Raw genomic sequence first — 72089 nt, 5'->3', positions numbered from 1 at the left:
ACATGCCTTAGAACTACATTCCACCATAAGAAATAACCATTCAGACTCTAGAGGACATGTTGAGAGCATGTGTTATTGACTTTAAAGGTAGTTGGAATGAAAACTTACCTTTGATTGAGTTTGCCTACAATAACAACTGTCACTCTAGTATTTAGATAGCTCCATTTGAGGCTCTCTATGAGAGAATATGTAGGTCTCCCATTAGTTGGTTTGAAGCAGGTGAGGCTGCTTTTATAGGGCCAGATTTAGTGTTTGATGTGATAGATAAATTTTAGTTGATTCGGGAGAGGATGAAGACATCCCAGAGCCGTCGGAAATCCTATGTAGATGTGAAGAGAAGAGACATTGAGTTTGATGTTGGAAATTTAGTTTATTTGAGAATCTCTCCTATGAAGGGAGTGAAGAGATTTGACAAGAAAGGGAACTCAGTCCCCAGTATGTTGTCGTATTTAGGATTTTGAGTCATTTTAGGAAAGTAGCTTATGAGCTAGAGTTGCTTGCAGATTTGATGTCAGTGCATCCAGCGTTTCGTGTTTCCTTGTTAAAGAAATGTATTGGTAATTCAGCTGTTGTAGTTCCTTTAGAAAGCATACACATTTAGGATGTTATTTCCTATGATGAAGTCCCAGTTGATATCCTTGATTGTTAGATTTGTAGACTAAGGAACAAGGAAGTTCCCTTTGTCAAGGTTCATTGGCAGAATCAATCCATTGATGGAGTCAATTGGGAAGCAGAAATAGATGCGAACCAATTACCATTATCTTTTCTTCGTGAACTCAGATTCAGCTTAAGGTAATGATTTTTCTAAGATTAACTCTCTTCTGTTCTCAGTTTCAGCTATGTAATCTACTTCATATCATTGCATACATTTAGTTCAGTCCATGTATCATGTTTCAGACTCAATATGTAATCATGTTTCCAGTCATGCATATTGAGTATGTGATCTCAATTACCTTAGTTTAGTACTCTCAGTCTAACTAGTCTCATTCGAGGATGATTATTCTAAGGGGTGGTATTGTAATACCCTGTACTATTCTTAGATCAGTTCAGTTTCTAGTTGCATTCATAAGGGGCTTAAGGCCTAAAAATTTCACTAAGTGTTGGGGACTTAGGTACCTTTTTAAGATTTCTAAACTTGGAGGATTTTTAACTTGGTCTTCCCGATCCCAGGATGGTGTTTTTTGAGGTAGTTCATGTTCACGGATGTAAGGAGCATGTCTTAGAGAAATTTTAGATTTTTTGGATGGATTTTAGGTCATGTTTGGATCACAAAACTAGAGGGTCACCATCATATGGTCGTGGCATGACAATAGTCCCGAACTCATGTTCACCGCGTCGCGGTGAGGGAATAAAACGATCGTGATTAAACAACATCACGATGACATTGTTGCATCTATTTCTGAATTTAAATGATTGAGAGGAAATTGAGTCTTTTCCCCCTCAATCCAATCATTCATAACACGACTTGGGCATCAATTAGGGCATAATTTTGCCCTTCTTCTCCAATTATCCTCCCAAGAAAACCATTTCCTTTCCCAAAGAACACAAATTCAATTCCTTTATCCACAAGTAATCAAGAATTCAAGTTCCCCAAGTTCAAGAAACTTCAAGAAAGCATCAATAATTGTATTTCTCTTTTAAGTTAAAAGTTTAAGGTATGTGGGGTTGATGAATAAGGGTATCCCTTCACCCTTGTGCCCAAAGTGCATAGTTTAAGACTTAAGTTACTAGTTTTGAATTAAGGTTCATACCCAAATTTCTATATTCTTGAACTATGTTATTACCATGATATTGAAATCTTTAAGTACATCAAGGATTTCTTATATTCATGTTTTACTTGTAAGAACCATATTATGGTTTTGATTTCATCATCTTTACTCAATATTGTTGAAAGATTTTAATGTGATCACTGAGCATGATGTTTTGTTATAAATATCCATAAATTTAAAGCATATATTTTAATCCCTAAGTTGAAGTATTGAGTTTAAAAGAAGATTATGCTCCTAAGCTCCATTGATAAGTTTTATATCATGATTTAAAGCAAAGATTGATCTTTTAATCTTAAGATAAGATATGGAATACACATTTGTTCATCCTGATTATGATTAATGAAAAAGATGCATAATTGGTTTTCATTCTATAACTCTTTTTCTATTTTAAGGTGGATTACCTAAAGTATGAACATATAAGTAACATAGGAGTAGTATTTAGCACTGAGTTGGGAATGAGTCTGAGGTTACATGTCCTAGAACTATGTGCCACCTTAGGTTTAATTCCCAATATGGATTAAGTATAGTGATTACTTAAGTTAAGGTTCTATTCCGATGGTAATGGTAGGACAGCTCTCCCCGACTTGGGTAAGACATTGGACTCCACGGTAACTCACATGGTTTATGTCAGTTAGAGGAACCTCCCTAAAAAGGAATAAAAAGTAAATCATTTAGAACTAAATGTTATGGATCACAAAATTTATCCCTATGCTTTATTACTCATGTTTTATGATCTTGCAACCTTTGTTTTATTCAAGCCCAAGGTGAGTCATTTACACTTAGCATGCATTATTTAAAAGTCTATGTGTATATTGAGTTATTGTTTTATTTATGCATCCACCCCCACCTACTCAGTATATTCCAGAGGTACTGATCCACATATATGTCTATGTGCTACATTGCCTCATAAAGTAGGTTATGGTGCTCAGTTCCAACAATGTGATTGACTACGGGCATCTCCACCTACATCCTAACTTTTGGTGAGTCCTCATAGTTTGAGGGCCCATTTTATCAGACTTTGATATTGATGAAGTGTTTTAGTTATTTGATTTTTGTTATGTTCAGGTCAGCAGGGGCTTGTCCTAGTGGCTCTCTAGTTAGAAGTAGAGGCTTGTCTGCCTATCTTCTATTTTAGATTCAGAAGTGTTTGTTTTCAAGATTTCCAAGTTTAAGACTTTCAGTAAAGATATTAATACAGTTATCTTCAGATTTCATATGTTAGTTTACTTATATCATGAGTTCCAAGTTTAGAAGTTTTAAAGGGTTAGCTTGGGATTACTCGTAGTCTTGAGTATCATGTGACATCTAGGGGTACTTTTGGGTTGTTACAGTTTTATAGAACTCTGGAATTCCCCCTTTTGTAAATTAAAAGTCATTATCACTACAGACTATTTTGATTGTTTTAGCAAATTGTGTTTGAACCATAGCATAGAACACACAACTATTTGCCAACCTCTTTTTTATCCAACATTAAGTAAACCCAGGAAGCTCTACTAAAGTCCTCGACAATAGTTAAGAAATAATATGCACCAGTAAAAGAACAATGGCGATAAGAACCCCAACAATCAACATGAATTAAATAAAAAACAGTGAGGGCTTTATTATTACTCAATGGAAAATACGTTCTAGTTTGTTTTCTTGATAGTAGCATAACAAATACTACCATCTATCCTTTTAGAGGTTATATTAATTAATATTGACAACTTTGATAAATTTTGACTAAAAGAATTTCCTGTATGTTTCCACAGAATTCGTGACTTGGTTTGTCTCCTGTGTCAGTCGTTGAAAATAGTACACCCTGTCTCGCTGCTCACCCAAACCAATTTAAATCCTTGAAGTGGGGTCTTGTATCATAGACAACTTGTTAGCAAATTTCACATGGCACTTGTGATCTGTAATTAATTGCCCAATAGAAATAAGGTTACAAGATAAATTAGACACAACTAAAACATCTTGTAGTATAAGGTTGGTTGTCAATTTGGCACATACTGATTTGGTGGTTGGTATTTCTGTACCATCAGGAAGGCATACTGGCAGTGAATACATATCAACAGTATTAAATAGTAAATTTAGATTTCATGCGACATGATGAGATGTACCACTATCGAGCAACCAATGATCTAGAATATTGTCATGTTTTTCTAGTGTATTGATGCATCCTATAACACACTTATATATTCCTTACTAGATAATTTGTCATTGACATATGGGAAAATTTTGATCAAAGAATAAAATCATTGAACTTGGTCAGCTGTCAATCTTGCAAAAAAATCATTGATCGACTCCCTAGGACTATCTGCAGTGTGCACTGCCATGGCAGCTGGTGGTTGATTTTGCATTCCTTGATGTTGTTGTAGTTGTGTGCCTAGTTTTTGTTGTTGTTGTGGTTGCTGACATCCACCACCATGAGCCAAGTTATTATTTTGTTGTCCTGTTCCACTACCCCTTCCACGGCCTGATCCGAGCCATCTAAGTCATTGATGACAATGTTCATAATCATGATTGTTTCTTCCACAATAAGAGCAAGGATATTGATCCATGATTCCCATAAACTGGGTTGGTTGTTGTGCATTAGAGAGAACTGGTCGTCCTTTTCCTCCTCCTCCAAGTGGTTGCATTGCAAACCTAATCACCTCCCGCTCTTCGTGTCCTCAAACAATATTTTTACACCTTTCTTCTTGGCTTACCAATGTGTAAGCTTTGTTAAGAGTAGTAATGAGATCCATGATCAAGATCAGGGATAGCAAAGCTCCAAAATGTGAGTCATCTAGACCCATTAGAAATTGATGGGTTAGTTCAGTGTCAGCGCAACTTATTAATTTGGGTGTAGCAGCACAAGAACATCCACATGTAACATCTTCATAACCTGTCAACTCTTCCCACAAAGATTTAAATTTTTTATAGTACAAAATAATGTTTGTTCACTATTGTTTAAGTGAAGCAAGTTTAAATTTTAATTGGTTAATCCGAGGGCCAAAGGAGATGGAGTAACGTTCCTTAAGGTCATTCCACATCTGTCTAGCAACCTTGTATCCAGCAACACTTGTTTTAAGAGTATCATCGATAGAATTAAACAACCAAGAACATATAGTTGAGTTATTCACTCTCTGCGTTTGAAATTCAGCTCGGATTTCAGTTTGTGGTTTAGAATAATCTCTTTTAAAAAATCCAAGTTTTCCTTTTGCTTCAAGACCATTGGTAACTGCTTTTACCCAAACATCATAATTTTCACTCGTCAAAGTATATATGGCGATTGACGTACCCAAACCATATGTGGAACTCAAATAGTAGATTGATGAAGGGTTGTGATTGACATACCTGGACCTATGTTCATCATGATGATGAAAAGAACAGTTATTTTGTGAAGGAATAAGTCGACTGAAAAGAAAGAAAGAGAAGTTAAAAAGGAAGAAAGAACATAGTTGTATATTAAGGGTCGTTTCACTATGATATCATGATAAAGAACAGTCGGAATAAAAAGACTTGTTTGTATTCACAGAGTAGCCTCCTTATTATACCGAATTTGTTCTAACCCCTAAGTATATTCTACGATATAAAATATATTCTATTCTAGGATAAAAAATACTATTGAACTATTACCTACAAAATATAGAAAATAAAGTTTCCCGCTTTTCTTATATGTATCGTGTCCAATAATAAATCATATGTCTACTACATCTTTGATACTCATCATTTTGAAAATACTACTTGTATAGGTCAAGTACATGACTAATTAAAGAGCTGTGCTATTTAATCTTATAATAAGGTGATTTATACTATACATGAAATAGATTTTACAACAGGAAGTGAAAGTATGCAACTTAAAATTTTTCTTGATAGGTACTCAAGAATGAACTAATAAAGATAAAGAGGAAGTCTTGGTTCTATGATAAAAAGATATTGGCATTTTTAGGTGTGTTATGATCGGACAGAATAAAGCAAACCACAGGCACAAAGAAAAACAAGAACACATAGATTTACGTGGAAACCCTTGAGGGAAAAACCATGGGAAGAGGTAGGGGAATTCCTTATAATGGAGAGAGAGAGTAAAATGTGGAGACGGATTGTGTAATACCCCACATTTTGGACTAGAATGAAAATCCGTCATTCCTATGCGTAGACATTTCAAAAGCCTCGAATCCTATGTAAATTTAGTGTGTTAATCAATTATGTAGTGTGTGAATCTATTTGAGCATGAATTTAGATCATAGAGGTTCCCTAACTAAAGTACAAGTTGAAAGCTTTCCGATTGTTTAAGTTTTAGTGAGCGTCAAAACTTGGATCAACTTCAATTGGTCATAACTCCTTGTATATATTGAATTAGAGGGCCTACTATATATAAAATGAAATCTCTCTAAATTAGCTTTCCAACGATACTAATTTCTCTCAAATCTAACACCCGAGAAAGAATTTATGACCTTGCAAAGTGGAGTACATCGCCTAACATAAGGTGTACGACCCACAACCTAAAGTATGTCATAAGATGTGCGACGCACAACCTAATGTGTGCGATAAGGTGTGTGGCGCACACCCTAATATGTGTGACGCACACCCTAATGTGTGTGACGCACACCCTAATGTGTGTGACGCACACCCTAATGTGTGTGATAAAGTGTGCGCCGCACATGTTGTAGTCCAGGTGACCTAAACAGTCTATTTTTGGGGCAAAATGGTCGTTTTCCCACCCCTATATAATGCCTAAACACGAAATTAAGCCCTTATTTCACCAAAACATATTCTTTCTCTCAAAATCCTCTCAAGAATACAAGCTAGGTTTTTTATAGAAGATTCAAGTTCAAGCAATTCTCTCCATCAATCTTCATGTAATTAAGAAATAAGGTATGTGTAGTATTCATCCACGGATCCCTTTCATCCGTGGGGCTCAAGAACCATGTTTTAAATATTAAATTATGATATTTATGTTGTTGTGTGATTATTTTCATGTTGATGGTTGTTAATTGTCTTTCAATATGGTATCTAAATGTGTTTCCAAGAAGTGTATGGGCATGTTAGTTGAAAACCCATGAATTTGGGTGGTTCCAGATTTCTAAATTTGTTAAGTATACCTATGCTCAATATTGTGCATGTAAGGTGTTTGATAAAATGCCTAGAATGATAAAAATCATGTATTATAACTTAGGGGTGAACTATATGATAAATTCATGGTAGTGTATTATGTTAAAAGAGCTCACTTGTCATTGTTGTGCAATATATGTGTTAATGGAATGTACATGATGATTGAGGAATGGATTCATAGTGTGTCTATATGCCTTCCATTCTATGAACAAGATCACGATTTTGAAGTATCACGTGAGTTATCCCTAAATTATTACAATATGAACTAAATGATACATCTTTGCCATTCCCTTATGCTTAAATGATTTCCATGCCATTGTTATGAATAGTATATGTTGTCGGAATGCCCATGATATTAGAATATGAGATTTATGACTTGATTATAAGTATTCCTATTCATGTTAGATATTATTATGACCATGTACTTCATGAAATCCCTCACTTATGTATTATGGATTGTTATTGATGGTCATGTACTCAAGAAAGTCAAGTTGTGTCAGTTTTCTTCCATCGAGTCCTGGTAGTACTTGTACCCAAAAAATATAGTTGTGTTCCTAGAGCCATGTTATGTTATCACGATACTCTCAGTCAAGCCATGATCTATAGAATTCAGTCAGTCATGTGATTTAGGAAAACTCAGTAATATCAGTAGTCCAGTAATCTCCATAATCTCAGTGCTCAATAACCTCAGCAACCTCAGTATTCACAGTTAATCTTAGTAACTTCAGTACTCTCAACCAGTCCTCAGAACTCAGTATATTCCATCAGTCATCGGAATCTAGTAAACTTAGTTTAGCTCCACTAAACAATACCACTAGTATCAGTCCAGTTAATCAGTATCAGTTTAGCTAATTAGTTCAGTTCAATTATTCAGTTTAGCTTAGTTATTCAGTTCAGTTTCCTTTAGATGGGAAGGATGGGAACTCACCTGCCAGTTCAGGGTGTGATTCTTAGTAGTTATCCTTGTATTCCACAACTACATAGCCCACGTAGGTTGAGACATCTTAACCTATCATATTAGGGTTGATGAGGTGGCTTGACCTGTCAGTTTAGAGTTCCCACCATTCTCAGTTGAGTACCTGCCAGATAAGGGTTACTCACAGCTGTCCTTACCAATGGCGCGGTATTAAAACCCCTCTATTTGGGGTAGATACTGTACCCTAACTTAGCTATATGATTTATTGGGGCATGTCGGTTAGACAACTACTTCCCACAGTCTCAGTTTCAACCCTGGTTTTAGTAAAAGAACTCAGATAGTTCTTAAGATTTTAGGACTGTTAGATATAGTCAACTCAAAAATAGAACAGAACTCAGGTAGATCCTTTATATTTATAGACTGTCAGATACGGTCACTTATGCTATCAGTTATATCAGTTCTTATAACTCATATTATTAGTCACATCAGTTATCAGAATTCATGATATCAGTATTCATCTTCAGGACTTTTAGACATAGTCAACCAAACCAGTTCTTCATTATTCAAACTGTTAGAAATAACCGTTCATCTATTCAGTATCTCAGTAACAGTATACTCATGTTGTTAGTATTCAGACTCAGTAGTCAGTATCTCTACAAGTTTAGTTACTATTACATATGCATGTATGCATTCTCACATTCATATCAGTCAGTATTTTTCATGCATATAACCTTTTGTATTTAGCCTACCTCACTCGTATACTCAGTACATCCAGACGTACTGACGTATTTGTGCTATGTTTCTTTCTCTTATGTTACACCATAGGTTTAGAGGAACGAGTTCCAGATCAGCAGTAGTATTCCAGTGTTCAGAGTTTGCAGTGAGTCCTACTCATTCGAGGACGATATGATTATTATTTCATTTACTATTTTAGTTTAGTTGCTAAATGGAGTTAGTTGGAGACATGTCTTATCAAATCCTTATTCAGACAGTTTAGAGGCTTTCCAGACTATAGCATGCCAGACAGTTATTTCAAAAAATTTTTGGTATTGTTATATCATTTTCAGACATTGTCTTATTAGATGTTTACTCATATTTGAACCTTATGGCCATTCAGTACATGTTTCCCTATTTTCATGATATATTATGCATTGTACAGATAGAGATATCAGTTATGGGTAAGCTTATGGTCCTTTGGGGTCATGAGCACCATGTAGCATTCCGATTTAGAAAATTAGGGTGTCACAAATGGTCTCAATGACCAATTTTTCCAAATACCCAAAACAATGCACTAAATGCACTTATATAATATGTGCATACAAATAAGTCCTAGACCCAAAACATACAGGTACATACCCCCGTACCCCATCGGGATTAGTGGTGGGCTCCAAGATTGGGTCTATCGGCCTGATCCCTACGCTACCACCATAGACCCTATTAAAAATCACCAACATGCATCGCACCGCAAAACTTTATGGGCTAGATATAATGCCCCATATTTTCAAGCTAGAAATTGAATCATCATTCCTATGTGCGTAAGCTCTAATTCCATGGTTTATGTTTAGATTCATGTGTCATGATATTTCGCCTAGTATATGAAGTGATTATGAGGTAAAAAAATATTCATAGAAATGGCCTAAACCAAAGTTGAGCTAAGAACCTTCCATTCATCCAAAATTGGATATTCAATTCTACAAGGTTCTGCGTTAAATATGTATAAATTTTTACACACATATAATTTTTTAGATAAAGATCCACCAAATTGTAGATAATTGAATTAGCTTTCCAACAATGCACATTTCGCCAAAATCTGATGACCAAGCAAAAAATTATGCTATTTTCTGTGTGATCCAATAATCAGATGTGATATCAACATGACGCATCGGCCAACGCATTACGGAACTGTTTCACTCATTAAATCAGTTTCTAATGGGTCTAGGGGCATTTTGGTCACTTATCTCACTCAAAATTCATTCATAACATAAGATTTGCACCCCAAAACCATATTACACTCTGTAATTCAATTTTTCTCGCAAATCAAAACCCTAACTTCTTCCCCAAAGATCAAGAAACTTATCCCTAAGATCAAGAATTCCAAGAAATGAGTCAAAATTCAAGTTCTACACTTCAAACCTTGTAATCTAAGGTACGTAGGGTTTTCCTAAAACTACATGGGCATAGTAAACACTTCTTAATCATGTTAAAGGTTTAGAAATCATGAACTTACAAAAGAGTTTTGGATTTACAACTAGAATTATGTTTTTGAAGCCCTTGATAATATTATTTTGGTCTTTAGGGCTTCCCTTGAAACTTATTTGACTAGTATATATGTATGTATGTGTTGAAGTCTTGAAATATGAATTGAGATCATGAATTATTGAATCTTTTGCCCCTCTCTTTATGTTACTACTTGATTTGCAAGTTATGGATTCCTGAATTGCATGATTTAAAGAATGAATCAAGAGTTTTATTATTTTATATGAATTTTATTATGATTGAGAATTGGAGGGGGGATACAATCATGATTTAAATGCTAAATGTAATAATTGAAGGAATTTTAGGAATATTTTGAGAAATTGACCACCACTTGTTGGAATTGTTGAAAAGATGAGAATCTTTGCATAGTTTTAACTTATGTTTAGAAATATGAATTTTCTCATAATTGTCTTAATGTTTTGGTGGTCTGAGCATTGTCTTAAATGAAAGAATTATGCATGATATTTTTATGGCTCATAATTATGACTTGCGAGTCTTGGTATGACGATACTAAAATAGATAATGTCATAACAGACACAGAATAGAATAGAAATCAGATTTCTATGCAAACTTACAGAATTTGAATTTAGAAAGATGCACATTTAGAAAAGGCTAAAATTGGGCATAAAGAGACGTTAGGTGGTTCCCCAAAGAAGGATTGGGTTCATATAACTCATTGCCTGAAATTGCGTTTTGGCGATATGGGTTATTATGTGCCCTAGAGGGATTTTACACTGGCTTAGTGCCCTGTGTCATATCAGACTCAGACACTCCAATCCTTGTGGAAAATTTAGGTTGGGGGCTTTCCCACTAAGTCAATGAAGGATTCCATACAGCCCATGGAATATCAAACTTGTAGGGGAGTGCCACCTAACTCAGAAATAATATAAAGAATAGAACTGCATTGACAAAAATGTTTTATGTTATCAAAGAATTGCCCATGTACTTTAAACTATATCATGCATGATGTTTCATGACCTGCTCTCATCTAATTTATATATATAAATTCATTATTTTGGATTGCTCTATGTGCCAGTACTTTTTTATTGACCCCCTAGATTTCAGGGTCTGAAACTTAATCCAGGGGTCCCACTAAATCGTAGAAGTGTCAGACAGCAGTGTGCAGTTAGTGAGCCTTGTTTCTTTTGGAAGGCCAGTTATAGCATTGTTATTACATTTTGTTTTTGGGTCTGACTGGGGCCTTGTCCCAGTTTTGTTTCAGACTTATGATGGATCTTATAATGTTAGAGATTTTGCAGACGGGTGTCATATATCTAGAATATTCAGAACTCCTTTCAAATTTTTCAAGTTTATGCATTTGACTATGGTAACGATTTGGATTATTTTTCACAAATTTTCTTATGTTATATGAATATTGTGCATGATTACCACATTTAGAAGAGCATTCGAGCCTTCATGGTTTGGGATGCTCGTTATGGCCAAGGCCCTAACTCAGGTTGTGACAAGCTTGGTATCAGAGCATAGTTCATGGCCCGAGGGTGTCTGCAAAATCATGTCTAGTAGATTCTTGCTTATGGGTGTGTTGTGCACCACACTTATAATCAGGAGGCTACTAGGCATTTAGGAGTTGTTTCTTATTCTTTCATACTCTAGTTCATGCTATAGATTTGTCCATAAGAAAGTTATCCAAGTTTATTCCTCATTTTAATTTCATAAGCCATGCCTCACTATCTAGGAGATACAAGTCTAAGAGTCTAGCTCCCCCAACGATGTGGTTCTCTCTGATTGAATTGTCCATAAAGTTATGAATTTGTACAAGGACTTAAGAAGAGTCCTTAAGTGCTTTAAAGTGTGTTTTTTAAGTATATACCCCTTTCTGAATCAGTCGTGAGGTTGATCCTGAGGTATGGAGTGTATTCAGTCTCCTTTAATAAATTCTTGTTGTGGATGTCATGTTTAAGGATAAGAATGTGTAGATGAATATTGGAACTGTATTTCCACCTAAGTAGTAGTGTATGTTAAAGTGTCCTAACCTAATTGTAGTGAGATGGTCCAGAAGTGGGTGACATGAAGTCACAAGGTTAGTAGTGAGGGTGACATCTACGTTTTTATAGTAAGTATCTAATGTTGTAGTAATATTTGTTGATTGTATGGTAGTCTGTGAAGGAGGTGGATAGCTACGATTATTAGTTATAGAAAATAAGGAAAGAGCCTAGAATGTATGGTGATGATTGTTATATGAATCCCTTATAGGCTGTGAATGGAAAGGGTTTAAAATAGCAAATAAGTTATAAGTATAGACACATTGTTGTATATAGAATTTTGAAAGTAGTTGGGATGTATGCATGGGTAAGTAACTATATGTGATAAAGTGGAATATGTTGATAAGATTGTAATAGTTTATATTATAAGACTTAGACCGTCTATTCTTAGTTGGTGACTTTACCCCCCCCCCCCCTCTCCCTATTGATTTTTCTTTCTCTAGTAGTTGTAAGCTAGTACTTTATGTGAGAATGTATGTTGTGGATGTTGAGTTGTAATGGTGATGTCATGAGGGGTTTGTGATAGTCGGTAGTAGTTAAGTGAAGTGAAATATTTGGGTTGATTTCTCAATTTGATGGACTAACATAATATATTGCATGCTTCATCGGTTGTACGTAATTGAGGATAGACAATAGTTTTGAACTTTAGATGTGGAATGTAGTTGTGAGAATAGTAGCTCGAGATTGATGATGTATGTTTTGTGGTAATTAATTAGTAGGCTTGATGTGATGTGGGAAATGGCCAAGGTTGTCAATTTGTGAAAAAGGGAATGTATAAATGGTGATATGTATAGTTGAGGTCTAGTGTTAAAAATAATGAATTGTGGTTGATTCATTAAGATGATAAAAGTGATAGTCAAATAAGAACATGTTGAACCTAAGATAGCATGTTGTTAGATAAGGTTGTATGGTATAAGTGTCATGTGTACCCAGCTTGTGTTTTTTAATTTTGTAGTACGAAGAAGTCTGGGGAGTTGTTGTATAGTGTTCATTAAAGTAGAACTTGAGGAAATATAGGTAGGCAATGTGAGCCTTGGGTATGGTTTTACAAATTTTTCTTAAGTTGCAAGTTATGTGATTTTAGGTGTAGTGCAATTATTCTAAGGAATTGAATATAGAGTATTAAGTGTTAAAAAGTGTGGATGTCTATACCTATGATAATGGCAGTCGTAAATTTATAACCTTGGGGGTTAGAGGAAATTCTGATTAGTGTCATTAAAGGGGAATATCCTAGAAAATAATTTAGTATTTTTGTATTAGATATTAATGAAAGGAGTTTGTGTTCATGTATATACTGATACCCCTTTTTGTGATAAGGAGTGTGGATGCGTGCGCCCATGAGAGTGGGAGATGTAGAGTGGTGGCTATAGAGGCTAGCGGATGTTAAGAGTAGCATTTACATAAAAGCAAGGCCTTCAGAGTATAGTTCTTCATAGAGAGTTTAGAGTTTAAGTATATGGTGATATCTCTTTTGTGTTGAGATTTGTGGCTATAGATTTTGGCGTAAGGTTATGTTTGTAAGTCAAGGATTGTGACTTTTATCTAAGGGGGAGATGGGGAATTAAGTTAGTTCCTAAAATTGCCTCAATGCAGCAAGTTGCGGGGAGGAGTCATGATAAATTTATTCCTACCCAAGCATACTCCTTCTACTTCCATTTCAAAGATTATTATGCTAATTTCCTATGTCAAGTGTTCAAGTCATGCCTATGCCTATGGTTTGAGTTCTCTATGAACTTATGTTTAAGATCTGACCTCCAAACTAGAAGCAGTTATGTCTCTCAGTAATCCTGTCATTCATGAATTCAAGCCATATGTTACGTTGCTCATGACTTAAATCTATGTCTCTCAGCATGCTTGGTCCTAAGGAAATATATTTCTATGTGTCACTGATTCATCTTATGTCGGGCTTAGTCAAAGTGATAAAGTTTGTGCAAAATCTTGGCAAATCTCAGTTCCTCAAATGAGGAGTAATCGCTTCAAGCGGCAATCTTTGTCCTAGTTGTAATGTAACACCCCGTAGCATTCTTGACTCAATACCACTCTTAGATGCATATATGGAGAGCTAACAGCCAGAGAATCTTTCTAATTGTTAAAAAACTTAGTCATATTTATGACCTCTTAACTTCCATAATTTTTAAATTGATCTTCCCAACCTCGAAACGTAGATTTTTGAGTTGATTCATGATCAGGGGTGTTAGGGGGGTGTCTAAGAAAAGTCTCAGATTTTTCAGAAGAGGTTTGAGACATGTTTGAATGATCAAAATAGTGGGCCAACGCGATGTTGACACGCCGCGCCAGGAATTACATCGCTAGGGACCGACGCGGTACGTGGCTTAACGCGTCGGGTGCCCAGTTCGTCCTATTGATTTCTGGGTCCAAGAGGGTAATTTGGTCTCTTTCCCTTGTTTTATCTTGATATATGCACCAATGTCTTCTCACTGTGCTCTATCCTAAGAATTCATGTTGTACTATGTTTCTTCCGAATACTCTCTACCTATGAACCAAACACTTGATATATGTAGCATTTCGTGTTTATTTTATCATGTCTTTATCTTGTGTCCCTCGTTGAGTAGTGCAATAAGTATGAGTTATGGTCTAATAGTGTTACTTCCATTCATGATGTTTATGCTCGGGTCCCTTAATAACCCTCCGTATGATAGTATGATGGTGACTATGGAAGTGTGGTGATGTGATAGGTAGAGGAGTAGATGTCTTAAAGGTGAAAATTTGATGTGATTCTCAAGAAAAGGTTGGAGCTGAAAGGGAAAGGAAGGAGATGCACTTTTGTTGTGTGAAATAGCTAAGAAAGAGGAATATGGCAAAAATATTTATGGGAGTGATTGAAATCGTTGGTCTTAGTGGGGAGATCCATGTAATGGGTATAGTAATGATTAGGCTTAAATGTTGTGGTTGCTAGAAACACAAACCTATGTGATATGTTGTTAGTACTCTCTAAATTAAATTTCGAGTGTGTTTGATGATAGTGATAAGGTGAAGAAATATTCTTAAAGGGATGTAAAGTACAGGGTCCCGTAGCTTAAGTTAGCACCTTTTAACTTTGAGTTAGTCTTCAACATAGCAGAACTAAGTAATGGGACTCAAACTCTTATAGTTAGATGTGTGATGGGAGAATTGTAAGATGGAAAGAACGAAGTATGTTATTTAATGTTAGGGCATAGCTGAGTAGTGCCTTTAAGCTAAGTCTATTTGTTGTATCATAAGAAGTCGAGAATGCTTCTAATCCTATCTTCTGAGAAATCTTATTTCAGGATTAGTACCGATGTAAGTCAGTCCTGTTATCCCCAAATTAATGCATGCCTTATGTTGTGGTGATTATGGTTCATAGAGCTCATGTGCAAGATCATCCCTATGTAAAGTCTCATTGCCTCATGTTACGTGCTTACACATTTTGCTCGGGGTTACCATGCAATTCATTTAATGCCTTTGTATGTTTCATTGAGGAAAAATATTCAATGCGAGATTACGTTCTTCATTCTACACTTCTAGATCCTCAAAAGTCCCTACCTATCATTCGGGGAAGAATGATCCCAAGGGGGAAATAATGTAACGCCCCGCATTTTTTAGCTAGAAATTGAATCGTCGTTCCTATGTGAGTATGCTTTAATTCCATGGGTTATGTTTAGATTCATGTTTCATGAACTTTTTCCTAGTATATGAAGTGATTATGAGGTGAAAAATGTTCATAGAAATGGCCTAAAGCAAAGTTGAGCTAAGAACCTTTCATTCATTCAAAATTGGACATTCGATTCTACAATGGACTAGTTTGAACGTGTATAACCTTTTATACACATATAATTTTTCAGCTAAAGATCCACTAAATTGTATATAATTGAATTATCTTTCCAGCAATTAAAATTTTGCCAAAATACGATAACCGAGCAAAAAGTTATACCATTTTCCGTGTGAGGCAGTAAGCTGATGCAATGTCGACGTAACGCGTCGGCCAGCGCGTTACGGAACTGTTTCACTCGTTAAATCACTTTCTAGTGGTTCTAGGGGCATTGTGGTCACTTCCCCTCACCCAAAATCCATCCATAACATAAGATTTGTGCCCCAAAAACCATATTATACTCTATAATTCAATTTTCCTCTCAAATCAAAACCCTAACTTCTTCCCCAAAGATCAAGAAACTCATCCCTAAGATCAAGAATTCAAAGAAACGAGTCATGATTTGAGTTCTACACTTCAAACCTTGTAATTTAACGTACATAGGGTTTTCCTAAAACTACATGGGCATAGTGAACTCTTCTTAATCATGTTAAAGGTTTAGAAATCATGAACTTACAAAAGGGTTTTGGATTTACAACTAGAATCATGTTTTTGAAGCCCTTGATAATATTGTTTTGGTCTTTAGGCCTTCCCTTGAAAGTGATTTGACTAGTATATATGTATGTATGTGTAGAAGTCTTGAAATAAGAATTGAGAGCATGAATTATTGAATATTTTCCCCCTCCCATTGTGTTACTACATGATTTGCAAGTTATGGATTCCTGAATTGCATGATTTAAAGAATGCATCAAGAGTCTTATTATTTTACATGAATTTTATGATGATTGAGAATTTGAGAGGGGAATATAATCATGATTTAAATGCTAAATGTGATAATTGAAGGAATTTCAGGAATGTTTTGAGAAATTGACCACCACTTGTTGGAATTGTTGAAAAGATGAGAATCTTTGCATAGTTTTTACTTTTATGTTTAGAAATATGAATTCTCTCATAATTGTCTTAATATTTTGGTGGTAAAAACATTATTTTGAATGAAAGAATTATGCATGATATTTTTTTGGCTCAGAATTATGACTTGCATGTCTTGGTGTGACGATACTAAAATAGATAATGCCATAACAGACACAGAATAGAATAGAAATCAAATTTATACTCAACGTTACAGAATTTGAATTCAGAAAGATGCACGTTCAGAAAAGGCTAAAATTGGACATCAAGAGACGTTAGGTGGTTCCCCGAAGAAGGCTTGGGTTCATATAACTCATTGCCCGAAACTGTGTTTTGGCAATACGGGTTATTATGTCCCCTAGAGGAATTTTATGATGGCCTAGTTCCCTATGGTGTATCAGACTCAAACACTCCAACCCTTGCGGAAAACTTGGGTTGGGGGATTCCTCGCCGAGTCAATGGTGGATTTCATATAGCCCGTGGAATATCAGACTTGTAGAGGAGTTCCACCTAACAAATAAGTAATACAAAAAATAGAACTGCATTGACAAGAATGTTTTATGTTACCATAGAATTGCCCATGTACTTTAAACTATATCATGCATGATATTTCATGACCTACTCTCATCTATTTTATATATATAAATGCATTATTTTATATTGCTCTATGTACCAGTACTTCTATATTGATCCCCTATATTTCAGGGTCTGAAACTCAGTCCAGAGGTCCCACTAAACTGTAGAAGTGTCAGATAGCAGTGTGTAGTTGGTGAGCCTTCTTTCTTTTGGAAGGCCTATCTAGAGCATTGTTATTACATTTTGTTTTTGGGTCTGACTGGGAGCCTTGTCCCAGTTTTGTTTTAGACTTTTGATGGATCTTGTAATGTTAGAGATTTCGCAGGCAGGTGTCATATGTCTAGAATATTTAGAACTCCTTTCAAATTTTTCAAGTTTATGCATTTGACCATGGTACCCTTTTGTATTGTTTTCGGTAAATTTTCATATGCTATATGAATATTGTGCATGATTACCAGATTTAGAAAAGCGCTTGGGCATTCATGGTTTCGGATGCTCGTTACGGCCAGGGCCCTGACTCGGGTTGTGACACTAGATTAACAAAATTTTGGTCATAACTCTAACAATCTCAACCTTGACACGAATTCTAATTCAGAATTCAAATCCATTTCATGACTAACTCTCCACCTCTTCCACAAAAGCCCCTAAGGGCACATCTCAACAGTTAACACCAACCAAGTCCAAGCAATGCTCAAAATTGATACTTGGTAGTGTCTTGGTCATCATATCAGCAAAGTTATCATGGGTACTTATATTGCTCACCATAATATCACCACGAGCAATAATTTCACACACAAAATGATACCGAACATCAACGTGCTTTGTCCTCTAGTGAAACATCTGATCTTCCATAAGGAAGATAGCACTCTGACTATCACAAAAGACCATAGTAGTCTATTAGTCTTTGCTAAGTTCACCAAACAGACCCTTCAACCAAATAGCTTCCTTGAAAGCCTCTGTAATATCCATATACTCTACCTTAGTAGTTGACAAAGCTGTCGTAGTCTGTGAGGTAGCTTTCCAACTAATAAAACATCCACCAATCAAAATTAGAATCAATATACCCTATTACTCCATCTCTATTTCTCCCAAACTGCAAACAAACATCAGAAGATCCATCCAAGTATTTGAAAATCCACTGAACTGCTTTCTAATGTTCTTTGCCAATATTTGCCATGTATCTTCTAACTGCACTAATGACATAAGATAAATCTGGTTGAGAACACACCATCGCATACATAAGAGATCCAACGGCGCTAGAGTATGGAACTCGAGACATAGAGTTATGCTCATTATTTGTCTTTGGAGATGTAGTGGCCGAGAGCTTGAAGTGATCTTCCAGTAGAGCACTTACAGGTTTGGCACTTTACGTATTGAACTTGTGAAGCACTTTCTCAATATACTTTTTCTGACTCAAGTATAACTTATACTTCTCTCTATCCCTCATAATTTCCATGGCAAGAATCTTCTTTACTGCTCTTAGATCTTTCATCTCAAACTCCTTACTAATCTAGACTTTGTCTTTTATTATCTCTCTCATATCCTTTTCTTCAATCAGCATATCATCAACATATAAAAGAAGATACATGAACGAACCATCACTTACCTCCTTGAAGTAGACACATCTATCATAACTACTCCTTTAAAACATATGAGAGGTCATAAGAGAGACGAACCTCTTATACCACTGCCTGGGGGACTGTTTTAAGCCATAATGAGACTTTTTAGCATGCATACTTTAAGCCCTGAGAGTATACCCTAGGCGTCACACGGTGCTTACAGTCTCGAGAGACCACAAGATAACCTATGATCTAGTACTTGTTGTGAGAACGGAATAATCTAATCATAAATACGGAAGAATAACTGATATGCCATAAGGTTTTAAAAAATAAATTATGAATATGAAAAACATAGTTATCTGAGTCTGATAAAAATACTAGAATCTGAATAAAATGAATAACTAACTGTAGTGTCAACTGAAGTTTGAATACTGAATAAATGACTCTAATGTCTGAAAGCCTATAAACTGAATGACTGGGAGTTGATAGGATAGACCCCAACTAACCCAAACTAACTACTAGACTGAAAACATTAAATAGAAATGATCTTTCCTCAAAATATGAGGACTCATCACTGCTACTGCTGAGATGTCTGAATGTCTAAGTGCGGTCCGGGAAATGGGTATCAGAATCTATTATATAATACATCATAGCGGAAGAAATGGTATGCAATCAATACTTTGAATGAACTGGTATGCTAAATGAGGTAGGTTGATATGCATGGTTTTATGAACAGGAATAATAGATTATCTGAATATACATGTAAAGCATAGAGTACTGAATAAAGAGCATGAAATCCGTAGATACTGGAAATATGTGAAATCTATAAAAACTGTGTATTCATGATGGCCTGTAAATATTGAAGATACGTGAAAATTTGTAGATACTCAAGATGCATGACGAAGCACATAACATGAACTGAGTAAAATCTATAAACTGAAAAACTAAAATAACTAATATCTGTATGCTTTTGTCAAACAACAATTGAGACTGAAGTATTAGTCTAATTATTGGACTGAGACTGTGGGAGCTATCATCTAACCGACATGCCCCACTCTCAGCTAATTGGGGTTCAAACTGTAACCCTGGTTTGAAGGGTGTTAATACCGTACCACGAGTCCTAATGTTGGCTATGTGGATCCACTATAGTGATAAACTGTTCGAAGGACTAAGGGCATATGACCCCTGTGAGATAGTCAAGCCTAAACTGATAGGTGACTTCTTATATCCTATGTTGGCTACCTAGTTCAGGAGTATAGGGACTGCTACTAATGACTCTTCCTATCTGACGGGGAAGCCACCATCCCTACACTCGCTCGGTGCTAAATCCTACTCCAAACTGAAAGATACTGAAATACTAGATAGTTCTGAGTTTAACTGACTGATAGCTAACTGTCTTGATAAAGCTCATAATATGTTCTGAAGACTATTCAATAATATATTGAGACTAGATTAAGTAAACAGTTATGGTTTTCGGGTATTCAATACCCCCAGGACTCAAAACAATAATAGTAAAATGACACTAAATCTTAGAGGACAAAGCATGAAGGCTTTTATTAAATCAATCACTCTTGTAGGTATTTTATCAAACACTTGGAGTTCATGGTTTTATCAAATAATAGGAATGTCATGGAACTTGTAGTAAAAGCATGAATTCAACATGAATAATACTAAATCATGATTTAATTTTAGGAATGATAACATTAAAACATGGAGAATCGAATAACAACAATAATTTCATTGAAAAATGGTATAACATGAAGGAATATCTTAAATAGGAAGAGACAGGTGATAGATACAGATAAAAGTTCATTCATTTAAGATAGAAAGTACCATTATAGTACAAAGAAAAATTAACATAAATTTCTTGATCCTAAAAAGCCACAGGAATCAAGAAATAGAAACGGACGAAGGGAGACTAGACAATAAAAAGGGAGGACTTAAGTAGATGGATGTTTTGGGGAGAGAGTTTTGAGAAGTATTTCCATCCTAGCACTCTCTACAGCATGAGAGTCCAACATCTGCTTAGTTAGGTTTTTCACTTCTATATTCAAACTATTAACCTCTTCAGTGAGTGTTGAGACCTTTTGCTTAAATTCCACATTCTTTATGTTGAGTGCTTTACTGGCACCTGGTCCATCAAAAGAGAGATAATGGTTCTTCATCTTTAATTTTAGGATTTCTTCATCCTTAGCAGCCATAGTAAATCTCATTTCCTCCATCTCCTTACTCAAGTTTTCCTAAACAGCCAACAGTTTTGACACCTAGGACATTGTCCCTACCTTTCCTTCAACACATTTATTTTCAATTAGTGTATTTGTTTCACTGTTCCAGCTGTTCCTTTTCCACAAACTACCCCAAAATGGTCAAACACTCTGTTCAAAAAGTATCCATAAGGTATGTCATGCCTTCCCTCCTTCTCATGGATGACTTTGTACATATGTTGAATCATCAGAGCAAGCAGACTAATCAACTCAAAGTTGTTGAGGCACTCAATGACACACAGATCAACAATGGAAGCAATAGTTCTTTTTTCATACCAAGGCAAGACAACCTTGTTGACAAACTCAAAAACTAGTTGGAATTTACTTTTAAGGAATTTCTTCCTCACTCTTGTAACTGAGGTTCCACCTAATTTAGCGACATCTACCATGAATTCAGCAGAGGGTTGTTTCTTTGAAACAGTTCTCCCTCTAATAATAGGAACATCGAGAATTTTGCCCAAAAATTCTTCAACCAACTTTATCTTCTTTCCTTGGACTAGAGTAGTCCAGCTTAGCCCATCATCAAAGAACTTAACAGAGTAATAGAATTTCCTTACTTCACCTTTATAGACAGAGGGAATTGGTTTCTCTAGGAGGTGTAACCAACACTGGTGTCTTATATACTCTACCAGTTCCACAATTTAAGGTTTTTCAAAGATCTTAGAATCAAAGACTCTTCCAGATAGTACCTTCTGAGTTTTGAGGATTTCATTTCTCTTTACTCTAGACACAGTCTTCTCTTTCTCATCCTTCCTTCTTGTTTTAGAAACATTGTTTGGTTCTTATTCTATAACTTTTGTCTTCTTGGGACCAGGTCCCTGATAGACTTTTTTTTCTTTATGGCAATATGTTTTTATTTCATCCCAGTAGGACTTCTAGATTTTGAAGGGGGGACCTGGTCCTTCTATAATCCTGGACTCCTTTTCTTCTTCTTTCTGTTGCAACAGTAATATCAGGACCAATCTTTTCATCACCTTCTCTAACATTAACCACTTCTACATTTTCATCCTCAGCCACATTGAATTTCTTCAACCTTCTTTGCTTAATAGTTGCTAACTTATTTGCTTTCATAAAATTCCCCAACAACTTCTTCTCAGTACCCCTAGTTGTGTATGTTTTTGTAACTTTTACCCCAGTATCAACCACCTTTTCTTTACCCTTACTACCTCTTTATTTCATCACTGATCACCTCAGAAGTAACTCATCCTCATCAATTTCATCTTAGTCATTTGAAGGATGTATAAATTTCCCAATAGTCTCATTAGTCTTAAAAGATGAATCTCCTGCTTTCTCACCAACACTTTATTTCACTTAACTAGAAAAACTCTCACTAGGGTCATTTGAGAGAAAGATGAGGTTCTCAGCAATCCAATTCTCACCAAAAAACTCACTACTAAAAAAAATTCGACCTTTTCACAAGAATTTCTTCATTAAAAAGTTGGGCAAAAATAAGATTTCACTTTGAAAGAGTAGGGGAACTAGGTTTGTTTAGGATTTCAGAGGGGTCAGTCTTTTCTGGATCTTTTGAAGGAAGGATATTTTGAGGTAGATCAATTTTAACAGGTGATCCAAAGGCATGAGTTTGGTCCATTACTAAGGCAGACTTAGATGGGGGTTCTACAATTTTAGGAATTTCTTCCATGATGGACTCACTTATGGAAATGTGAGAGGATGACACGTCAGCCTAGAAGTAGATAGTGTAAAAAACTCAGTTTCTTGAGGAGGGTTCAAAGAACCATCCTTTTTAATCATAGACATTGATGGTGAAGGAGTTTTTGTGGGAGAAATTTTTGGGAGGAGGGAAGGACTTTGAACATTTTCTAAGTCTTTTGTGAGGACTGAGTGCGTGAGGTTGTCAATTATTGCGATGGTATTGAGATGAGAGAGAAAAAATTAAAGGCTAATATTTGGGATACTGCTTTTGAAAGAGAAGAATCGAGAGCAAATTTTGAAAAGTAAAAGAAAAAAGTTTTGACTTTGTATTTTAAGGGAACATATGGTTGCAATGTTTAGAGACTTTAATAGAATAGGATGTGTCTAGTCATAATACGTGCAACTTTTTACTTTTCTAGGTATTTGACAGCTCTCAGATAGAGAAGAAAAAAGACACAGCTTATTCAGACAGAACTTTATGAAATTTTTAATTATACATTCGTGGTACTAACCAGTGGGAAAGGACCAGGTCCCTCCATAGCTTGAGTGAATCTTTTATATAGTTTATGTCTTATTTGTTCTCTTCTAAAGTAATTCACCATGCATGTATACCTGTAAAGGTATGGTATTGAGTTAGACCAATAAGGAAAGACTTCATCAAAGATACCTATCTCCTAATCATAGCCAATGGATAGAGGAAAACTGATCCATCAAGTGGGTTAATTCATTTTGATCAAACTCAACCTCAAACTATTCTTTACAAATTGCTTCTTGTGAAGAGCCTTTGTAAAGATATTAGCTACTTGATCTTCTGTCTTATAGAATTTCATGCAAATGGCCCCCTTCTCAATATTGTCTCTCAAAAATGATGCCCCACATCATTATCTTTTGTACTTTTATGTTGTGCTAGATTTTTAGCCATGTTTAAAGCACTTGTATTGTCACACATCAGAGGGATAGTGTCCGAAACAGTCCCAAAATCCTTCAGTCAATGTTTGATCCATAACAATTAAGCACAACAAGAAGTTGCAGCCACATATTCAACTTTACCAGTGGATGGTACAACTGAGTTTTTTTCTTAGAACCCTAGGAAATTAGAGAGGAACCAATAAAATGGGTCATTCCTTAAGTGTTTTTTCTATACACATAATCTCCAGCATAATAAGCATCAACATAACTTATTAAATCAAAATTGTCTCTAGATGGATAGAATAGGAACACATCCCCTATTTCTTTTAGATACCTGAGAATTCTCTTTGCAACTTTCAAATGAGACTCTTTTGGATAAGCCTAAAAACTGGCACACATAACCACATTGAATACAATATCTGACCTACTTGTAGTGAGGTATAGTAAGGATCCAATAATCCCTCTACACATGGTCTTATTTACTGAGGGACCAAGTTCATCATTATCCATCTTTGAACTGGTTCAGTTAGAGTATTAATTGGCTTGGCATATCTTACATTATATTTCTTTAGCAACTCCTTGATGTATTTTTCTCGACAAATCATAGTCCCTTGAGAGGTTTATTTAATCTGTAATCCTAGGAAGAAGCTCAAATCACCCATCATGCATTTTAAATTCACTCCCCATTAATTTTACAAAATCTTCACATAAAGATTCAGAAGTTGCTCTAAAAATTATCTCATCAACATAAATTCGCACAATTAGAAAGTTGCTACCTCTGGACTTCAAAAAAAGAGTGTTGTAAATTTTTCCTCTCTTAAAACCATTTTACATAAAAAACTTTGAAAGTATTCCATACCAAGATCGAGTTTCTTACTTCAATCCATGGAGATCCTTATCCAGTTTGAGCACATAATGAGGAAAATTTGTATCCTAAAACTCTAGAGGTTGTTTGAAAAAACCCTCTTCCTTTAAATTTCCATTTAAAAGGCACTTTTGAGATCTATTTGAAAGAGGTTAAAACCTATATAAGCAGCAAAAGCAATAAGAATCCTGATAGCTTCCATCCTTGCAACTAGAGCAAGTGTCTCGTTATAGTCAATTCCTTCCTCCTGATTATAACCTTGAACAAAAAATCTTGCTTTATTTCTGTTGACAGTACCATGTCCATCCTACTTGTTTCTATACATCCATTTTGTCTTAATAATTGTTCTATCGATAGGTCTGGGGACCAGGTGCCAGACTTTGCTCCTTTCAAATTGTTGAAGCTCTTCCTACATAAAATTGAACCAATCAGCATCCTTTAGGGTTTTTTTTTACATTCTTGGGCTCAATTTGTTACAAGAAGGCTGAGAAGGACATAAAATTTCTTGCTTGAGCTCGTGTTTGAATTCTAGATTCCAAAGGTGATGTTAGATTTGTAAGGGGTGAGAATATTTATGCTTTCAATTTGACCTTCTAAGTTGAGTTTTGCTGGGACCAAGTCCTTGGGGATTTTGACTCAAACCTTCTAGATATTCTTTTTCTATAACTGGAGTCTGGAACTGAGATACCGACTCACCATCACCTTATTCATCCTCAACTATTTCATTCTATCCTTAATCTTTATTTTCGGCTATGCTATCCCTTTGAATAAGAATGAGCCCTTCCAAGTTAGAATCTTTATCTTCACCAAAATCCCTTTGATTTCCACTCATTAAAGTCTACATGTACACTTTCTTCCACACATAGAGTTCTTTTGTTGAAAATCTGTATGTTTACTTGTTGAAAAGTAGATTACAAATGCAGCTTCATCACTTTTAGAGACAAATTTCCTAAGCTCATTATTTCTATTGTTTAAGACAAAAATTTGCATCCAAAAGGTATGAAAAAGTTAAGCTTAGGATTTCTGCTGAACACAAGTTCATATGAAGTTTTGTTCAAGAGGGATCTGACTAGACATCTATTTGTCACATAACAAGCAGTGTTGACAACTTTAACCTAAAAACTTTTTGGAAGGTCATTATCAATCAGCATAGTTCTTGCAATCCCTATGAGAGTCCTATTCTTTCTTTTAACAATTCTATTTTGCTGAGGAGTCCTAGGAGCAGAAAAATTATGATTGATTCCATTTTCAGCAAAAAAATCCTACAACTTAGGAATTTACAAACTCAGTTACATGATTAGATCTGAATCCAGCAATTTTACAATTTAGTTTTATCTGAATTTACTTGGCAAAGAACACCAGAACATCATAGGTCTCATCCATAGTTCTTAAGAACATTGTCCAGGTGAATCTGAAATAGTCATCCATAATAACAAACACAAGTCTCTTCCCACCTCTACTTTGGACTTTAACAGTTTCACATAAATCCATGTACAACAACTCAAGGGTTCTAGAGGTCCTGACCTTCTTATTCTTCTTAAAGGAGGATCTAGTTTAGTTTTCTTTAACTCAAGTATCACAAACCTTGATGTCTGAAAACTGCAGCTTTGGAACACCACGGACCGAGTCCCTTGAGATCAACTTATTTAGTAAGGAGAAACTTACATATCCTAGTCTTTTGTGCCATAGATCAGAATTTTAACCATGGATACTCAAGCAGGTAAATTCATAATCAGCTACAGAGTCTAGATTAACCACATACATTTTCTTGCAACTTTTAGCATCTTATGACTTTCCTAGACTTCAAGATTGACACGGTGCACATTGGCATTGCCCAAATGATAGTGCAGGCTTATGTCATAATCTTTCAACAACTCTAACCACCGTCTCTGCCTGAGATTCAACTCTTCTACTAGAAAACATACTACAAACTTTTGTGATTAGTGAATATATCAACATCTACCCTATCTAGATAATGACATCATCTCTTAAGCGTGAATACCACTGCTGCTAACTCCAAGTCATGAGTGGGATAATTATTCTTATACACCTTTAATTGTCTAGATGCATAAGCCACCACCTTACCCTGTGGCATAAGAACACACCCCCTTCCTACCCGATACGCATCACAGTACACCACAAAGCCCTTTGTACCTTCAGGAAGGGTCAAAAGTGGTGCAGTAGTCAACTTGTCCTTCAGTTTCTCAAAGCTATTTTCACAAGAGTCATACCACAAATGTTTTTCCTTTTTCTGAGGAAATTTAGTAAGTAGAGCAGGTATAGAGGAAAAACTCTCTGCAAACTTTCTGTAATACCTTTCCAAACCTAAGAAGCTTCAGATATCGGTTGGAGTCGTGGGTCTGATACATTTTCTCACTGCCTCAACCTTTTGGGGGTCAACCTTAATCCCCTCACTAGAAATAATATGCCCCAGGAAAGCAATGACACTAAGCCCAAATTCACATTTGAAAAACTTTGCATATAACTCATGATCTTTAAGGGTCTAGAGGATGGTTCAGAGGTGTTTGGCATGATCCTCCTCACTCTTAGAGTAAAAAAGGATGTCATCGATGAAAACTATAATGAATAGATCTAAAAACTGATGAAACACCCTATTAATTAGATCCATAAAAGTTGTAGGGGCATCAGTCAATTTGAAGGAAATAACTAAGAATTCAAAATGGCCATATCGGGTTTGAAAAGTTGTTTTAGGAATATCATCCTCCCTAACCTTCAACTGATGATACCTCCAACAAAGGTCCATCTTAGAGAAATATTTGGCACCTTGGAGTTGGTAAAAAAGATCATCAATTCTAGGAAGAGGGTATTTATTTTTAACAGTGACCTATTTAGCTGACAGTAGTTTATACACATATGAAGGGATCTGTCTTTCTTACACACGAAGAGTACAGGTGCACCCCAAGAAGAGACACTAGAATGGATAAAGCCCTTATCGAGAAGATCTTGTAACTATTATTTCAAATCTTTCAATTTTGCAGGAGCCATTCTATATGGTAGAATAGAAATAGTACGAGTGTCCGATAATAAATCAATACCAAAATCTATCTCTCTATCAATTGGTATTCTAAGGTGATCATCGGGAAAGACTTTTGGGAATTCATTAACTACAAGGACAGACTGAAAGGGAGGACTTGTAGTACTGGAATCTTTGACCCGAATAAGATGATACAAACACTCCTTTGATATAAGTTTACGAGCCCTGAGATAAGATATGAACCCCTCTAGGTTCTAAAGAATACCCCTCTGACTCTATCACTGGCTCATTTGGAAAAGAAAAAGTGACTTTTCAGGTTTTGCAGTCTAATATAGCATAACACTAATGGATCCAATCCATTCCTAAAATATCATCAAATTCAATCATATCAAGCTCTACAACATCCAACATAATATCACGATGACGGACAGACACAACGCAATTTCTATACACCCTCCTAGCCACAATAGAGTCACCAATAGAAGTGGAAATAGAAAAAGGTTTTGAGATATTTTTAGGCTCAAACCCAAAACTAAAGGCCCCATACAGGGTCACATAAGATAAGGTAGACCCTGGATCAAGTAACACATCACGTTACGGGAGAAAATTTGTAATGGATTCGTCATAATATCTGGTGAAGACTTTGTATCTTGGTTGTTAGATAAAGTATATAACTAATTTTGATCGCCTTGAGTAGCTGAAGTAGTACCCTTGGGTAGTGGTGTTTGTGGGGTTGAGGAATTTGCTTGAGACTTAGCACCCTTAAAACTTCCTCTAGCAGACGGACAGTCTCTTTGGATATGACCTGGTTGACTACAAGTGTAGCACACCAACCTACCAAACTGACACTTTTATGGGTGATACTTCCCATACTAGTCACAGTGAGGGTATGACCTAACAGATTAAGACACTGAGCACCCTGCATCGTCGGCCTGCTATTACGATGGAAATAAGGAAATTGCTGATCACCCGAAGGTCTAGGTGATGGAGAGCTAAACAAAGTCTAAGCATTACTCCCAAACTTCTTTTAGACCATAAACTTCCCCAAGTACCACCCTGATGTTGACTGTTATTCTGGTCTATAAACCTGGACCTCTTGGCCTGCCTGTATTTCTCCCTCACCTCTATCAGCCTTTTTTTTGCTCTTCAACTTGCTGTATATGAATGGACAACCTTGAGAAATCCATATCTCTATTCAGTATTGCTCCTTTGCACTCCAACACTAGATCATCTGAGAGACAAAATGCAAACTTCCTCATGCAAGCTATCATGTTACCCGCTAATTCTGTAGATTAATGGAATAATAGGGTGAACTTTAATGAACACTCCTTGACACTCACTTTTCCTTGTTTCAAGTTCATAAATTTTTCATCCTTTGACTTCCTCAATTCCTAGGGAAAGAAGCGATCCAGAAAATCTTCCACAAACTCACCCCATATAGAAGGCTCAGTATCGCTACCTTTCGAATCCTCCCACTCATTATACCACTGATTGGCAACCTCCTTTAAATGATAGGCTGCCAATTCAACCCCTTCAACCGCATAAGCATGCAGAACTCTAAAAATTTTCTCTAGTTAATCTATGAACCCTTGGAGGTCCTCCTAAACCTTTGCGCCAGTAAACATAGATCGATTCAGCCTCATGAATTAGCCAACCTATGTAATCTCAGATGAACCAAACATTAACCCTACATCTTCAAACCGACAGGCCTGAGAAGCCATAAGTTGAGCAATTATATGCATGGACTATAGGAACTCAGTATTTGAAACTTCCCTCTAGGGAGGTTGGGAATGGTTAACACCGGTCTACGAAGCCGTAGATGGACTAGTCGGGGATGGAGAAGATCTGAGAATGGCAACAAACTTTGGGGTTCAAGCTCTATTATGGGTCCACATCCCATGAGTAGAGCGGACATCCTTATCTTGGGTATTCTATTCGTTGGATATACGAGGAGGCATGATCAATTTCTAAAATATAGGAAATCATTTATTAGAGGACATTCAGGCTCTATAGCATGAAGTAAATCATGAAAACAAGAAAGACACTCCTAAACACCTAGTAGCTTCTTAATTATAAGTGTGGCGCGCTACACACCCATAACCAGGACTCTACCCGCCGTTATTTCATAGACATCCTGGGACCATGGACCATGCTTTATTACCAAGTTTGTCACGACCTAAACTAAGGCCCTGGCTGCGATGAGCATCCCAAGACTTGAAGGCCGGAGAGCCCTTCTACTAACTGACAGTCAATAACACAATTCATATACTATAAGAAAATTGTGGAAATCATAGAAAAACAAAAACATGCTCATTCTCTTACTTCAACTGAATAATACGAATATAAGTTCATCTGCAAAATCTCTATCAATATAAAAACAACATCGGTCTTAAATTGGGACATAGCCCCTGATCGGACCATGAACAAAAAATAAATAATAATATAGCATGAAGCAAGGTCATCCTAAACAAGGAAGGATCACCAACTTCAAACGCCTGAAAGAACGATCTATTGTTTAGTAGGACCCCAGGACTGAGCGTCAGATACTAAAATATAGGGGGTCAATACAAATATACTGGCACGTAGAGCTATCCAAAATAACAAAATATTGATATATATGACATAAGTTAGAGTATTTTCATAAAAGACTTTTCATCATAAAATATTTGAAAATTCATGAGCATAATTAATAGACTTTAAAACATTTCAGTAAATCTCAACTCAACTACTTTGTCTTACTCCTAAGCTAGGCGGCATACCCTACATATTTGAAAGTATCCCACTGCCTATATGGGATTCGCCCTTAATTTGGTGGCCAAGATCCCAACACAAGTTTGCCGCAAGGGTTGGAGTATCTGAATTTGATACACAACAGGTGCAAAGCCAGCATAAAATCCCTATTTGGGACATAATAAACTTGTATTGGCAAAATACGGTTACGGGCAATGAATCGTCTGACTCATGCCTACTTCCAGTAACCATATAACTCTCTTAGAGCCTATTTTTAACCTTTTCTGAACATGCATCTTTATAAATTCAAAATCTGAAAATTTGATTCTGTTATGGCATTCATCTGTTTGGTATCATCATACTAAGACTTGAAAGTCATATATCTAATCCATTCAATATCATGTTACACTCTTTTCATTCAAACGGTATAAGAGAATTCGTATTTCAACATAAATGAAAACTTATGCTAAGATTTTCTCTTTTAATTCTTAAATATGTGGTGGTCAATTACTTTGTAGCAAACCATGCAAGTTTTCAATAATCCTCTTTAACATTCACAAATAAGAAAAATGCCCTCTCTTTAATTCACAACCCATCTCAAATCATTTAACAATGGCCAAAAACATTTATACCATGCTTGTAAATGTAAAATTCATCAATTCGTAACATGTAAAATCAAAAGGTGTCATAACAAGAGAGGGAGTATAAATATCCATGCTCTCAATTCAACTTTAAAACACCAAACGCATGCATAAATATATAAGAACAAAGATCTAATTTAAGGAAAAACCTCAAGATTAAAACATATATTATCAAAAAGGGTTCGCAATGCATACTTGATAATACAAATTCAAAACCCTTCATAAATCCATGATTTCTTAACTTTAAAACTTACTCAAAACAATTTCAATATGCCCATGAAGTTTAGAAAACCCCATGTACCTTAGATTACTTAGTTTGAAGAATAGAACCCGAATCTTGACTCGTTTCTTGAAAATATTGAACTTAAAGGTTGAACTTTTGAACTTTGGGGAGAGGTTTAGGGTTTCGTTTATGAGAAAACTGATTAATTTTGAGCATATGATCCCTATAGACATCTTAATATTTTGTTTTCACGACTTGGGGCTATAGGAAAAAGACGAAACTGCCCATCAAAATTAAAAATTGCAGAAAAATCTTGCTTTTGAGAATCAACGCATCACACTAGGTGCCCCAATGCGATAAGCATCACAAAGTGTCAATATCGTGGTGACATTCAATTTTTGAAATCCAAACATGTCCCAAACGTAATCTAAAAAATCCAAAACTCCCTGAGACATCCCCTTTACACCCTTGAACATGAATCAACTTTGAAATCTACGTCTCGGGGTTGGGAAGGTCAATGATAAATCATTGAAGTTAAGGTCTCAAAATATGACTATGTCTTTTTAACACTTGGAAAAATTTCAGGTTGTAATCTCTTCATGCATGCTTCTAAGAGAGGTATTAAGTCGAAAATACTATGAGGTGTTACACAGTTGAACTTTCTACCATCTGCTTTTGACCTTCTAGTTCATTCTTTACTCTAATTTGATAATATACAAGCCTCTTCTTTCTCTATCAATCCTCTTTATCCTGCCATTGCAGAGATCCTGAAACATATAAAAATTAGGATTGAATGATACAAAACAAGACAACTATCTAGTGACCTTTGAAATTGATAGAAAACTCAATTTAAAGTCAGGTACAAATAGTACATCTTTCACAATTTCATCTTTTAACACAAAAGCTTTTTCCATGTGTGATATGCCAACCTTTCCTCCATTTGGTAGATTTACTTTGTCCATCCAGTTTTGACTAGTTCCCTTCTTATGAATACATTTTTGTCTGTGGTAATATGATGAGTAGCACCCGAGTTAACTATCCATTCTTGTGACTCAATATTAGAGAACAGACATATGGCTATACCTGACATGTTAACCTACTTTAGGTCTTATTGATCCTTGTTCAAAAGATCCATGATATCCTTGTATTCTTCATTAGGTGGACCCTTGTCCTTTGGCAAGTACTGAATTATTAGCTACCTTGTGACCTTCATAGCTAGTTGAAATAGATTAACCTACAAATCCACCAAGAAATTGACTATTAAAACTATTAAGTGAAGTCTGAGAATTGACTTATCCTGCAAATTGATTTCCATGATGTACATTAGCATTAAACCTCCCAGAATCATGATGATTTCTACCACCATTATATCTAGTAGTATGATTTTGATTCATGAATCCTCTTGAACCTCTGTTGTTATCATTTACTTTCCTCTTTTGCTTCCAGTCAGATACCCTATTAGTTTGCAATAATTATCTCTGGTGTGTCCATTGAGAAGACAATAATCACACTTCTTCCCTTTGTAGTTCTGACCTCTGTAATAGGTGTTTGAGTTTTTGTTGAAGTTTCTATTGACCTGCATTGCCATAGGATCTAATTTTTCACTTATGATAGATGCATAACCAAGTTGCTGAAGTTCATCCTCCGCTACCATAGCATAAACTTAGTTAAGAGTTGGAGTAACTCCCTTTAATAGAATCTATCTCCTAGCTTGATCATAGGAATCATTTAAACCACCTAAAAATTGCATCAGTCTCAATTGAGATAAATGATCTGGATAGTCTTTCGACTTTGGACAATCATAGGATGGAGCAGGGATCATTGCATCATACTCATTCCACAAAAAATTCAAGTTGGTAAAGTATGTAGCCACAAAATCAATCCCTTGAGACAATGTGTTAATTTCCTTGTATAGTTGATACAACCTCATACGGTTTACCTTATCAAATCTCTCCTTTAAGTCTTTCCATACCTCATGAGAATTTGTTGCATAGATAATTCCATTAAACAGTTCTACACTAACTAAGCTCATTAGCCAAGACAGTACTATTGCATTACAAGTTTCCCATTGCTCATGAAATTCCTCTCTATACATCTCTTTATTACATGCTCCAGTTACAAATACAAACTTCCTTTTCCCAAATAGGGCTATTCTCATCGATCTACTCCACATACTGTATTTCTTTGAGCCTACTAGTTTGATTGGAATTAAGACAGTTCCTGAAATATCTGATGTTCCTATGAACAAAGGATTACTAGGATCTATATTAGGTGCCATTTCTAAGCTCTTATCAATCAATCAGTTAGATATATCGATCTAAATCTAATAACAATCAATTGCACTCACTTACAATAGAAATAAAACAGAGCTCAGAATTATAAACTCAGAATCCGGCTAAGAAAATCAATTCAAAACTAAGTTGAGAACAAAGATTGAGAATTTCACCATAGCAGAGATCTAAAACTCCACGGATTTCTCCTTCTATCTTATGTGATCAAACTCGCTCTGATACCATGTGAAGATTTCACTGATTATCGAATAAAAAGACAAACAAAATAAGCTGCATTGAGCAAAAAAGAATAAAGAAGGAAGAGGAGCTATTTCAGTAATTGTCATGTCTGTGTATTATTTCCCTTGAGCATCTATATTTAGATGAGGGTACATTTTCTAGAATCTAGAAGCTTCTCAGTTCATCGGTACAATTACAGCTATACAGCTTAGCTGACTGCCAGCTCACCATCCGACTAACCAACTAACTAACCCTCTCAAAGATATACAGAAAATTCAATATAACAGTAACTATGCTAGCTAACTGAATGTATATTACTGTAACTAACTATTTGGTTAGATACTAATTAACTAATCTGATGAAAATAGATTCCAACACCCAACTTCAACTTCAACTCCAACTCCAGAAAATTATGATTTTCATGACCAAACGAGGCCTTAATATCATTTCTATGCAAGTCTTTTCACCTTTTACCTAACGACCTTTGATTAATTTGTGTGTTATAATTATTGAAATCATGTACTAAAATCACTTATCTCATTTGTATATTGATAAAATCATTTTAGTTAAACCTTATATCCTACAAGGGTTACTCCACCGAAAAATTTTAGAATCCGTTTGATTATGAAAGTTTTTTTATTTTTCACTTTTCTTTTTAAACTTGTGTATGCCGCCGCACTTCGCGCACTCATGAGAATAATTAAATGTTAATGTCATAATAATTCTTATTTATGAAATGAACTTAAACTGATGAAATACTTTTCCAAGATTTCTCTCACTCTTATCAGATTTCTCTAACATTTTCTTCGAAAATATTATGGGATAAAGATTTTAAGAAACATACCGGAACAATATAAAATAAACTCATTAAAATTAGCATCGATAAACTTGTAAGAGAAAAAAATTAACACAATAATAAAAAGGATAAAGGAGTGATGTCAAATGTCAAATTCTTTTCACATTTAAATATGTAAAAGTATGCAATGTCAAATACTAAATGAATCAAAAGAGTAATACCTCAAATAATAACTCACCTCATTTATTAACCAAAGCTTCGTGTACTCTATCAAAAGAATAATCTTTGCAGAAAAAAAAGAACTACGAAATAAATTGACAAATAAATAAAAGCTCAAATTTCTTGTGAACTTTGCTTTTATTTTCTTACAAAAATTACTACCTAATATATGTCATATTAAAACTTGGAATAAATTCTGCATAATATGGCGTATAAGAGAAAAACATGTGACAAAATATTTATGTAGCTTACCGTTCAGATAAAAACTTTCTATTAGATCCTAGAGAGAAAGATAAAGATAAAGAATTGTAATTATAATTAAAAAATAAATAAAAATATGTTACAAAGAAACTGAAAATCAAATTCAAAATTGAGAAAGCTAAAAGAGCAAATATTATAAAAAAGATTCAACAAAAGTTTACCGTCTAAATGCCCAATACTTGTTGTTATGTTTGGTCTATTTATACAAATATTAAGCATTTAAATTTCTAATAAATACCGTATGTAATATACATTAATATCATAGAAAATGGAGTGCAAAAGAGAAACTCAGAGAAGGCAAAATGGTGACTTTTGAAATTTTTATTTTATCTATTTGGAATATTTAAATAAGAGGACAAAATGCAAAATTCTAAGAAAATAGGTAAATGACAATCCAGACCTAAGATATTGCCATGTCACCGAATAGATGTTCCTCCTTTACATATATATATATATAATAGATGTTCCTCCTTTATATATATATTCTAAGAAAATTGGTAGATGGCAATCCAGACCTAGGAGAACGCCAAGTCACCAGATTGATGTTTCTCCTTTATATATATATATATATATATATATATATATATATATATATATATATATATATATTAATGGTTGTCACTTTGCCAAAAAGTGAAGATGAAGGATGTTCTTCATCAAAACATAAGTTAGCAAAATCGGGTAATAAGATTTTAAAGAAGACTTTAATATCTAAAAGGAAAAATGAAACAATAGAGACTATAATCAAATAGACTTTAGACAAATTTTTTAACAACCAGACACAAGATAAACATATGAATGGACAGCCAGATGGACAACCCACTACCAATGCAGACAGAACTGTTCCAGAAAAAAATAATACAGACAATAACTCTTCAAAATCTGACGAAGACAATAGTATTGCAAGCCATCTTGCACACTTCCAAGATGCTCAGGATCCATATGAAGACGATGACTCAGGAATGAGCTTCGACTCAATTGCCCTGCACAACTTGGATACATAGTAAAGACAACATACAATTTGTATTATTAGATAGTGTAGTCAGATGGGGATGCCCACTTTATGTCTTATAATAGTAAAATCAGTGTCAGAGTGCTTCCTTTATCACTACTTTCCAAAAGAAAGAAAAACTGTCGAAGCACGCGTCAAAATAAGCCTGGAAGAAAAATTAATAATGCATTTGACGATGGGGCACTCTATCTTGCTTCTACAAAATGTACGCCTTTTATAGGCAAAAACTAAATAAAGCAGTGGTGCTAAAGATTACTACGTGGCCCAGACATATGTGGCCGACACCAAAAGATAAGAGATAAGAAGGAATCTTAAATATTTTTTCTGGGAAAAATATGTAAATAAGAACTTACATGAAGTAACTAGGAGAGAGGTTTCCCTTTCGGGAACCCCCTTAAATATATAAATATATATATATATATGGAATTTGTGGATGATTGAGTCATTTAAAGAGGACAAGATGGGTTTTTAAAATAATTGATGGAAAAATTACACGTGGAAAATTACACGTGACATTTTAAATTTGGGGTTATGCAGCCAATTTTCCACCTTCATGCATGTCATTTGCATGATTGCAAACATAGGCTCAAAATCGGTCAAAATTATCCATTTACAAAGGTCTTTATAAGTTTTGTGGTATAATAAGACGCTGCAAAGTGAAAGTGTCTTTTAACAAATGTTAGCCTCTTAATATTATGTTTTAATAATGAAAACTAATGATTGAAAATTTGCAAGATATTTAAGGATCTCCACCGATGGACACAAGGTAAGGATGTATGTTGACAACTGAAAAGAACTTTGAGGAAACAATCAGAAGATACAGAAAAAGAAGCAAGGAAAAGAGAACCAATCAAATCACCTGCTTCCCAGATTTGTGGCAAACGGATCAAAGGCAGAAGGAAAGATCATCACACCATGATTGAAGTAGCATTCATCATGGACCATCGATGTAACTCCCCAAAATTTGATTCCCGGGATGCCACACAGTGCTCCGAACTACAAGTAGTCCTGAGCTAACCCAACTACTTTTTACTAAATCTGAATCTCAAAATAGGGTGAATATGAATGTAAGATCATAATGAATGCGGAACACTGTCTGAACAATCTGAGTATCATTGATAATACTAATCCCATTAGTCTAATAAAGAAAATACTAAAAATCTAAATACTGAAACAAAATCTGAATACTAAATCTGGTAGTCCGACAAGCCTCTACTAACTGAAACTAGAGAGTCACTGGGACAGGCCCCAGCTGACTTGAACTATCTGAAATAAATGCTAAAGTATCTACTAATAGACTGAAAATCTGAATAACTAAGTCCCCGAACTATGAGGACTCATCAACTACAGGAATGTAGATGAGATTCTCGAAAATCACTCACGCTGCTGAGACTGAGCACCTGAACCTACATTATTAGACAATGTAGCACATAGAAATATATGTGGATCAATACTTTGAGGATGTACTACGTATATGGGGTGAATTCAATAAGTAAATAATATCATCAGAATTGATAAAACAATGCATGCTAAAGGTAAATGACTCGCATAGGCTTGAGTAATCTGAAAACTAAATATCATAAATCATGAACAATAAAGCATATATTATAATCTTGTGAGCCATTACCCTTAGTTCTGAAATCTATATTATGTTCTTATTCTCAAATCATATAGGCTAAGAAAAATTTGTAAGTCTGTATAGAAAATACTTTATCTTTTATATGAATGGAGGTTCTTGTAACTGACATAAACCATGTGAGCATTCATAGAGTCCAACGTCTCATCTTCTTAAGGAAGAATCCTCACGTTGTGGAGAGAAGTCATACTTTTGTCAGGGAGTATAAACTATCCGGGTGATCACATATCTGTCATCCACATAGAAGTAGAAATAATCTAAATCCTACGTTGACACATAGTTCTGGGGTATGAAATCGTAGTAACGGACCCATCTAGGTGCTAAATACTACTCCCAAAATAATATATATATGCTCATTCTGATGAAAATCCACTTTCAAAATAGTCTAATGATTTATAATGAAAACCAACTGTAATTCTATAAAGCTAAATCTATAATCTGAATTTTTAAAGTGGATTTCATATCTATTCTGAGAGTAAAGGGTCAAATCTTTATCAATAATCTAAGAATAATCTTATCATACGGTGCTCATAGCACAAACAATCTTGAAATAGTATCTTTAATTAGGGCTTACTGACTCATGCATCAATATCATGTTAAAACATCTTAAAATTCATGCTTTATAATATAAACATTTATGGTCCGTCATAAAAGCTGGAAATTTCTGCACTATGCATAAAAATATGAATATAATCATGTAATTCAACTTCTAAATCTATGAAAATCTCACAAGCTTGTAAATAACAATGATGGGTATAAACCCTAACTTCGATTTCATGGGAAATCACATAAAATCAAACAACTTTTGTAATTAAAAGCAAGTTTTGGGTACAAGGATGAAAGAAGTATCCTTGTTCATAACCCCATATACCTTAATTGATGACCTTTGAGGAAAATCTTGAATCTCGAATTCCTATTGTGCTTTTAAAGGTTAATTCTTGGAGTTCTTAAGTGGAGAATTCTTAATCTTAAATTTGCCTTTGAGAACTAATGGAGGAATTTGAGTTTCTTGGAAAAGGAGCTTTGATGATCTAGGGTTTTCTTTTGGGAGGAAACAGATGAATATGGGTATAAAGTTCCTTGAGTAAGATAAATTCTTTGTTTAAGACGGATTGTGGCTGGAAAAGTTGCCAAAATACCCCATTTAAATAATTAAATGAACTAAAAAATGCATATTTTTTTCCGAACTGGGTGGCCACCCCGACGCGTCACTATCATGATGGCTTACTGAAAATTGACAAATAGGAATTGGGAAGACGTCGCGATGCACCACCATTGCGGTTCCACTTTGAAAGCCATTTGGTCCCTTGGCGTGATGCGCCAATATTGCGTTGGGCCAATGAAATGGGACAATTGAAAATTTGGACATCTTTGCGATGCACCAATATTGTGGAGGTCCACTGGAAGTTGACAAATGTCATTTAAACCCTCTACGCAACACGCTAGTGACCAAAATGATGGTGTTTTATGACTAAGACTTAAAATAGCCATAACTTCTCACTCAATTATCAGATCTGGGCAAATTTTATACCGTGGTAAAGCTAATTCAATTTTCTAACAATGGGAGGTATAAATCTGAAAATTCTATGCAAAAAAATATATTATCTATCTTGGAAGCTATTCTTTAACCTTCTAGGGATGAATTCAAGCTAGAAAAAGTACGGGGTGTTACAATATCTCCCCCTTGAGAATATTCGTCCTTGAATATTCCTGATTAGGCTAGGAATACTAAGGAATCAGAGGATACATAATAATTATGCACAACTGAAATAAATTGCTAAACTGAATCTAAATCATTCTGAGCTTCTGAGAAATCTGTGAGTGCATGAACTTACATGATGACAACTATATAACTGCATCTAAGATTAGAAAAGAATTGAATTGAGGAAGAGTATTACCTTCGGCTAAATCTGAGTTTGCGGAGAATAGGTGAGGGTACTTGGCTCGCATATATGCTTCGGTTTCCCAAGTAGCGCCCTTAACATCATGATTCCACCAAAGAACTTTGACCAAGTGAACTTCTTTGTTCCTTAGTCTGCAGATCTAATGATCTAAAATCTCAACTGGAATCTATTTGTATGAAAGGCTATTCTGAATATCTGAGCTTTATAAAGTATCTACAACAGTCGAGTCACCGATGCACTTCTTAAGCATAGAGATATGGAATACAAGGTGTACGGATGATAAGTCTACAGGCAAATCAAGCTCATAAGCTACTTTCCTAACATGACTCACAATATTTTAAGGGCCAACATACCAAGGGCTAAGCTTCCCCTTTTTGCCAAATATCTTCACCCTTTTCATGGATGAAATTTTCAAACATACTAAATTACCAACCTCAAACTCAAGGTCCCTTCTTCTCACATCTACATATGATTTTTTACGACTCTGGGATACTTCCAATCTTTCTCTAATCAACTTAACTTTCTCCATAGCTTCAAATATTGCATCGGTCCCAAGTAAAGCGGCCTCACCTACCTCAAACCAACCTATGGATGATCTACATCTCCTTTCATAAAGAGCCTCAAATGGGGCCATCTGAATGCTATCATAATAACTGTTATTATAAGAGAACTCAATCAATGGCAAATGATCATTCCAACTACGTTTGAAATCAAGAGTACATGCTCTCAAAATATCCTCTAGAGTCTGAATGGTCCTTTTCCCTGACCATCTGTCTAAGGGTAGAAAGCTGAACTAAGATGAACTTGGGTACCAAGAGCCTTCTGAAAAGCTCTCCAAAACTGGGAAATGAACTAAGTACCCCTATCTGAGATGAACTTAGCATAATCCTCAGTTGTATAAGACGTATGAATTGGCAAGAAATGTGCTGACTTAGTTAATCTATCTACAATAACCCAAATCAAATCATGCTGATGAGCGAATGGGGTAAACCAGTCACAAAGTCTATATTCACCTCTTCCCACTTCCAAATAGGGATACCAAACTCTTTCAATGTACTACTAGGCCTTTGGTGTTCTACCTTAACCTATTCACAATTTGCACACTTAGCTACAAACTCTGCTATATCTCTCTTTATACTACTCCACCAATAGATTTCCCACAAGTTGCGGTACATCTTGGTAGCACCGGGATGAATAGAACAATGCACACCCTATGCTTCTGCCATAATTATTTGTCTCAACTCATCAACACATGGCACACACAATCTACTCTGGTATCTCAACACGCCATCTTCCCCTTGGGAGAAAAACTCTACCTTTTGGTCTTTAACTGACTCCTTCAGTTTGACCAAGCTAGAATCCATATCTTGTTTCTCCTTCAATTCTAGAATTAGGAAATATTCGAAACTGCTCTGAACCCAAACATTCCCTTCAACTGAATCAACCAACTTAACACCCAATCTATCCAAACGATGAACTTATCAAGCTAACTCTTTCTTGCCATTCTCCACATGAGCAACACTGCTTATATATAATCTACAAAGGGTATCTTCCACTATATTAGACTGGCCCAGATAATACAACATACTCATATCATAATCCTTCAGAACCTCTAACCACCTTCTCTTCCAGAGATTTAAATGCCTCTGGATAAATACATACTGCAAGCTTTTATGGTTTGTGAATATATCAATGTGTACCCCATACAGATAGTGCCTCCAGATTTTTAATACAAACACCACAGCAGCTAATTCAAGATCATAGGTTGGGTAATTCTTTTCATGAAGTTTAAGCTTTATAGAGGCATAGGCTATAACCTTACCTCTCTACATTAACACACAACCCAAACCAACTCTAGAGGTATCACAATACACCACAAAACCATCTGAACCATTAGGTAATGCTAAGACTAGGGTTGTAGTGAGTTTAGTCTTTAACTCCTGAAAACTCTTCTCATAGGAATCTGACCAATGTAACTTAACTTTCTTTTGGGTCAATCTATACATTGGGGATGCAATAGATAAGAAACCTTCAATGAAATGGTAGTAATAGCTAGATAGACCTAAAAAACTCCTAATGTCTGATGGAGAGATGGGTCTAGGCCAATTCCTTACAACTTTGTCTTTTGGGGATCCACTTTAATACCATCAGTGGAGACAATATGACCAATAAAGGCTATTGATCTTAGCCAAAATTCACACTTTCTGAATTTAGAGAACAATCGATGATCTCTAAGAGTTTGCAAGACAATTCTAAGGTGATCTACATAGTCATCCTCACTACGGGAGTAGACAAGGATATCATCAAAAATATCTATATACTGTTTGAACAGTTGATTCATGAGGTCCATGAAAGCTGCTGGAGCATTGGTTAGTCCGAAAGACATGACTAGAAACTCAAAATGACCATAATGGGTTCTAAAGGATACTTTTGAAATATCACTTTCCCTTAATTTAAGATGATGATAACCAGATCTAAGGTCTATCTTTGAGAAATAATTTGTACCATAAAGTTGATCAAATAAGTCATCAATTCTAGAAAGAGGATATTTGTTATTGACTGTGACCTTATTTAACTGATGATAGTCAATGTACATTCACAAGGAACCATCTTTCTTTCGCACGAATAGGATGGTAGCGCCCCATAGAGAAACACTAGGCCTTATGAAACCTTTATCTAAAAGATCTTTGAGTTTTTCCTTTAAATATTTAAGCTCTAAGGGAGCCATATAATATGGAGGGATAGAAATAGGTTAAGTATCTGGGAGAAGGTCAATACCGAATTCTATCTCTCTATCAGGAGGTACCCTTGGGATATATTCTAGAAAAATATCAAGAAACTCATTGACCACTCGGACAGACTGAATTGTTGGAGTCTTCGACTTAGTCTCCTTAACTCAAACTAGATGATAAATACAACCTTTGGATATCAACTTTCTATCTTTGAGATAAGATATGAAATAACTCCTGGGAGATACTGAATTATCTGACCACTCAAAGACTAGCTCATCTGGAAACTGATACTTCACCACTCGGGTGCGACAATCTATGGTTTCATAACAAGAATGGAGCCAATCCTTACCAAGAATAAGAACAAAATCAACCATATCTAACTCTATCAAGTCTGCTAACATGAATTTAGGAAATACAGTGATAGGACATTTTTTATAGATTTGCTTAGCAACAACTGACTCACCTACTGGAGTAGAAACCTAGAAAGGCTCAGGGATCTTTTCAAAACTTATCTCAAAATTCACAGCAACTAACGAGGTCACATAAGAGAAACTCAACCCAGGGTCTAAAAACACATAAACATTAATATGAAAGACACAAAGCATACTAGTAACAACATCTGGAGAATCTTCCTACTCCTAGCGTGATGGTAAGGCATAAAACTGATTCACCCACCTATCCACAACCATAAAAATATTTCTAACCCCACAAATATTCACTTCCATGATTCTTACCACTCTTAGTACATTGGGGATGATTGAGCTTCCCACTCATACTATTCTAAGATATGGACATAAAAGACTTACCCCACTGTTCCTGCCTCTTTTTGGTTATGGGAGCACTGGATAAAGAAGGTGTAGGCATAGATGACCAATTCTAAAACTGTGAATGATTTCCTCCTCTAAACTTATTCTGACCATAATCAAAATGCCCTGCTCTAGCCCTCTTATTTACTCTCTCTCTTTTCTTTATCTTCTTTGCCTCAATTTGCTGAGTATGCATCATCAATCTAGGAAGGTCTATGTCTCCAATGAACATAGCATTTCTATACTCCTTGACTACCAACCCAGACACACAGGTCATAAACTTACCTAGGGTCAGCCATATGATCAAGGGCATACTTAGACAACAGGTTGAACTTGAGAAAGTAATCCTTCACTATCATTCAACCTTACCTCAGGTTCATGAACTCTTCTATCTTAGCTTCCCTCATCTCACATGGAAGAACTTGTCTAAGAACGCATCCTAAAATATCCTCCAAGTGATGGGAGTTGCATTCTCCCCTCTACTTTTCTTCCACATTACTACCCAATCATATGCAACTTCCTTCATCTTACAAGATGTCAACTCTAAACTCTCCTCTTCAGACATATGTATAATTCGGGTGATTTTCTTCACCTCATATAGATAAAGTTGTGGGTCCTCACCTGCCTTCGACCCAAAGAACTCTGGTGGGTTCATTCTCATAAAATCCTAAATTCTATCTACGGTTAAGTCCCCATCTTGCTGAGGTAGGACTGCAGCCTAAAGGTTACCCTGAACATTAGTTGTCACAGCTTAGGCTAGAACCTGAAAGGCAGCCCAAAAATCTTTATGTGACATATTCTCATTCAAAGGATCTGCGGGCTGAGGTGGCTAGTTATCATTTTTGTATGTGTTAGCTCAATGATGAGGCATTTTCTATCATGTAAAAGCATCATTTATAAGTAGATAGATACATGGAATGTATGATAGATAGATCATTAAAGAAGACATGATTTCCTAAAAGGCTCTATAGCCACTTGCTCATAGATGTGTTGCGCTTCACACTGATGATCAAGACTCTATGTAACGCAGCTTGTTTGACTCCATAAGACTTTCTAAGCCTTAGGCTCTGATACCAAGTTTGCAACGCCCCAAATTATGACTCCCAGGATGCCACATGATGCTCCTAACTACAAGTAGTCCAGAGCTAACCCAACTACTTTTTACTAAATCAGAATCTCAAAATAAGGGAAATATGTATGTAAGATCATAATGAATGTGGAACACTGACTGAAATATCCGAGTATGTCTGATAATACTAATCTCATTAGTCTAATAAAGAAAATACTAAAAATCTAAATATTGAAAAAAAATTTGAATACTAAATCTAGTAGTCCAATAAGCCTCTACTAACTGAAACTAGAGAGTCACTGGGACAGGCCCCAGCTGACTCAAACTATCTTAAATGAATGCTAAAGTATCTACTAATAGACTTAAAATCTAAATAAATAAGTCCCCGAACTATAAGAAATCAGAAACTGCAGGAATGTAGATGAGATGCTCGAAAATCACTCACGCTGCTGAGACTGAGCACCTGAACATACATTATGAGATAATGTAGCACATAGACATATATATTGATCATTACTTTGAGGATGTACTAAGTATATGGGGGTGAATGCAATATGTAAACAATACCATCATAATTGATAAAACAATGCATGCTAAAGGTAAATGACTCGCATAGGCTTGAGTGATCTGAAAACTAAATATCATAAATCATGAACAATAAAGCATATATTATAATATTGTGATCCATTACCCTTAGTTCTGAAATCTGATTTCTATTTTTATTCTTAAATTATATAGGCTAAGTAAAATATGTAAGTCTGTATAGGAAATACTTTATCTTTTATCTGAAGGGAGGTTCTTCTAACTAGCATAAACCATGTGAGCATTCATTAAGTCCAACGTGTCATCTTCCTAAGGAAGAATCCTCATGTTGGGGAGATGATTCATACTCTTGCTAGGGAGTATAACCTATCTAGGTGATCACATATCTGTCATCCACGTAGAAATAGGAATAATCTAAATCCTACGTTGGTACGTAGTTCTGGGGTATGAAACTGAAGTAACGTATCCATCTCGGTGTTAAATACTTCTTCCAAAATAATATCTATATGCTCATTCTAATGAAAATTCACTTTTAAAATAGTCAAATGGTTTATAATGAAAACCAACTGTAATTTTGTATAGCTAAATCTATAATCTGAATTTGTTAAGTGGATTTTATATCTATTCTGAGAGCAAAAGGTCAAATCTTTGTCAATAATCTGAGAATAATCTTATCATAGGGTGTTCATAGCACAAATAATCTTGAAGTAGCAATCTGTAATTAGAGCTTAATGACCCATGCATCAATCTCATGTTAAAACATCTTAAAATTCATGCTTGATAATATAAACATTTATGGTCCATCATGAAATCTGGAAATTTCTGCACTATACATAAAAATATTAATATAATCATGTAATTCAACTTCTAAATCTATGAAAATCTGTTAATCTTGTAAATAATAATGATGGATATAAACCCTAACTTCAATTTCATGCGAAATCACATAAAATCAAACAACTTTTTTAATTAAAAGCAAGTTTTGGGCACAATGATGAAAGTAGTATCTTTTTTCATAACCCCACATGACTTAATTGATGATCTTTGAGGAAAGGCTTGAATCTCGAATTCCTATTGTGCTTTTAAAGGTTAATTTTTGGAGTTCTTGAGTGGAGAATTCCTAATCTTGAATTTTCCTTTGAGAACTAATGGAGGAATTTGGGTTTCTTAGAGAAGGAGATTTGATGATCTAGGGTTTTATTTGGGGAGGAAAGTGATGAATATGGGCATAAAGTGTCTTAAGTATGATAAATTCTCTGTTTAAGATGGATTGGGGCTAGGTAAGTTACAAAAATACCCCTTTTAAATAATTAAACGGACTGAAAAATGCATATTTTTCCCGATCTGGATGGCCACTCCTACGTGCCACTAATACGGTGGCTCACTGAAAATTGACAAATGGGAACTGGGAAGATATCGTGACGCACCACCATCGCGGTGCCCCTTTGGACGCTATTTTGTCCCTTGGCGCGATGCGCCAATATCGCGTTGGACCAATGGAATGGAGAAATTGGGAATTTGGACCTCTCCATGATGCGCCAATATCGCGGAGGTCCACTGAAAGTTGACAAATGTCATTTAAACCCTCTTCACGACACGCTAGTGATCGAAATGACGGTGTTTTACATTTGGAACTTAAAATAGCCGTAACTTATTACTCCGTTATCAGATCTGGGTAAATCTTATGCCATTGGAAAGCTAATTCAATTTTCTACACAATGGGAGGTCTAAATCTGAAAAATTCTATGTGAAAAAAATATATTATCTATCTTGGAAGCTATTCTTTAACGTTCTAGGGACGAATTCAAGCTATGAAAAGTATGGGGTGTTACAATAGACTTTCCAAATTTATAGAAAATAAATCAATCAAGATTATTATAAAAGAAAAAAGATCATACCCTTTACATAGACATATCTAATATGGACATGTACGATTGTGAAGTACCTACCACGGTGGATATTTGATATGTACATACTCTACGTGCAATCCCTCAATTAAGAAATCACCCTCAAATCGTTGATTGAGAAGAAATCTCTTGGGATTTCTTATGAAGAGTAACAACTGAAAACTATAAAAGAAGAAGACTAAAAATCAACAAAGGTTATGCAACTTCAAGGAGAACCTCAAAGTGTCCCAATCTTAGTCTCACAAAGCTTTGTAATCTTTAGCTTACAATTGCTATATAAAGAATAGGATCGTGTCAACTTTGTAATACAAACTAAAGCTGTGTCACAAGATTTGAAGAACAAAATAAGTCTTCGAAATTTGTTTGTCATCATTGTACTCGAACCCAACATTAAAAGATCTAAGAAAATGTTTAAACCCAAGGGGATTGAAAGTAGGCACCACATTGATGTTCTGAACCAGGATAAATCTTCATGTTCTTTACTTTAAATTTAGTTATTTATTTATATGTTTGTTTCAAATCTAATATGTTTTGTGAAGTATACTGATCTACAATCAAGTCAACTATGAGGAGTCAATAGTCGACTCACAGAAATTTTTAATAAACCCATCCCTCTTGAATTTCAATTGGTATCCTAGAAGGTCTCACCAACAATGTTTCTTAACCTAACATAAGCAAAGATCAAATAGAAAACTACCAAATTCCCAGAGCCCTTCTTCAAGATGGTCACTCCTCCATAAGACCACCATACTTTAATAGACAACACTAATCTTACTAAAAGAATAGATTTAGAATCTTTGTTCAATCAAATGACTTTCAAGCCTAGGTTGTTATTAAGAAGGGACCAAAACCGATTCTAGGACTCAAAGACACATAAAAGGACAAAGACAAAGAATCGAGCAGTACTAATGTAGAAGACCTTGAAAGCTTTGAGGTCACCAAAGAATAACAAGAGGTAATTCAAACTAATACACGAGCTATAAGTTTACCTCTTTGTGTAGTTAGTGGATAAGAATACGACAAGATATTGTAATGCCCCGAAATTTGATTCCCAGGATGCCACACAGTGCTCTGAACTACAAGTAGTCCTGAGCTAATCGTCGCTGCCTCTTACTAAATCTGAATCTCAAAATAGGGGAATGTGAATGTAAAATCATAATAAATGCAGAAAGTTGTCTGAATTATCTGAGTATATCTGAAAATACTAATATCATTAGTCTAATAAAGAAAATACTAAAAATTCGAATACTGCAACTAATATCTAAAACTGAATCTAGTAGTCTGACAAACCTCTACTGACTGAATCTAGAGAGTCACTGAGACAGGCACTAGCTGACTCAAACTGTCTGAAATAATTGCTAAGTTATCTACTAATAAAATGTAAATTTGAATAGCTAAGTCCTCAAACTATGAGGGCTCACCAACTGTAGATATTTAGATGTAGATGCTTGAAATCACTCGTGCTGCTGAAATTGAGGACCTGAACCTACATTATGGGACAATGTAGTACATAGACATATATGTGGATCGGTACTTTGGGAATGTATTGAGTATATGGGGTGAAAGTAATAAGTAAACAATATCATTACAATCCATAAAATCATGTATGTTAAATGTATATGACTCATATAGGATTGACTAATCTAAAAACTGAAGATCGTAATTCATGAACTATAAGGCATATAATATAACTCTCGTAAGCCATTACATTTAGTTCTAAAATCTGTTCTTCTAAAAACTATTACATTATCTTGTCAATTGTAAAGGAAATACTTCATCTCAAGTCTTTAAGAATCTAAAAAAAACATAGCTTTCAAAACAGATGCTTTTATCTTAAGGCTTTAAACTAATAGACTGTATTGAGAGTAAGGGACTTATTTTTTGGGAGGTTCTTCTAACCGATATAAACTGTGTGAGCATTCATGGAGTCCAATGGCTTACCCACATTGGGGAGAGTTGTTCTACCCTTGCCATCAGAATAGAACTTCTAATCTTAAGTGATCATAATCTTAGTCATTAACGTAGAAGTGGAAATAATCTTAGTCCTATGGTGGCACATAATTCTAGGGTATGAAACCTTGGTAACATACCCATCTCGGTGCTAAATACTACTCCCATTCTTATGCTCAAGATCTTAGGAAATCTACTTCAAAATAGCACAAAGGTTTAAAAGAAAACCAATTATGCTATTTCTTTCTTTAAATATCAAGTCATATGAATAATGTTGATTCTTTATCTTAGCTTAGGACCAAAAGGTCAAATCTTTATCAAAATCTGAGAATAATCTTATCATAGGGTGCTCATAGCATAAACAATGTTGAAATAGCAATCTTAATTAGGGCTTAATGATCCATGTATCAAACTCATGCTAAAACATCATAATGTTCATGCTTGAGAATATAAACATTGATAAATTAATTCAAAATCTAGAAATTACAGCAATATGTATGAAAATATAAACATAATCATGTAATTCAACTTCTAAATCTCTCAAAATCTTATAATCTTTTAAATAGCAATCTTGGGTATAAACCCTAACTTCAATTTCATGGGAAATCACATAAAATTTAGTAAATTTGTAATTAAAATAAGTTTTGGGCCCAAGGATGAAAGGATTATCCTTGTTAAAAAAACCCCCACATACCTCAATTGATAATCTTTGATGGAAAGCTTGAATCTTGGATTCCTAAGGTGTCTTTGGAGATGAATTCTTAGAGTTCTTGAATTGGGAATCCTTAATTTTAAACTTCCTTGGAGAATTAATGGAAAAATTAGGTTTCCTGGAGAAGGAGCTTTTGGTTTATAGAGTTTTGCTTTCTAAGAGAATGATGAATAATGAGCCAAAAAAGCATGGAATATGATTAATCTTATGTTCAAGACGAATTGGGGCCTTGGGGATTGACCAAAATACCCCCTTTAAACTTTTAAAAGGAACTGAAAAATGCAATATTTTTTGAAATGGGTGGCCACCGCGTTGCACCACAATCACGGTGGCTCACTGGAAAATGGACGAGTGGAAACTAGGATCCCTCCGCGATGCGCCACCATCGTGCTACCCTTAAGTTTGTCATTTTATCCACTGGCGTGACGCGCCAGTATCGCGTAGGCTCACTGGAAATTAACAAATAGGAAATTGGCCCTCTCCCCAATGCATCAATATTGTAGAGGTCTATTGGAATTTGACAATTGTCATTTAAATCGTCTTCGTGATGTGCTAGTGACCGAAATGATGGAATTTACGTACTTGAACTTAAAATAACCATAACTTCTTACTCGGTTATCGGATTTAGGAAAATCTTATATAGTTGGAAAACTAATTCAATTTCCTATGCATTGGAGGTCTAAAACTAGAAAATTCTATATATATGAAAAGTTATTTTCTCTTAAAGCCAACACTTGACGTTCTCAATGCTAAATTGAACTAAGAAATGTATGGGGTGTTACATTATCTCCTGCTTGGAAACATTCATCCTCGAATATGGCTAGTTTGACTAAGGAAACTAAGGAATATAAGGCTATATGATATCATGCATAACTAAAACCTATTGCACAACTGAATCTAAATCATTCTGATCTTCTGAGTAATTCTATGAATGCATGAACTTACATAAGGACAACTAAATAGCTGAATCAATGATTAGAAAATAACTTAATTAAGGAAGAGTATTACCTTCGGCTAAATCTGAGTTTGCGGAGAAGAGTTGAGGGTACTTGACTCGCATATCTACTTCTGCTTCTCAAGTAGCACCCTCAATGGACTGATTTCGCCAAAGAACTTTGACCAAGGAAACTTATTTGATCCTTAGTCTACAGATTTGATGATCTAAAATCTCAACTAGAATCTCTTCGTATGAAAGGTTGTTCTGAATATCTGAGCTTTCTAAAAGAACTACATTAGTAGAGTCACCGATGCACTTCTTTAGCATAGAGACGTGGAATACAAGATGAACAGCTGAGAAGTCTACGGGCAACTCAAGCTCATAAGTTACTTTCCCAACATGACTCACAATTCTATAAGGGCCAATATACCGGGGACTAAGCTTCCCCTTTTAGTCAAATCTCTTTACCTTTTTCATGGGTGAAATCTTCAGATAGACTAAATCACCAACCTCAAAATCGAAGTCCCTTATTCTCACATCTACATATGATTTTTGATGGCTCTGGGATATTTTAAATCTTTCTCTAATCAACTGAACCTTCTCCATAGCTTTAAACACTGCGCTAGGCCCAAGCAAAGCAGCCTCACCCACTTCAAACCAGCCTCTAAGTGATCTATATCTCCTTTCATAAAGAGCCTTAAATGGGGCCATCTGTATGCCATAATGGTAACTGTTATTATAAGCGAACTCAATCAATGGAAAATGCTCATCCTAACTACCTTTGAAATCAAGAGCACATGCTCTTAACATATCTTCTAGAGTTTGGATGGTTCTCTCTTTTTGACTATCTGTTAGAGGGTGAAAAGCTGAACTAAGATAGACTTAGGTACCAAGACCCTTCTAAAAAGCTCTAGAAAACTGAGAGGTAAACTAAGTACTCCCATCTAAGATAATGGACAAAGGCACCCCATACAATCTGACTAACTCTCAGATATACAACTTAGCATAATCTTCAGTTGTATAGGACGTATGAACTTGCAAGAAATGCACTAACTTAGTTAATCTATCTACAATAACCCAAATCAAATCATGATGACGATGCAAATGGGGTAAACTAGTCACAAAATCCATATTCACCTCTTTCTAATTCCAAGTAGGGATACCAAACTCTTGCAACATGCCACTAGGACTTTGTTTCTCTACCTTAACCTATTGATAAGTTGCACACCTAGCTATGAACTCTAATATATCTCTCTTCATACCACCCCACCAATAGATTTCCCATAAGTTGTGGTACATCTTGGTAGCACCTGGATGAATGAAATAACGTGCACCATGCACTTCTGCCATAATTCGCTGCCTCAAATCATCAACACATGGCACACACAATCTACTCTGGTATCTCAATATGCCATCTCCTCTTTGAGATAAAACCTCTAACTTTTGGTCTCTAATCGATTCCTTTAGTTTAACCAAACTATAATCCTTATCTTGTTTCTTCTTCACTTCCAAAACTAGGGTTTAGGGATATTGTTTTTGACCTTTTTCTCATGATGAATCTAACTTATAATTAAGCCATCATCAGAGTCATACAATGTCACCTCTGAAGATGGAGAACTAGTAGGGATGGGATGTTTTTTTTTGCTAGCCCTTAGATTTATCTCTAGGATAGAATCCTCTTGCCTTTTGTGCTTACGAGTATGGGGGGTTCTTTTTGGAACATAAGAACTAATGTGTTCCTCAAGAACTTCATCTTCAGGTACAAAAATAGAGGCTCCAGATAATTTCTTGAGTCTAGAAAAGGCCATTTTTTGGAATTTGGTTTGAGACAGGGGATTCTTAAGTAGAAATAGTCTAGATAGGAATAATGTCTTGAACCTGTTCAAAAGAGGGTTTCTTGAATGAGTCGCTCTTCACTCAAAACTCATTCCAAGTAGTGAGATCAGATATTTTAAAGGTACAAAAATGAGGATTTTTGGAATAACAGGCTCTACTAGAACAATTTCCATTGAAGGAGAGAGGGTGGGTTAGTTTTTTCTAGAGAAGACAAAATGGAGAGGGAGGAAAATGAAGTCATTTAATACGTATGAATAAGAAAGAAGAATAAAAAGGTAAGAATAAAAAGCTTATGAGTTGATGAGTTTCAATAGGAGGAGTGGGGTTTAAATAGAAGTGAAATTAGAACGAATTTATGACAAGAGCAAGAGTTTTTGTTAGTGGAGACCCAATAGGACTAGTGATTTGAATTTGACATGGCAAATAGTGGTAGCTTTTTTCAGTGTGAATGAACTCGTCAAAAATTGGTGGTTAAAGAAGAAAGAGAGATGCATTTAATATAGGTTACATATATGCTCATATGTTTCAATTCAATTGAAATCAACTATGGATAAGTGAGAATGTACCTTTGTGAATTTTAACATAGACATCCAGTTTAGGTCAATTGTCTTCTAATGCAAAGATGATCTACAAAATAATAAAAATTGTTAGTAACTAGAATTTAGACACACAACTAAATGTGCAAGACTGAGTAGGTTAACAGATTTGCTACTAACATCAATGTAAAGAAATTTATCTAGAAAGTCATTGAGAGTGATATATGCAATTTTAATCATCCCCAAGTCTAACCTATTCTTTTTAAAAATTTTCCTACTTAATTCTTAGTAAAATATCTGCAATTTAATCTTCAATAGAACAAAACATTACAGAAACAAGACTTTTTTCTACATTGTCCCTAAGGAAATGATGTATTACATTAATATGCTTAGTTCTTTTGTGATACATAGGGTTTTTTGCAATATTGATAGAACTTGTACTATCACAAAAAAGAAGAACATAACCAAAATCCATGAGCTGTTATTTAATCCACAATAATTAAGCACAACTTGATCCAGCAGCGACATGCTCAGTCTCAGTAGTAGACAATGCTACTAAGTTTTTCTTCTTAGTGGACCAGGTGATCATACATGATCAAAGAAAGTATGTCATACCTGTGGTACTTTTCCTATCCACTAGATAACTTGCATAGTCAAAATCAGCATATCCTACCAATTTGAAATAACTTTCTTTTGGATACCACAAACCCAAGTCAGTAGATCCTTTGAGATATCTCAAAATTCTCTTAACAGACTTGAGATGGGATTCTTAGGATCTACTTGGAATTCTGCTCATAGTCCCATACTAAAGACAATTAAGTTTACTAGCCGTGAGATACAATAGTGACACAATCATACCTCTATATAAATTTTGTTCCATATATGGACATGTTTCATCCATATCTAGTTTTGTAGCAGTGACAATGGGAGTCCTTTACTCTTTTTCCTCCTTTATATATACTTTGGTGATGAATCATTGTTCCAGTATCCGTTTGTTTGATTTGCAATCCATTGAAAAAGTTAAGTTCTCCCGTCATGCTTATCTCAAATTCATTACTTATAAGTTTTGAAAAATCATGAGTCATGTTGATATTTATAGAACCAAATATAATTCTATCTACATAAACCTACACAATCAAAAAATCCTTTTCATTAATATTTAAGAAGAGAGAGTTGTTGTAATACCTCATACCCTTTTCTAGCTTGAAATTATCTCAAGAATGTTAGAACTTGCCTTAAAATATGAGCCCACTTTTGTACACATGGTATTTCTGATATTTTCACTTATTTTCAGGTTGAAAATCGAATAATCTTTCCATCGATACCAATTTCATCAAAATTCAATATCAAACGAGTAAGTTATGGCCATTTTACAGAGAGCAGCCTGAATCGCCCAGGTGCGATGGAGCGGGCCGACGGACCATCAAACCAGCGATGGATCGTTGCACCCCACTTTCGTATTAAGTTAGTGAGTCCACTCTTGCTGAGTATGACGGAGAGGTCCAACAGACTATTGAGCTAGCAATGGACCGTCGCACCAAGGCACTAAGCTCCAGTTATGGTCCCAATGCAACGGTCAGTCTGATGGACCGTCGACCCAGCAACGGACCGTCACACCCCACCATCGCATGTCTCGCTTAGTATCTTTAAGTCATTTTTAAAAAGGGTATTTTGGTATTTTACCACCTGTTTTGACACCTAATAATATCAGACCAAGGCTTATGCCTTAATTATTCAACTTCAACATTAAAATTAGGATTTTTCTCTCTAAGATTAATACCAAGAACAAAATCCAAATCTTCTCCGAGAACTATGAGATTGAATTTCTTCAAGTTCATGAACTTCAAGAAACTCATTGCCAGGTATGCATAGTATTCATTCATGGACTCTTTCATCCATGAAGCCCAAGGATCTTTTTTCTAAGTTCAAGTTTATGGATTTTATTTATGAATTTCATGTTGGGTTGTTGTTGTTCATGTTGATAATGACTAATTGAATTCTAATCCATGTTTGGTGATAATTTTTTTTTATGGAATTGATTATTATAGGTGTACGTTCATGTGAATCCATGATTAAACCCTTGAATGGTGAAATTAGAGATGAATCGTGATGTTTATTTGTTGTATAAAGTTGTCTACATATACTATACCTACCATGTGTTTGATTAAATGCTTATGTGAAGGAAAAGTACCTAACTAGTATGATATTATGAAATCTCCATTTATGTACAATTTTATGCATATCACATATTTGATGAAATGCCTCAATAAATGAATTGTGGATTGTGATGTAAGTCGTGTATTCAAGTAAGTCATGTTTTTCAATTTCTTTCCATCGAATCTTAGGGGTACTTGTACACAAAAATTTATTTGTGTGCCTAGAGCCAATGTCATGTTTTCAAGATCCTCCCAGTCAAGCCATGTTCAGTAGAATTCAATTAGACTCATGACTCAGGAAAACTCAGTAATCTCAGTAATATTCCATCAGTTAATAGAATTCAGTAAACTCAGTTCAGTTAGTTCAGTTAACCATGTTAAGTTTCCATTCATATGGGAGTAGGAATTAGCACCGAGTGAACCCAAGGATGGAAACTCACCTGCTAGTTAAGGGTGTGATTCTTAAGAGCAATCCTTGTATTCCAAAACTACGTAGCCAGCATATGTTGAGACATCATACCTGCTAGTTAAGGGTAGATGGGGTGGCTTAACTTGCTAGTTGAGGGTTCCCACCATTCTCATTGGAGTAACCTGCTAGTGGAGGGTTACTCACATGTTGTCCTTACCAGTGGTGCGGTATTGACACCCTTCCAATCAGGGAACAAATTGGACCACAGCTCAGCTATTATAGTGTATTTGGGGCATATTAGTTAGCTAACTACTTTCCATAGTTTCAGTATCAGTATCAGCAAAAAAACTCAAATAGTTCTTTAGATTTCAGGATTGTCAGATATAGTCAACTCAGATACAATACAAAACTCAAATAGTTCCATCAAAATCAGGACTGTCAGATACAGTCACTCATGTTATCAAGATTCAAATTCAGTAATCATGTTATCATGGTATAGTGTCAGTTATTATGTCTCATGCATGTATTCTCACGCTCAGGATAGTCAGTCTGTTATTATTATTGGTCATCCATATGAACCCTATGTATTTAGCCTACCTCACATGCATACCAGCGTATTCAATCATACTGAAACTTTGCGTTATGGTGTTTTATACCATAGGTTCAGAGACACGAGCTCCAGAGCATCAGTAGCATTCTAGTCTCGGCAGTCAGAGTTAGAAGTGAGTCCTCATCATCCGAGGACAAAATCATTACAATGTTATGTCATTAATTAATTTTGTATTTGGAGTTAGTTGGGGACATGTCCCATCAACTCCTTATTCAGACAGTTATATTTTAGAGGCTTTCCAGACTATAGTATGTTCAGATAGTTTATCTCAGTTTTGTTTTGGGTACTTCATACCCCACTCATATGTTTTATTTTAATTAGATATTATGTCATAGTTTGAACTTTATGGCCTTTCAGTTCATGTTTCCACATTTTATAGTATATTATGCAGTATACAGGTACAGATATCAGTCATGGGTTAGGTTGTGGTCCTTCGGGGTCATGAGCACCGTATAGCATTCTGGATACCAGATTCGAGGCGTTACAAACTTGGTATCGAGCCAGGTTCAATAGAGTTCTAAGAAGTTTGAAAGCCGCATCTATTAGAGTCTTATACATTGGTATGTTGCGCGCCATATTTATATACAGGAGGCTATAAGATGTTTTAGGAATAGTTTTCCTTCTTTTAGTATTCATGTCATGTCAATGAGCATAATCTGAAGTTAATCACTTAGTCTAATCCATTTCTCCCTTTCTTCTACAGAACATGCCTCCTAAAATAAGAAATAGGAATCAGTCAGCCCCTCATTCCGAAGAACCTTTGGGCCAACATGTTACTCATGCAGAGTACAGGGTTGTATTCACTACTCTTGCTCAGTCATTTGCTGCTCAGAATGAATGACCAGCTATCATTCTAGCTAGCCCAGTGGCCAATTCAGCTATAGCCAGAATTTGGGACTTCACCCGAATGAATCCTCCATCCTTTCTCAGGTATAAGTCAGCCAAGGACCCTTAAGAATTCTTAGATCAGGTGCAGAAGGTTACGGACATAATGGGGGTTACTTCTAGTAAGAGTGCTGAGCTAGATGCATATCAATTGCAGGATATTGCTCACACTTGGTTCAAGCAGTGGAAGCCAAAGAGGACAGATAATGCAGGGTTGGTTGAGTGGGAGGAGTTTGTTTCTGCTTTCCTTGATATATTCATTCCCCTAGAGTTTAGACAATCTAAGGTGCTAGAATTCATCAACCTCAGGCAGGGCAATATAACGGTGAAAGAGTATTCTCTTAAGTTTACTCAATTAGCCAGATATACCCCTTATGTGGTTACAGATAGCAGGGCAAGGATGAGTAAGTTCATCTCTGGGGTAAATGATAGCGTGGTTAATGAGTGCACATCTACCACGCTAAATAGTGACATGACTTTAGCCAGGCTTATGACTCATGCTCATCAGATAAAGGAGAAAAATATTAAGATGAGGGAGAAGCAGAACAAGAGAGTAAGGATAATTAGTTTTAACTTTGCTCAACCCAAATCAGAAGGAGGAAACCATTTCTAGTTTTGTCCTAAGTCATCAGTTCTAGCTCCTTCATCCAGTGCTCTAGTTCCTATGTTTTGAGAGGGTAACAAAGATAGAGCGCCAGGATCTAAGTCTCAGGGCAGTGTTAGTAGTGCCTGCACCTATTCTCTTTGCCAGACTTGTGGCAAGCACCACCAGGGTACTTGCAGAGCTGGCAGTGATACTTGTTTCAGGTACAGCAAGCCAGGCCACAGAGTTAGAGATTGTCCATAGTCAGGTCCACAGGGTCAATAGAATTTCTCCTCAACTCATTTTGATCACCCAAATTAGTAAGGTGCCACCTCCAGTGCTACTAGTAGACAGCACCCAAATAGACTCTATGTTCTTCAGTCTCAACAAGATTAGGAAAATTCTCCTAATGTGGTTACTGGTATGTTACAGATCTTTCATATGTATGTTTATGCTTTTCTAGATCCAGGTACTTCCTTGTCTTTTATTACTCCCTATATAGCAGGCGATTTTGGAGTCAGTCCCAAAATTCTAGCGGAGCCCTTTTCAGTCTCTACCCCAGCAGTTAAAACCATCATAGCCTGGTGGGTATACAAAAACTACCCGATTCTGATATTTTCAAAAGTCACCTCAGCAGACATAGTCGAATTTGAGATGACTAATTTTGATATCATTATCAGCATGGATTGCCTTCATTCCTACTATGCTGCAGTCGACTGCAGAAATAAAATAGTCCAATTTCAGTTCTCGAATGAAACCATCTTAGAATGGAGGGGGAGTACTTCAGCTTTCAGAGGTCAACTTGTTTCCTACCTTTGAGCAAGGAAATTGATATCTAAGGGATGTGTCTATCATCTTATTCATGTTAAGGACTCTAGTTTAGAAACTCCCAGTCTTAACTCAGTCTCAGTCATGAATAAATATCTAGATGTCTTTCCCAAATATCTTCCAGGAATTTCTCCCGAAAGGGAAATAGACTTCGGCATTGATGTTCTACCAGAAACTAAGCCTATATCAATTTTTCCATATAGAATGGCACTAGCAGAACTCAAAGAATTAAGAAAACAGTTGAAGGATCTCTTAGACAAGGGATTCATCAGGCCTAGTGTCTCCCCTTGGGGCACGCCAGTCTTATTCATGTGCAAGAAAGACAGTTCTCCCAGAATGTGCATTGATTACCGTCAGCTTAATAAAGTCACGATCAAGAACAAGTATCCTCTTCCTAGAATCGATGACTTGTTTAACCAACTTTAGGGTTCCATCTATTTCTCTAAGATAGACCTCAGATCTGGCAATTATCAGCTCAGAGTTAGATAATATAACATTCCAAAAATAGCTTTTCGTACTCAGTATGGTCACTTCGAATTTCTAGTCATGTTCTTTGGTATTACCAGTGCCCCAACCACTTTCATGGATTTGATGAACCACATGTTAAAGCAGTACTTGGACATGTTCATCATAGTCTTCATAGATGATATTCTAGATTATTCCCGCAGTAAGCGAGATTATAAAGACCATCTCAAAATAGTACTTCAGACTCTTGGAGATCACCAGTTGTTGGTCAAATTAAGTAAGTTCAAATTTTGGATAAGGTCAGTAGCATTCCTTGTCCATATCATTTTCGGTGATGGTAGTAGAGTAGATCCTCAAAAGACCGAAGTAGTAAGAAACTGGCCTCGCCCTTTCTTTCCTCAAACATCAAGAGTTTCTTGGGTTTAGATGGCAATTACAGATGTTTTGTTGAAGGATTTTCTTCTATTGCATCCCCTATAACCAGATTGACTCAGAAGAAAGTCAAGTTTTAGTGGTCATATCCTTGCAAGAAGAGTTTTCAAGAGTTGAAGACTCGACTTACCTCAGCTCTAGTTTTAGCTCTTTCAGATGGTTTAGAGAGGTTTGTAGGGTATTATGATGCATCCATAGTGGGTTTAGGTTGTGTCCTCATGCAGCATGGTAAGGTCATAGCCTATGCCTCCAGACAGCAGAAGAATTATCCGACTCATGATCTTGAGATAGCAGCTGTAGTATTTACCTTAAAGATTTGGAGGCATTATCTATACAGTGTTCATGTAGATGTGTTCACAGACCATAAGAGCCTTCAGTATGTCTTTTCTCAAAATATCTCAATCTTCGTCAAAAAAGGTGGTTAGAGCTCTTGAAATATTATGAAATAAGTGTCACTTATCATCTGAGCAAGGCGAACGAAGTGGCGGACGCTCTCAGTAGACTGTTTATGGGTAGTGTTACTCATGTTGAGGACAGTAAGAAGAAGTTATCTCAGGAAGTCCATCAGCTTACTAGACTAGGAATTTGCTTAGTCGATACAGAAGAGGGTGATGTATGGGTTCAGAGTAGTTCAGAATCATCTCTAGTTTCTGAGGTGAAAGAAAAGCAAGATAGATATCCCAGCCTTTTCAAGTTAAAAGAGTCAGTCCAGGATCAAAAAGTAGAGGTTTTATCCCAGGGGTAGATGGTGTACTGCATTGTCAGGGTCATCTCTGTGTTCCAGGTGTAGATGACTTAAGGCAGTGAATTCTTGCTGAAGCTCATGGTGCACGCTACTCAATTCATCCAAGGGCCACTAAGATGTACCAAGACTTATAGGAGATCTATTAGTGGAGTGGGATAAAGACAGATATTGCAGAGTTTGTAGCTATGTGCTCTACATGTCAGCAGGTTAAGATAGAGCATTAGAATCCTAGTGGTCCTATGCAGGAGTTCATTATTCCTACTTAGAAGTGGGAAGAAGTGAACATGGACTTCGTGATGGGTTTGCCTCAAAATCGTCATCCCCATAATTCAGTTTGGGTCATTGTAGATAGAATGACCAAATTAGCTCACTTTCTTCCAGTTCATACCTCTTATTCAGCTGAGGATTATGCCAAACTCTACATTAGGAAGTTGGTCAGATTGTATGGTTTTCCACTATCTATTATCTCAGATAGAGGCACCCTGTTCACCTCTCACTTCTGGAAAGCATTCCAAAAGGGTCTTGGTACCTAAATTAATCTTAGTACAGTCTTCCATCCTCAGACAGATGGTCAAGCATAGAGGATGATTCAAACTTTAGAAGATATGCTACGAGAGTGTGCAATTGATTTCAAAGGTAGTTGGGATGACCACTTGCCTTTGATTGAGTTTCCATACAACAACAGCTATCATTCTAGTATTCAGATGGCTCCATTCGAAGCTCTCTATGATAGAAGATGTAGATCTCTGATTGGTTGATTTGAAGTTAGTGAGGCCTTAGTCATAGGGCCTAACTTGGTATTCGATGCCTAAGAAAAAGTCCAATTGATCAGAGAAAGACTCCGAGCTGCTCAGAGCCGACAAAAGTCTTATACAGATATTCATAAAAAGGATCTCAAGTTCGATATTAGTGATTTTGTCTATCTAAAGATCTCTCTCATGAAAGGAGTGAAGAGATTCGGCAAGAAGGGAAAGCTCAGTCCCCGATATGTCGGTCCCTTCAGGATTCTCAATCATTTTGGCAAGGTAGCTTATGAGCTCAAATTTCCTTCAAATCTAGCCTCAGTTCATCCAGTCTTCTATGTCTCTTTACTCATGAAGTGCATAGGTTACCCAGCAGTTGTAGTCCTAATTCAGAGCATAGATGTTCAGAATAGCCTTTCTTATGAAGAGATTCTAGTCAAAATCCTAGACTATCAGACTCGTAGACTAAGGAACAAAGAAGTCCCTCTAGTCAAAGTTCTTTGGAGAAATTAGTCCGTTGAGGGAGCTATTTGGGAAGCAGAAATAGACATGCGTACCAAGTATGCTCATCTCTTCTCCACCAAATCAGATCAAGCTCAAGGTAACAGTTTTCCTTAAGCAGTTCAATTTCATGATCAGATTTCAGTTACAAACTTAGTATTCAGTTCATGTTCAGAATCCCATTATAAAGTTGGTATTAAATACTATTGCATTTTATTCATGTATTCATGTATTAGTTCGGTTTACAGTTATCCATCAGACATGCATTTTCATTGTGAGAAACTTAGTTCCTCAGAATACTCAGTCATGCATTCATGAATCAGTTACACATGCATCAGATATGCATGTTCAGTATGATATGTTTAGCTTATCAGTCATGTCAGTCACGAGATCATATTCCAGTTATTTATGTTCAGTATGTATTTTAGTTTACGTACTTACCCCTTACTCTCAGTCTCATTTGAGGATGAATGTTCTCAAGGGAGAGATATTGTAATACCTCGTACCCTTTTCTAGCTTGAAATCATCTCAAGAATGTTAGAACTTTCTTTGAAATATGAACCCACTTTAGTACATGTGGTATTTCTAAAATTTTCACTTTTTTTCACATGGGAAATCAAATAAGCTTTCCAGCAATTCCAATTTCATCAAAATCCGATATTGGATGAGGAAGTTATGGTCGTTTTACAAAGAACAGCCTGAATTGCCAAGGTGCAACGGAGCGGGCCAATGGACCATCGACCCAGCGACGGACCATCTTACCCCACCATCGCATTGAGGTAGTGAGTCCACTCTCTAGCTGAGTACGATGGAGAGGTCCGATGAACCGTTGAGCTAGCGACGGACCGTCGCACCCTACCGTTGCACCAAGGCAGTAAGCTTCAGTTCTGGTCCCGGTGCGGCGGTCAGTCCAACGGACTGTCAACCCAGCAATGGAACGTCGCACCCCACCGTCGGATGTCCTGTTCAGTATCTTTAATTCATTTTTAAAAAGGGTATTTTGGTCTTTTACCATCGGTTTTGACCCCTTATAATATCAGACCAAGCCTTATGCCTTCATTATTCAACTACAACATTAAAAATAGGGTTTTTCTCTCTAAGATTAATCCCAAGAATAAAATTCAAATATTCTTCAAGAATTAAGAGATTGAAATTATTTAAGTTTAAGAACTTCAAGAAACTCATTGACAGGTATGCATAGTGTTCATTCATGAACTCCTTTCGTCATGAAGCCCAAGGATCTCTTTTCTAAGTTCAAGTTTATGAATTTCAAGTTGGGTTACTGTTGTTCATGCTGATAATGACTAATTGAATTCTAATCCATGTTTGGTGATAAAGTTTTTTTATGAAATTGATTAGTATAGGTATAGATTCATGTGAATCCATGATTAAACCCTTGAATGGTGAAATTAGAGATGAATCATGATGTTTATCTATTGTATAATGTTGTCTACGTATATTATGCCTACCATGTGCCTGATTAAATGCCTATGTGGAGAAAAAGTGCCTAACTAGTACGATATTATTAAATCCTCATTTATGTACAAGTTTATGCATATCACATGTTTGATGAAATGCCTCAATAAATGAATTATGGATTGCGATGTTAGTCATGTATTCAAGTAAGTCATGCTTGTCAGTTTCTTGACATCGAGTCTTGGGGTACTTGTACCCAAAAATTTAGTTGTGTGCCTAGAGCCAATGTCATGTTTTTAAGATCCTCTTAGTCAAGCCATGTTCAGTAGAATTCAGTCAGTCTCATGACTCACGAAAACTCAGAAATCTCAGTAATATTTCATCAATCAACAAAATTTAGTAAACTCAGTTTAGTCAGTTCAGTTAACCATGTTCAGTGTCCATTCAGATGGGAGTAGAAACTAGCACCGAGTGAACCCAAGGATGGGAACTCACCTGCTAGTTGAGGGTGTGATTCTTGGGAGCAATCCTTACATTCTAGAACTACATAGCCAGTGTAGATTAAGACATCATACCTTCTAGTTGAGGGTAGATGAGGTGGCTTAACCTGCTAGTTGAGGGTTCCCACCATTCTCATTAGAGTAACCTGCTATTTGAGGGTCGTTTTTATGTTGTCCTTACCAGTGGCACGGTATTGACACCCTTTAAATTAGGGCACAGATTGGACCCCAGCTTAGATATTATAACCTATTTGGGGTATGTCAGTTTGATAACTACTTCCCACAGTTTTAGTATTAGTATCAGTAAAAGAACTCAGATGGTTCTTCAGATTTCAGGACTATCAGATACAGTCAACTAAGATATAGTACAAAACTCAAATAGTTCCATCAGAGTCATGACTGTTAGATATAGTCACTCATGTTATCCGTATTCAGATTCAGTAATCATGTTATCACGGTATTAGTGTCAGTCATTATGTCTTATGCATGTATTCCCACACTCATGATAGTTGGTCTGTTATTATTATTGGTCATGCGTATGAACCCCATGCATTTAGCCTACCTCACATGCATACCAGCACATTCAATCATACTGACGCATTCGCGCTATGGTGTTTTATACCATAGGTTTAGAGACACTAGCTCCAAATCATCAGTAGCATTTCAGTCTTGGCAGTCAGAGTTAGAAGTGAGTCCTCATCATCCAAGGACATGATCATTATGATGCTATGTCGTTAATTAATTTAGTAGTTGGAGTTAATTGGGGACATATCCCATCAACTCCTTATTCAAACAGTTATGTTTTAGAGGCTTTCCAGACTACAATATGTTCAGATAGTTTATATCAGTTTTGTTTTGGATACTTCATACCCCACTCAGATGTTTTATTTTAATTAGATATTATTTCACAGTTTGAACCTTATGGCCTTTCATTTTATGTTTCCACATTTTACAGTATACTATGCAGTATACAAGTACAGATATCAGTCATGGGTTAGCTTGTGGTCTTTTGGGGTCAAGAGCACCGTGTAGAATTCTCGATACCAGATTCGAGGCATTACAGCTGTCAATTTTACCTCTTATATATCCATTCTCCGAAAATAAATTTTGAAATTTTTTCATACCAAGACCTTGGGGCTTATTTCGGTCCATAGAAAATTTTATCAAGCTTGTACACATGATTGGGAAATTCATCACTTTTAAATCCAAGAGGTTGTTTCACATATACTTCCTCCTTAAGATAACCATTTAGGAAGGAACTCTTTACATCCATTAGATAAAGAAATGCTGCAAGAAGCCCAATTGTTTCAAGTCTTGCCACAGATGCAAAAGTCTTATCATAGTCTATGCCTTCCTCCCGATTGTATCCTTGGACCACCAACCTTTTCCTGTTCCTTATAACGGTTCTATGTTCATCTATTTTGTTTTTGTACATCCACTTAGTTTCAATCACAATTTTGTCTTATGGAGGTGGAACAAGCACAAAACTTTACTTCTTTCAAAATATTTAAGCTCCTCTTGCATTGGAATGATTCAATATGCATCAAGAAGTGCTTCATTCATCATTTTGGGTTCAATCACTAATAGAAACTCTTTGAAGGAACACAGGTTTTTTAATCTAGATTGGTGGTGATCCCCAGGGTAACATTAGTGAAAATATTTTCAATTAGATTGAATCTTTGATATTTGTAGCTTTTTAGAACCAATCCTTGTGATCTACTAGTATCACTGTGAATGACTTGGGAAATCAAATAAGCTTTCCAGCAATACCAATTTCATCAAAATTTTATATCAGATGAGGAAGTTATGGCTGTTTTACAGAGAGCAGCCTAAATCGCCCAGATGCGATGGAGCAGGCCCACGGACCGTTGACCCAGCGATGGATTGTCGTACCCCACCATCACATCGAGAAAGTGAGTCCACTCTCTGGCTGAGTATGATGGACAGGTCCAATAGACCGTCGAGCTAGCGACGGACCGTCACACCCCACCGTCGCACCTAGGCAGTAAGCTCCAGTTTTGGTCCTAATGCAATGGTCAATCCGATGGACCATCTACCCAGCGATGGACCATCGCCCCAGCGACGGACCGTCGCACTCCACCGTCACATGTCCCACTCAGTATCTTTAAGTCATTTTTAAAAGGGGTATTTTTGTATTTTATCTCCCGTTTTGACCCCTAATAATATCAGACCAAGGCTTATGCCTTCATTATTCAACTACAACATAAAAATTAGGATTTTTCTCTCTAATATTAATACCAAGAACAAAATCCAAATCTTCTCCAAGAACTAAGAGATTCAAATTCTTTTAAGTTCAAGAACTTCAAGAAACTCATTGTCACGTATGCATAGTGTTCATTCATGGACTCCTTTAGTCCATGAAGCCCAAGGATCTCTTTTCTTAGTTCAAGTTTATGAAGTTTCATTATGAATTTCATGTTGGGTTGTTGTTGTTCATGTTGATAATGACTAATTGAATTCTAATCCATTTTTGGTGATACATTTTTTTTATGGAATTGATTAGTATAGGTGTAGATTCATGTGAATCCATGATTAAACCCTTGAATGGAGAAATAAGAGATGAATTATGATGTTTATCTTTTGTATAATGTTGTCTACATATACTATGCCTACCATGTGTTTGATTAAATGTCTATGTGAAGAAAAAGTACCCAACTAGTATGATATTATGAAATCCTCATTTATGTACAAGTTTATGCATATCACATGTTTGATGAAATGCCTCAATAAATGAACTATGGATTGTGATGTTAGTCATGTATTCATACAAGTCATGCTTGTCAGTTTCTTTCCATCGAGTCATAGGGGTACTTGTACCCCAAAATTTAGCTGTGTACTTAAAGCCAATGTCATATTTTCAAGATCCTCCCAGTCAAGCCATGTTCAGTAGAATTTAGTCAGTCTCATGACTCATGAAAACTCAGTAATATCAGTAATATTTCATCAATCAACGAAATTTAGTAAACTCAGTTTAGTCAGTTCAGTTAACCATATTCAGTGTCCATTCAGATGGGAGTAAAAATTAGCACCGAGTGAACCCAAGGATGGGAACTCACCTGCTAGTTGAGGGTGTGATTCTTAGGAGCAATCCTTACATTCTAGAACTACATAGCCAGTGTAGATTAAGACATCATACCTTCTAGTTGAGGGTAGATGAGGTGGATTAACCTGCTAGTTGAGGGTTCCCCTCATTCTCATTAGAGTAACCTACTAGTTAAGGGTCACTCGCTTGTTGTTCTTACCAATGGTGCGGTATTTACACCCTTCCAATCATGGCATAAATTGGACTCCAGCTCAGCTATTATAGCACATTTGGGGCATGTCGGTTAGCTCACTACTTCCCAAAGTTTCAGTATCAGTATCAGTAAAAGAACTTAAATAGTTCTTCAACTTTTAGGACTGTCAGATACAGTCAACTCAGATAGAATATAAAACTCAGATAGTTCCATCAAAATCAGGACTGTCAGATACATTCACTCATGTTATCAGTATTCAAATTCAGTAATCATGTTATCACGGTATTAATGTTAGTTATTATGTCTCATGCATGTATTCACATGCTCATGATAGTCAGTCTGTTATTATTATTGGTCATCCATATGAACCCTATGTATTTAGCCTACCTCACATACATACCAGCACATTCAATCATACTGATGCTTTGCACTATGGTGTTTTATATCATAGGTTCCGAGTAACGAGCTCCAAAGCATCAGTAGTATTCCAGTCTCAGTAGTCAGAGTTAGAAGTGTGTCCTCATCATCTGAGTTCATGATCAATACGATGTTATGGCATTAATTAATTTTGTATTTGGAGTTAGTTGGGGACATGTCCCATCAACTCCTTATTCAGATAGTTATATTTTAGAGGCTTTCCAAACTAAAGTAAGTTCAGATAGTTTATATCAGTTTTGTTTTGGGTACTTCATACCCCACTCAGATGTTTTATTTTAAGTAGATATTATGTCACAGTTTGAACCTTATGGCCTTTCAATTCATGTTTTCGTATTTTACAGTATATTATGCAGTATACAAGTACAGATATCAGTCATGGGTTAGCTTGTGGTCTTTAGGGGTCTGAGCACCGTGTATCATTTCAGATACCAGATTTGGGGTGTTACAAACTTGGTATCAGAGCCAAGTTTAATAGAGTTCTAGAAAGTCTGAAAGCCACATCTATTAGAGTCTTGTACATTGGTGTGTTGCGCGCCATATTTACATGCAGGAGGCTATAAGATGTTTTAGGAATAGTTTCCCTTCTTTTAGTATTTATGTCATGTCAGTGAGCATAATCTCAAGCCAATCATTCAGTCTAATCCATTTCTCCCTTTTTTTCTACAGAACATGACTCCTAAAAGAAGAAACAGAAATCAGTCAGCCCCTCAGCCTGAAGAACCTTTAGGCGAACATGTTTCTCATGTAGAGTTCAGGGCTGCATTCACTTCTCTTACTCAGTCAGTTGCTGCTCAAAATGAATGACCAGCTATTGTTTTGGCCAACCCAATGGACAATTCAGCTGTAGCCATAATTTGGGATTTTACCCGAATGAATCCTCCAATATTTCTCAGGTCTAAGTCAGATGAAGACCCTCAAGAATTCCTAGATCGGGTGCAGAAGGTTACAGACACAATAGGGGTTACTTCTAGTAAGAGTGCTGAGCTAGCAGTATATCAGTTGCAGGATATTGGTCATACTTAGTTCAAGTAGTAGAAGCCAGATAGGGCAGATAATGCAGGGTCAGTTAAGTGAGAGGAGTTCGTTTCTGCTTTCCTTGATAGATTCTTTCCCCTAGAGTTTAGAGAATCTAAGGTGCTAGAATTCATCAACCTCGGGTAGGGCAATATGAAAGTGAAAGATTATTCTCTGAAGTTTACTCAATTAGCCAGATATGCCCTAAGCGTGGTTGTAGATAGCAGGGAAAGGATAATTAAGTTTGTCTCTGGGGTAAATGATAGCGTGGTTAATTAGTGCAAATCCGCCAAGCTGAATAGAGATGTGAATTTATCCAGGCTTATGGCTCATGCTCAGCAGATAAAGAATCAAAATATAAAGATGAGGGAGAAGTAAAATAATAGAGCAAGGACAAGTAGTTTCAACATTGATCAGCCCAAATCAAAAGGAGGAAATAATTCTCAATTTCATCCTAAGTCATCAGTTCCAGCTCCTTCTTCAGTCAGTGCTCCAGTTCCTAAGTTCTAAGAGGTTAACAAAGATAGAGCGCCAGGCTCTAAGTCTCAGGGCAATGTTAGCAGTGCCCGCACCTATTCTCTTTGCCAGACTTATGGCAAGCACCACCAGGGTAATTGCAGAGCTGGAAGTGATACTTATTTCGGGTGTGGAAAGCCAAGCCCTAGATTTAGAGATTGTCCATAGTTAGGTCCGCAGGGATGATAGAATTGCTCCTCAGCTTATTTCGGTCGCCCAAACCAGCAGGGTACCACCTCCAGTGCTACTAGTGGGCAGCGTACAAATAGACTATATGTTAATCAGTCCCAAAAAGGTCAAGAAAATTCTCCTAATGTGGTTACTGGTCTCCTAATGTGGTTACTGGTACATTACAGATCTTTCATTAGCATGTTTAAGCTTTGATAGATCCAAATGCTTCCCTGTCTTTTGTTACTCCCTATATAGCAGGCGATTTCGAAGTCAGTCCCAAAATTCTAGCGGAGCCCTTTTCAGTCTCTACCCCAGTAGGTAAAACCATCATAGCCCGGTGGGTATACAGGAACTACCCAATTATGATATTTTAGAAAGTCACCTCAGCAAACACAGTCGAATTAGAGATAACTGATTTTGATATCATTCTCGACATGGATTGCCTTCATTCTTACTATGCCATAATTAAATGCAGAAACTGAATAGCCCAGTTTCAATTCTCAAATGAACCTAGCTTAGAATGGAGGGGTAGTACATCAGCTTTCAGAGGTCAACTTATTTCCTACCTTTAGGAAAGGAAATTGATATCTACGGGATGTGTCTATCATTTTATTCATGTTAAGGACTCTAGTTCCGAAACTCCCAGTCTTAATTCAGTCTCATTCATGAATGAATATATAGGTGTCTTTCCCAAAGATCTTCCAGGAATTCATACGGAAAAGGAAATACACTTTGTCATTGATCTTCTACCAGATACTCAGCCTATATCTATTCCGCCATATAGAATGGCACCAACAGAACTCAAAGAATTAAAAGAACAGTTGAAGGATCTCTTAGACAAGGGATTCATCAGGTCCAGCGTCTCCCCTTGGGGCACACCAGTCTTATTTATGTGCAAGAAAGATGGTTCTCTCAGAATGTGCATTGATTATCGTTAGCTCAATAAAGTCATGGTCAAGAACAAGTATCCTCTTCCTCGAATCGATGACTTGTTTGACCAACTTCAGGGTTCCATCTATTTCTCTAAGATAGACCTCAGATCTGGCAATCATCAGCTCAGAGTTAGATAATGTGACATTCCAAAAATAGCTTTTCGTACTCAGTACGGTCACTTCAAATTTCTAGTCATGTCCTTTGGTCTTACCAATGCCCCAGCTACTTTCATGGACTTGATGAACCACGTGTTCAAGCAGTACTTGGAAATGTTCATCATAGTCTTTATAGAAGATATTATGATCTACTCCCGCAGTGAGAAAAATCATGCAGACTATCTCATAACAGTACTTCAGACTCTTAGAGATCACCAGTTGTTCACCGAATTTAGTAAGTGTGAATTTTGGATAAGGTCAGTAGAATTCCTTGGCCATATCATTTTCGGTGATGGTATTAGAGTAGATCCTCAAAAAACTAAAGCAGTAAGAAACTGGCCTCGCCCTGTCTCTCCTCAGACATCAAGAGTTTCTTAGGTTTGGATGGCTATTACAGATATTTTATTAAAGGATTTTCTTCCATTGCATCCCCTATAACCAGATTGACTCAGAAGAAAGTCAAGTTTCAGTGGTTAGATCCTAGCGAGAAGAGGTTTCAGGAGTTGAAGACTCGACTCACCTCAACTCCAGTTTTAGCTCTTCCATATGGTTCAGATGGGTTTTTAGTGTATTATAATGCATCCAGAGTGGGTTTAGTTTGTTTCCTTATGCATCATGGTAAGGTCATACCCTATGCCTCTATACAACTTAAGCCTTATGAGAAGAATTATCTGAATCATGATCTTGAGCTAGCAGCCATAGTATTTAACTTAAGGATTTTAAGGCATTATCTATACGGTGTTCATGTAGATGTCTTCACAGACCATAAGAGCCTTCAGTATGTCTTTTCTCAAAAGATCTCAATATTCGTCAGAGAAGGTGGTTAGAGCTCTTGAAAGATTATGACATAAGTCTCTTTTATCATCCGAGCAAGGACAACGTAGTAGACGACGCTCTCAGTAGACTGTCTATGGATAGTTTTGCTCATTTTAAGGATAGTAAGAAGAAGTTAGCTCAGGAAGTCCATCAGCTTACCAGACTAGGCGTTCGCTTAGTCGATACAGAAGAGGGTGATGTATGGGTTGATAGTAGTTCAAAATCATCTCTAGTTTTTGAGGTGAAAGAAAAGCAAGATAGAGATCCCAGCCTTGTCAAGTTGAAAGATTCAGTCCAAGATTAAAAATTAGAGGTTTTATCCCAAGGGGGAGATGGTGTACGGCATTGTCAGGGTCATCTCTATGCTTTAGGTGTAGATTACTTAAGGCAGTGAATTCTTGCTAAAGCGCATGGTGCACGCTACTCTATACATCCAAGGGCCACTAATGTGTTCCATGACTTGCTGGAGATCTATTCGTGGAGTGGGATGAAGACAGATGTTGTAGAGTTTATGGCTAAGTTCTCTACATGTCAACATGGACTTCATGACGGGTTCGCCTCGAACTCGTCATCAGCATAATTCAGTTTGGGTCATTGTAGACAGATTGACTAAATCAGTTTACTTCTTTCCAGTTCATACCTCTTATTCAGCCAAGGAATATGCCAAACTCTACATCAGGGAGTTGTTTATATTTCACAGTGTTCCGCTATCTATTATCTTAGACAGAGGCACCAAGTTCACCTCTCACTTCTAGAAAGTATTCCAAAAGGGTCTTGGTACCTAAATTTATCTTAGTACAGTCTTCCATCCTCAGAAAGATGGTCAACCATAGAGGACGATTCAAACTTTAAAATATATGCTACGAGCGTGTTCAATTGATTTCAAGAGTAGTTGGGATGACCACTTGCCTTTGATTGAGTTTGCATACAACAACAGCTATCATTCCAGTATTCAGACGGCTCCATTCAAAGCTCTCTATGGTAGAAGATGTAGATCTCCGATTGGTTGGTTTGAAGTTAGTTAGGCCTCAGTCATAGGGCCTAACTTGGTATTCGATGCCTTAGAAAAAGTCCAGTTGACAGAGAAAGACTCTGGGCTGCTCAGAGCTGACAGAAGTCTTATACAGATATTCTTAGAAAAGATCTCGAGTTCGAGATTGGTGATTTTGTCTATCTAAATATCTGTCCCATGAAGGGAGTGAAGAGATTCGTCAAGAAGGGAAAGCTCAGTCCCTGATATGTCGGTCCCTTCATGATTCTCAATCGCTTTGACAAGGTAGTTTATGAGCTCGAATTTCCTTCAAATATAGCCTCAGTTCATCTAGTCTTCTATGTCTCTTTGCTCATGAAGTGCATAGGTGACCCAGTAATTGTAGTCCCTATTTAGAGCATAGATGTTCAAAATAGCTTCTCTTACAAAGAGATTCTGATCAAAATCCTAGACTATCAGACTCGTAGGCTAAGGAACAAAGAAGTCCTTCTATTCAAAGTTCTTTGGCAAAATCAGTCCGTTAAGGGAGCTACTTGGGAAGCAGAAATAGACATGCGTACCAAGTATCCTCATCTCTTCTCCACCAACTCAGATCAAGTTCAAGGTAATAGTTCTCCTTATGTTTTTTATTTTCATGATCAGATTTCAGTTACAAGCTTAGTATTCAGTTCATGTTCAGAATCCCATTGTAAACTTGGATCAAATACCACTGCATTTCAGTTATGCATTCATGTAGTTGTTCAGTTATATAATTATGTATCAAACATATATTTTCATTATGAGAAACTTAGTTCCTCAGAATACTCAGTATTCATGAATCAATTACATAAGCATCAGATATGCATGTTCAGTATGATCTGTTCAGCTTATCAGTCATGTTAGTCAAGAGATCATATTCCAATTATTCATGTTCAGTATGTATGTTAGTTTATGTTCCTCCCCCTCACTCTCAGTCTTATTCAAGGATGAATGTTCTAAAGGGGGAGATATTATAATACCCCATACCCTTTTTCTAGCTTGAAATC

The sequence above is a fragment of the Capsicum annuum genome, chromosome 11 (genome assembly GCF_002878395.1).
Source record: "Capsicum annuum cultivar UCD-10X-F1 chromosome 11, UCD10Xv1.1, whole genome shotgun sequence".
In the NCBI taxonomy this organism is placed as follows: Eukaryota; Viridiplantae; Streptophyta; class Magnoliopsida; order Solanales; family Solanaceae; genus Capsicum; species Capsicum annuum.
Note: the sequence above shows the minus strand (reverse complement) of the source record.